General features: G+C 37.2%; 4 protein-coding genes and 1 non-coding gene across 5 annotated transcripts; all 5 read right to left on the minus strand.

The window, feature by feature from the left end:
• Positions 1–10,432: 10,432 nt before the first annotated feature.
• LOC127118159 (phosphoinositide phospholipase C 6) lies at positions 10,433–14,038 on the minus strand. Its single transcript, XM_051048312.1, has 9 exons — positions 13,448–14,038; positions 13,012–13,208; positions 12,754–12,889; positions 12,291–12,512; positions 11,972–12,192; positions 11,662–11,779; positions 11,325–11,477; positions 11,157–11,243; positions 10,433–10,931 (listed from the first exon to the last, which is right to left on the minus strand). Exons 1-9 carry the CDS (start codon positions 13,799–13,801, stop codon positions 10,638–10,640), a joined length of 1,782 nt encoding a protein of 593 aa, XP_050904269.1. The 5' UTR covers positions 13,802–14,038; the 3' UTR covers positions 10,433–10,637.
• Positions 14,039–24,577: 10,539 nt separating this feature from the next.
• On the minus strand, positions 24,578–26,646 carry LOC127121125 (auxin response factor 17). The gene is made up of 2 exons (XM_051051714.1): positions 25,585–26,646; positions 24,578–25,496 (listed from the first exon to the last, which is right to left on the minus strand). Exons 1-2 carry the CDS (start codon positions 26,572–26,574, stop codon positions 24,714–24,716), a joined length of 1,773 nt encoding a protein of 590 aa, XP_050907671.1. The 5' UTR covers positions 26,575–26,646; the 3' UTR covers positions 24,578–24,713.
• Positions 26,647–29,573: 2,927 nt separating this feature from the next.
• LOC127121963 (auxin response factor 17-like) lies at positions 29,574–30,116 on the minus strand. Its single transcript, XM_051052383.1, has one exon. It carries the CDS (start codon positions 30,114–30,116, stop codon positions 29,574–29,576), a length of 543 nt encoding a protein of 180 aa, XP_050908340.1.
• A 4,758-nt stretch (positions 30,117–34,874) lies between these two features.
• LOC127121964 (uncharacterized) lies at positions 34,875–40,475 on the minus strand. Its single transcript, XM_051052384.1, has 2 exons — positions 36,504–40,475; positions 34,875–35,537 (listed from the first exon to the last, which is right to left on the minus strand). Exons 1-2 carry the CDS (start codon positions 40,473–40,475, stop codon positions 34,875–34,877), a joined length of 4,635 nt encoding a protein of 1,544 aa, XP_050908341.1.
• Positions 40,476–56,415: 15,940 nt separating this feature from the next.
• LOC127125179 (small nucleolar RNA R71) lies at positions 56,416–56,522 on the minus strand. Its single transcript, XR_007804636.1, has one exon. It is a non-coding gene; the product is annotated as a small nucleolar RNA R71 (small nucleolar RNA).
• Positions 56,523–61,389: the final 4,867 nt, after the last annotated feature.

The raw sequence follows: 61,389 nt of genomic DNA on the forward strand, positions 1-61,389 counted from the left end.
GCATCAACAAATATCAATTACTACCAGTTCTCAAGGGTATTTTCTCCCAAGTCCTTGGTGAGAAAACCTTTAATCAATCTACCTTAATTTCTATGTCCATAGGCAATTAAGGTGAAGTTAAGCTTTATTATATCAAGAATACTCTGGTTCATACAGGGTATCCATAGTCCTAGATGATATCTACTGTAGAGTAGCCTTATGAAAACCTTATCAATGGCGGTCCAACCTAATTGATAACCACAAAACAATCTCGATTGGTCCGAAAGAGAAAGCATTAAACACATCAAAAGGTTACCGTAAACATAATATTATAAATGCAAACGTGAACTCAAATTCGTTACAATTCTAAATCAGGGTCACCCGTCTAGCATTGGGGGGTTTAGCTACTCATATTGTTCAAAACAAATGCAAGATGAAAATTACACATTACAAGTATTTGGATGACTTCGATCTTTAATCGCTTCCGCTCATGAAAACCTTCAGTTCTCTGAACTTCTCACTCTCTGTAATACTTGATTGCTTGACAATACTATGTTTTGCCTTATTCCAAGATGATCTTTTCTTAGGCAGAAGGTCCTCTTTTATAATGAAAATTCCAAGCAACAGGTGGACATGTCCAAAAATCTCTCTGAAAGCCCGATATTCAAAAGCCCGGTAAAAATAGCAATTTTTTGGTCTTGGATTGACACGGCCCGTGTCAGCTGACATGGGTGGCCGTGCCAGTATGCTGTCCTTGGTGACACGCCCATGGCCTCTTGACACGGTTGGGGGTGATGTCTGACACTGCTCGTGTCAGGTGACACAGGTGGGCGTGTCAGGCCTCCTGTACCGAGGTTTTCCACTCCTTTGCTTGCCGGAATCTCGCATTGTCTTGCTCTGAGTTCCTTGGTTCTTCTACCTGGACCCGTCGGACAAAAACACTGCTATCCCACACATAAAATCATGAAAATATAAATAAAATGTAACAATGAATGGAAATGCTTAAATATTATACCGGAAGTAAAATTGCCTTGAAAAGTATCAAAAACGCTTGCATAGTGTTTCAAAATCCTCGGTTTCTTGTCGAATCAGTAACAAAAACTTAATGCAAATGGTGACTGATCATTAGACCTGCGTGGTTAGCGCTCGAAGCCTAAGGCGTTTCAAGATTCAAAATGAGTGTAGTGAAAAGTGGAGATAATAGAATGTACTTTGACCTTAGCGTGTGAACGGGTTTTATACCTTGATTCAAATGGAATGAATTTGATATGAATTGGGCTTTAGTCATTTGGGCCTCTGGCTGACCTAAATGAATTAGCGAAAAAATTTCAATTGCTCCATAATGAATTTGTTCTCCAATCTACAAAAATGAATAAAGTTATTTTTGAGACACAACATATGAGTTAATTACTTGGTTGTATACAATGATTCAAGTTTGACCCACATTTATGTTATGGTTTTCTCCTCTATGACTTCCCTCAATAATTTATCTCTAAGGCATAAGATGTTGGACATGAGACTCCAAATACAAAATGGGGAGAGAGGGGGGGGGGATTCCGTGGATCTGATAAATTCAAATAAAAAACTTTCACAAAATCAGAGTATAAAAAGCTTTTAAGAAAAATAAATAAAGTAAAAGTAGCGAAAATAAGAAAATGGGAATGCATGAGAGATAAATAACTGGAAAGTAAATAGATAAGAGATGAGACAGAAACACCAGAGAATTATAGAGGTTCAGTCTAATGAAGTGACCTACTCCTCTTCTCAAGAATTCCTTCTTGAGAGTTTCCACTATGATGAGAGCTTTTGATAAGCTTTTCCCACAAACCTCTTTATACAAGGATTAAAGTTTTACAATGGATAACTTACTAACCAACACAGAGTTTTAACTACATAGACCTCCACAACCAACTAAGAGCTTTTAACAATAGGCTAAGCTCATGAGCCGATTGATATTTTTAACTATGGAGACCTCCCCAACCAAACAAAGGTTTTACTTGGTTTAACTTAATAACCAAACAATAACTTTTAACTTGATTTAGCTCATAACCATAACAAATTTTCTCCCAATGAAAAATCACAATAATTTCCCTACACCAGACCAAGAACACCTCACAAAAATAATGATTTTACTCTCAAAAGCACCAAAGCAAATGTAGAGAGAGAGAGAGAGAGAGAGAGAGAGAGAGAGAGAGAGAGGTATCTCAAATATATTTTCTTGTGTGTTATAAATGAGGAATGAACCCTCTATTTCTAGGATGAAAGATGGCTAAAATATGAAAACAATCAATGGGCTTTTAAAGGCTGATACTATGTACATCCTATAATCGATTATCAAGTCAAAAAATAGAAGGTTTTCTAAAGAGTCGTTACTAGTCGACTATTAACCATAATAGTTGATTATGATGCATTACAAAATGGAATAATCGTTTATGCCTAAGGGTTAAGTGATTAAACAGTCTAAAAAGCCTTTATAAAGAATTTTTGAGTTATTAGCCAATTAGCTAGGCGCAAAAATATTTTATAGTTATTTTCATAAAAAGAGAAGTTTTTCAAATGTTTGAAAGTGTGTCTAATTTGCCTTAGTAAAGCTGAAAGTTAGTCTTACACCTTTATAGATACTAATCACTTAACCCAGACTCGACGAGCTTTCAAACTTTTTCTCTTTCACATATTTGAAGTTTTTGATTCATTGTCACATTATCTTTGACTTTTTCACTTCACTAGAACCTTGAATCTTCTTCTGATGAAGCTTGAGATAACTTTTTAAGATAAAAAATATCATCAGAGAAACTGATTGATTAGAGATCTTCACCGACTTGACAAAATGCTGCTTGATATAAGGTGTTGTCCTCTAGAGATAAACATAGATAATCTTGATCTCCAAGTAACATAACTTGATCATCACAATTGATGACACTTTGATCTTCAAACACCATCACTTGATCATAAATTAATCATAACAACAAAGCTTTGATATCTTAATCTCTTGATCTTCAGGCATATCAACTATATCATTGTTCCAGATGACCTTCAGGCACTTCAATTGCAAATGATCAATATAACTTGATCATTTTGATTCTTTAAGCTCCATAACTTTATCATCACACCTTGATCAACACTTCTGATGAGGACTTCACTATAATGTGTTATCAACATCAAAATTAAACCAACAATATGTTGCATCCTTCATACTGCAAGTACTGGATCCACATAAGATAATGAAAGTTTTGACCTTATCTACCATCCTGGTCTTTTGTGCTTGCGTTAGGATTTCCCACATTGATGTTTTACCTTTCAATACTTTTGACACTTTCATTTCATCATGATTTCTTACATCTTTACTTCCCACAACATAAAAACGTCTCGATATCCCATTTAGAAGTCCATGATACTCACTTATAAACTTAAACCCTTCCCCTACATGGACATAATTTTTTGCGAGAGATCAAATGTGAAGGATTTAAATCCAACAAGAAATATTAGGTGTGGGACAAAGAAAAATGGAAAACAAGTCTCAAACAATAATCAATCTCAATTAAAATTATCCATATGCCAAAATTACCCACTACGATGTAAATTTATATAATATAAAAGAATTTTTTTTCTTTTTAAATTTGAACTACCGACAGTTTTCAAATATCTAAAAGAAATATCAGATTTTTCAAAATAATCCGATATTTCTTCAAATATTTTTCAAAAGTTTTATGCAGGTAAAATTAATTTATAAAGTTAATATAGAGTTATATAATACAAAGTTTATAAATTATGCTTGTCGTTGTTGACCTGGTTCATTGTTTATATTGAGATCAAAGAATTCAATAATAGTACAAAGTGGTTAAACTCTAAACATGTTATATTTTGTTATCTTAACATACTAATTTAATTGAAAATGTTATCTTTAATTATTAATTAAAAAATCAACGTGATAATCGTGACTTGTCATCATCCAATATAAACCATATTTTTCAATTCTGTGTCGGTTTTTAGGGTCCACGAGCTCACAAATTAATGATCATTGACCAAACATTTATAATTCATTTAAACATTTATGTCCCAATAAAAAATAGGTCTATTCATTCCAAGTATCAACATCTATGACCTTATCTAGAGAAATTTTATATCCTATTTGTGTTTTTAAAGTGTTATGGAGTAGTAGTATTCTCTAAAGAAAATTATATCAATAAAAAGATTAAATAAAGTTTAGTTTTGACAGAATATACATATAGATTTTTTTTGTTGACAATATTACTTATAAAATGATACAAAAATGTTTGACTGACTTTTCTCAAAGTTAGTTATAAGCATGATGACAGAGCTAGAGAATACCACGCATTGCATCAGTATGTCATGCATGGTGTGTATTTTTTTTTTCAAAAACCATACCCATTTAATACAAAGTAGAAATACATCACTAATGAAATATGAATGTGTTTGGTTGGGTAATGACTATAGACTTTTAATAATTTATCTTGAAACAAACGCTTTGCATTCTTACTTTGGTAGTTTTAATGGAGTCGTAAAAGTGGAGCTAGCTAGCACTTCCAATTTCCATTATCATTAATAGGATTGAATAATTGAATCACCCTTAAGACAAATTTTAAAAATCGAATGGATTCAGATCTGAATCACGAACGAAATCATTTTTTTAATAATATTTTAAGTATTTTCAAAATGTTTTAAATTCTATATGTAAAAATACACATAATAAGTTATCTTATACTCAAATTTGTATAAGACATATGAAAACTTGAATGTAAGAAAGATGAAATCTGAAATTTCGTATGATAGGTTTTTTCAATGTGTTTTTCTGAATCCGAAATGCTAAATTTATAGGTCAAAGTAATGTTGTTTCACAAGGTTGCGACCCTTGATGGAACACACTTTTACATCAACATATTTTGTTGAATGTTACATCTTTTCGCCTAGTGCAACACTTTAGAAATATTGCCTTTTCTGTCTTCACTCTACAGACTGACCTACCGGAGCTCCAAAAGTAGTTCAATTGCTCTGATGCGGCATGCCTAAGTGCTAGAGTGCTTCCTACAAGCTGCTACTAGCGCCTCTACGCCCATGGCCTCGATGTTGGAGTCGGTCTCACCGTTGGTGACACCGGCGATGGGGTGTATGAATGATACAAGTGGCATGAGACTTGTGACCACTATACTTGTCCATGTGGTACTTTATCCTTTTCTCTTTTGTTGGGTTAATGAATGCAACTCTTCATAAAGACTTTCAAATTGAGTAATACTTTCTTCGTGAGACTATCTCTCATGCATTTATTGTTCATTTACTCAATTACATGTTTTCTTGTTATTTTGAAACACACCCATGGGCATTTATTGTTATTAATTACGACAATCTCTATTTGTTCTAATAATGACAAGACCAATTTCAGAAAAGGGAAACAAAGAATGTTAGTACAATTAAGTATCTTTCGATTTGAACTTAGTCAGAAAAACAAAAACTATAATCGGAGTATTAGGTAGCAATTCTTTGAACCTGTTATTCCTTGTGATTAGACCCATGTTTCCTTACACACACTCTTTAATGGTTCTTCGCCTACATCTCTCGCCTACCATTATTTATGGTCATGTGTTTTTCCTGTTTCGTGGTTTTTTCCGTAAGAGAAACTCCAATTCTCATTTTGAGACGACACCATCTCGAAATTCACATAGGTGAAGTTCACATTGTATCTAATTTTTCTTGAGATACATATTCTTAACATTGAACTTCATAAGAGTTTAAAAACTCAACCCTCAATATGCAATAGTCAACATTATCACATAATGTTGCACAAACATTCAAATCAACGACTTGTTGTTACCCATTGAATCTTGAGGCTAATATTCTGTTAACATCAGATTGGATTGTCGCAGTTGTTGGAACTCTTAGTCATGGATTTTCAATCTCATACCTCTCGAGGTAGTCTTTACTAAATCTAAAACAAATGGTTTAGTAAATGGATCATCCAAATTATATATCGGCCAAATATATGTGAGTGAAATGATTTTATCCTTAATCATTTTTCTCACAAAAGAATGTATAAGTCCTATGTGCCTAAATTTTCCATTATACACTTTGCTGAATGTTGAATGCTCTTTGAAAGCGTTGCATTTTCCGCGTGCATTCTACAACGTTTTACGAAGCGTTATCTATTTTTGAAATAAAAAACAAACTTAAGCAACGACTGACCACCACATGCATGCCGAATGCCAGCCAGTCGGAGCGCCACGAGTAGCCTGATTATTTCGATGAGTCTTGCCTAAGTGCTCAAGTGCCGCCTACAAGCCTCCACTAGCTCCTATAAGCCCACGCCTCCGGACCCGGTTCCAAAATCGGAAACGGTGTTGTCAGTGGCAGCAGGATGTGAGGTGTATGGAGGAGACATGTGACATGAGGGTTGAGACCACCACACTTGTCCATGTGACACACTATCCTCTTTAGCTATTTTATTGAGTTGTTGAATATAACTTTTTATAAAGGCTTTCAAAGTAAGTAATACTTTATATGTGAGACTATTTCCCATATATTTATTGTTCATTACTCACTTGCATGTTTTCTTATCATTTTAGAAACACCTATGAACATTTGTTGTTAATAATTACAACAATAAGTATGATGCTAGCATCTCTAATCATTAAGAATATATATTTTTTACGAATGAGAATTTAACTTGAGATTTGAAGTTAAAGAGATAAAAAAATTATCTATCGGTAAAAAATAGTCTCTAATATATTATTAGTCATTCAGGATACGTCTCTCTCCCTGAACTTAGTTAGGTGGTGGTGGGACCATTCATATGATTGTGCGTTTTTAGTCGTTTTTGCTTATTCAACTCTTCTTGAGAGTAGTACCTTTCATGTTCCTTGGGGTAATTTGGAGAAAGATGTTATTCCTCTTATTTGGGATAGTCGGGCCTAGGGATGGCCAAAAAAAATTGTATCCACAAATATCTATGGATAAAATCCTCCACGGATATGAGGCGGATAACTTAATGAATTTCCTTAGATAAAATAAATGGATATTTAAATACTTATTTTTTAATGGACAAAATGTGGGTTTAATGATACACGTGCCCTCGGATATCCGTATCCGTTAATAAGTTATAAAAATTATTGGCTTAAATGCACTTTTGACCCCCCTAGTTTGGGCATTTTAAACAATTAGTCTCCCTATTATAAAACCTACAATTTTGGTCCCTTAAATTTTATTGTGTTTGAATTTGCATGATCTCCATCCAATTTTAATTATGTGTCAACTCATTAATGACGTGGGAGATACTATTTGGATACATGTCAGCATTTTCAAATATTTTAATTCTCATCTGGATATTTTAATATATAAAATATTAAAAAAAACATTTTAGAAATTGAAAAAATAAATTATAAATGACTGAAATAGGAAATAAAGGCAATTTATTTCCTATTTCAGTCATTTATAATTTGTTTTTTCAATTTCTAAAATGTTTTTTTTAATATTTTCTATATTAAAATATCTAGATGAGAATTAAAATATTTGAAAATGCTGACATATATCCAAATAGTACCTGCCACGTCATTAATGAATTGACACATAATTAAAATTGGATAGGGGTCATGCAAATCAAAACGCAATCAAATTTAAGGGACCAAAATCGCAGGTTTTGTAATAGGAGACCAATTGTTTAAAACGCCCAAACTACGGGGACTAAAAGTGCATTTAAACCAAAATTATTTAAATATAATTAGTTAATTATACTCTGTCTTTTTATCTTTTTAAAATATTAGTCTTCTCGTATTTTTTTAAAAGTTTTATTTGAAGAAAAAATTCCGCATTCCATACAAATCATATTTAACCATTTCATGTTTAAACTTCTTCTATACTCGGGAATTCTGTTCAATAATTCTATTGTCCAATTAACTAGTACCGCCATTCCTCTGTCCAATCAATGTCTCCCTTCCAACTCATATGTCGTTTGCTCTTCTACCATAACTCACGATCACAATATCTTTAATTTGTTTTAGTTAAAAATGAAATGTAAGAATATTATTGTTTATTTTGCAATTAAATAACTCATTTCAAATTTACATGTGTATCTAAATATATTTTATACCGTATGAAATTGAATAATTCTCAATAGTCGTACAAACAACTAACTTTCAATCTTACGTGTCACTATCAGCGCAATATTTATTTTATTTTTAATCAACATTAATTGAGTTTATATATATATTAATTGAGTTTATATGATTATTGTTCAATTTACAATCAAGTAATTCATTTCAAATTTACATGTGTGTCTAACTATATTTTATCTCATATCAAATTGGATAATACTCAATAGTCGTGCAAACAACTAACTTTCCATCTCACAGATGACTATCAACACAATACATATTTTATTTTTAATCAGCATTAATTGAGTTTATATGATCATTGTTAATTTACAATTAAGTAACTCATGTGTTTAAATATATTTTATACCGTTACAAATTGGATAATACTCAATAATCACGTAGATATCTAACTTTCTATCTCACATGATAGCTATCGACACAATACCTATTGTATTTTTAATTAACATTAATTGAATTCATATGATTATTGTTCATTTTACAATTATGTAAATAATTCATTTCAAATTTACATGTATATAACATTTTATATTGTATCAAATTGGATAATACTCAATAGTCGTGCAGACAACTAACTTTCCATCTCACAGGTCACTATCGACACAATACCTATTTTATTTTAATCAATAATTGTCTTTATTTGAGAGACAAAATCCTTATTTTTAAATGTCAATATTTTCTTTTTTATTTCTCCATCTTAGAGATCATTTTTTCCCTTTTTGTACGGTTATTTAATACCATTGAGTTTATATGATAATTGTTTATATTACAATTAAATAACTCATTTCAAATTTACACATGTAACTAAATATATTTTATATCGTATCAAATATATTTACACGTGCGCATCTCTGAGGACACAAGTATCTTACTAGTTTTTGTTAAAAATAAAACATATGAATATTATGTTTGCATGTTATTATGTTTTGGAGAAGAAAAAAAAAATTAAAGTGATGAAATTTGATGTGAAATTAAAAACGAATTGTATGGATGTTATAATAGTTATGTCTTTAAAAGAAACTAAAAACTAAAAACATATTTTTTCAAAAAATAATTTTAGAGGATACCTTCGCAGATATAGAGCGGATACATATATCATGTTTATCCAACATAGCATATACATATATCATATTATCTATCCCATAAATATTCATTTACATCCATAGTCAAACCCCTTCTATAATGGTTGTTTTATTCTAAAAACATCTTTAAGAAAGGGTTCCTACCAAATATAATTTTTTTAGATGTAAGGTGTTCATAGTTTTTGAGTGGAATTTTGTGTTTGATGTGTAGGTGATGGTTGACTCTGTTTATAAGTTGTTTATGACTTGTGATTTGACAACATTTATTTGGTGTATAATTTTTAAGTGGTTGTGGTTGCGGTCCTGCTTTGTTTTTCCCTGTGATACTTACTTTGTTAGGAGGTAGGTCTAGGGTGAAGGGTGATTGGCTATAATCTACCATGGTGTAGTGGGGTCGATTTGGAAATTCCAAAATGATATCGTTTTTTCATGTTTTTCTACTAATGTGAAAGATGTGAAAGATAATTTCACGTTTGGAAATTGTATCTTAATAGACACATGAGAATCTCTTATGCTTTCTCCATCCAACTTAAAAACACTATTATCTTAGTCAATAGAGGGTGAGTGACATGGTTTTAAATTGCTGTTGTGGTCACAAATGCAGTTGTGGTTTCGAGTTTGTGATTGCGGTGGTTATTACAGTTGTTGTGATGCATGTTGCGGCCGTTGCGGTGTGAATTTTTATTAGGTGTTTGAATTACAATGTTGAAAAATGCTCAATGTTAAGTTTTTTCATCACATCTAAAGTAAATTAAGTTCTAGGGTTCTAAAATTTTGATTTTTGAATGAAATATTTGAAGAAACATGAGTGAAATTGTGTGAGGCGGTTCCAAATATAGCCATAAACGTGATTTTAAAATTATATGATAATTACGGTTCGATACGATTGCGGATGTAACAACATCTGCAATATTGCAGCTACAATTACACTTGTGGACCACAATTGCGCGGTTTCATGGTGAGTGGCTCTAGCGTTTGAGGTGTGGACGGTGTTGAGTTCCCGTTCAGTTATTTCTTATACCTAATCAAATTCTCAATTGTAGCTTGTGGCTTCTGTTGCCGTTTTTTGATCTTCCTTCGATAAAACAGGTATGGACGTGTCAACCCATCAACTCATTTATCTTCTTTTTTTCAAATTAATATTTAAACAATTTTTACCGGTTATCAAAGAGTTAATTTAGGACATACGCTCAATTTGTAAACTTATAATCAGACATCACCAAACAAGTAAATTTATCAACTTATGTTGATGACTTGATTTAAAGGTAAATAAATAAAACTTCTGAAGCCCATAATTTTTTTACAAAAAGTTAATCACATAATAATATATAAAATTACAACAATCTATAAAATTACAACAATCTTCTTGATATCCCTAGTCACTAATCATAATCAGAAGGAAAAACGACCTAGCAGTATCTTAGATCATACCATATGGCTTGCTAAGCTCTGTAGTAGTTCATGTAAACTGAAACCGCATCAAAAGCTTTACAGATTTTAACTTTTCGCCCTTCTGATCATATAGAGGGACTGCTCTGAATCCAGATTTTAGCTCAGGAATTGGCAAACATATTTGTCCACCAAAATCATCTTTTTCATGCTTATCATACTCTCTTACTTCTATACTAAGCAAAGCAAGCTCTGGAACACTCAAAGGAAAATCAAACTCTTCATCCCAAACCGGAAACCAATCGTCGTGAATTATTTTGGTCTTCTTATGGATTTTATCAGCTGGTACTCCAACTATACAAATCTGTAATGTATAAATTGTTCAAAAGCCAATTAATACATCCTTTGTTTCTCTTTTCTCATATATGAAGCATTGACACACATACGACATTAACGTTGACATGTTGAGACTTGTTATAATTTAAGAAAATAAATTTATTGAATATAATTACATGTATAGTCACAAGTGTCAAACCAAAACCGTCTTTTAGCACAAGTTTCTGTGCTAAAAACAATGAAAAGTACTCACCTTTGTGTAAAAGTCCGGAGGAGAGAATGTATCAAAGTGTGTTTTGCTAAAATCTGTGCTCCAACCATGTCCCAAATACACTTTCACCTATAGGTGGACAAGAGAGATTTTCAAAACATGTCACATGACAAAACTAATTGATTTCATTATCCAATAATAATATCTCACCTTCAATGTCTTCTTTGCTGGCAGAGTTCTTTTTGGATCAAAACACTCATTGCGCGGAACTTTTGCCAAAAGAAACTCAGGTTTTTTCACATAACCACACCCTCCATTTGCGCTAAACATCCCTTGCATATACCAGAGTGATTTTCCATGCCCCTGATAAAGAAAACACATGTTAAAATGTCGGTAACAAAAGTTCGAAAGTATGATCATGCTGATGCTGATTATTAACAAATACCGCTTCATGAGTTTTTTCATATAGAACATTCGCGATGAAGGAAATCAATGTAGTTTTAGCAGTGTTTTTCACTGAAAAGAGCCTTCATCAAAATTTCCTCACCTGCATGTTAAGTGCTACCATCTGAGCACCATACATCCATCCTATATGTGGCCTGTAATTTGACGAGGTGACACGCGTTCCCTTTGGATATACTCGAATAATATTCTTCTGTGTAAACCTGTAACCATAAAATGCAACCATCAGACACTGATAAGACACTCACATAGACATGTAGGTACTAATAATAAATTTGAAAAGGAAAGTTAGTATATATAATCACATGCGTATGTGTCGTATTGGAAATATTGGATACTAGACATGCCTCGAATCTGAAGTATTGATGTATTTGGGTAAACTATTTGACAAATACCTAACAATATCAGCTCCATAAGACACAGAAGCTTTTTCGAGTTCCTGCTCACTCAAGCTCAAGCGCTTAACATTACCAGCCACTATTAGATGATCCCTTATTTGACCCTTGGGTTTACCAGCATGGATTGTAATCAAACGTTTGTACTCTGGTGCACTCTGTTGGTCTGGTTTTCTATCGCGAGGATTGAAACATTCATCATCAACATCGCTTCCATTAAACTGTCGAATTAGGACAAATAAAAAAAGATAGCATAAACACACAAAGCATATAAGATATAAACCAAATTTGAAGAAAATAATTATGTCTTTCTGCTCACTTTGTCATCAGCTTCAGCACTAAGGGCAGGTGACACAGATCCTTCTTCACTAAATTCCTTTTCACTGTCACTGGTATCCTTAAATTGTCTAGTATCAAGATATTCCTTTGGTGGTTTCGTCGATATAAGAATTCGATCTTTTAGGGATTCTGGTGAGGGGAATTCTGTCATAGGTTCTGTCTGAGGAAAATACAGCATATCTCCAAATGTTTGAGTTGTCATCTACCATTAAAAAGATTAATGTCACTAACTTTTTTTAAAGTTATTGATTTATGAATATCAACAATTTACTTACATTAATACATAAATATAAATAAATAAATACTGCTGCCAGAAATTAAACCATAGATCAACAGTTTACATTCAACAATAAGCAGTAAGTGATAATATACTTACTAATCATAACCAATTTGTAACTACCTTAAAAACTATTCAATTGATTCTATCAATAATGTAAGAATACCTCTGCAACTTTAGCTTGAAGATCTGGAGTAAGATGATCTTCTAAAGTTATAATGATAGGGTAACGAGATTTAACGAATGCGTATTCTTTTATGGACTTCAAACATTGAAGAAGTGAGACAGGAGTGGTAAGTGTCCTGCAATAGATAAAAAAAGGTCATAAATTAAACTGATATTTATAAACTTTCATTATCATGAATATCTCAAAACATTCCAACATCAAAAGTTATAAAAAGATTGAAATCTGGATCAGTAGTACCTTCCATGAACTACATCGATGTCGTCTTTAGTTGAATTTGGCCATATATCTAGTTCAATTACTCGGACGCCTAGTTGCAACGCCTTTATGATTGGAACATCACTGCAATCGCTGCTTAGCTGATTCCCAGTTAGATAGGAATTGTGTCCTGTGTATATGAAATAATGTGACAAAGGAGCATTCATATCATGATGTACCTGGTAAATCACAGGTCATTTCTATTGTCAAGAACGGGCCTAAAACATATTGAAATTAGCCACATTAATTATCGTTAAACTTGATATTTTCTTTATAACAAAGATGTAAAAGTTATAATTTGACCATACTAATTTACTAATAATCAAAACCAAAATTATTTTTCTTCCACTTTCCCGCATTTTCTAGGAAATCAAATTATAAAATGAAAAAAATAAAAATAAAAATAAAAAGCACATACCTGTGATTTCAGAGGACCATTGAATTCATCAAATGACAAAAACTGAAAGAATTCTTCAACGGTGAGTCCCTCTCCGGTACCGGAAACGCCATCACCTCCGCCACCGCTATCCTGATTCCCTTTCCGCGACTGCAGAGCATTTTCAACGATCTTTTTCGAATCATCTTCGGTGCAATCCGTTTCGCCTTGGTGTTCAAGAAAAAACCGTTGGAGCTGTTTGGCGGAGATGAACGAACCGCCATCGGAGAATTCAGAAAACACTTGTTTGACGTCGGACGGCGGTGCTTGCTCTGTGATAGCGTATTTTCTTTTGAAGCATTTGAACATTTTGTAGTTGTATGTGAATGTGGCCATTGTTGAATGAGATTAAAGGAAGTTTTGTAACTGCAGTGGTTGGGTTCGTTACGATAACGGTAACATGAGGAGAACAAGAGAGAGAAAATTGATGGTGATGAAAATGAATGGATGAGAAAGTATTGAATTCGGAGTTTGCGAAGGCGTTAATGGAATTTCATTGTTGCGGTTGAAGCGGAATGGATCCCTCGTTGGTTTTTCTTCTATCATAGATTTTCTCCAAAAACCAAAGTGAGAAATGATTTCAACACATGTTTGAATACAATTAGATTATATTTTTTAATTTATTAGTGTTGATAAGTTCAATTTTTTAATTGATTTTTGATGGTTTTTTAAAAATTATTTATATGAAATGTGTATATAATTTCATATTAAAAAGTACCGGCGTCCAGACGGATGTGGACGGACATCCGTCTGTGTTTTTTTAATAAACATACGTGAAAATATATATGATATTGTTTTTTTTAATTTTAATTTTAATTAAAAATTATATAAGAAATTAATAGTAAGAAGTTATATGAAAAATGATAATAGTGATTTTAATAGAAGTTATTAAGTAAGTTATTTAAAGATAAAATTGATAGAAAAATATGTTACATCAAAATCAAATTTTTTCATCAATTATTTTAATGGTTCGACGTTGATGATACGATTTAGAAAAATAATTTTTATATTTTAAAAATTATCAAATTTAAATGGAAATTATTCAATTTTTCTCGTAAAGGATAGAATAGGTGATTGCACAAATTTCTGACTGAGAATTCTTGACTTTCATTGATCAATGTTAAAATAATATTATTGTGTTTATTAAATCAAAATATGATAAATTAAATTGCTATTAAGTATTTATGATATGATAGAAAAGATATGGTATATTTGTTAAAATTAAGAAAGAAAAATATATTTTATAGTTCATTCATTCAATGCAATCTTCAAATGTAAAAAATAAAAATAAGCTTATATAAATAATTATAAATTTAATGAAATTGCACTAAATAAGAAATTATTAATCTTCTATATCATTCAAATAATTTATAATTATATAATTTGATAGAATACAGTGGATATCAATGTATTTTACATTAATAAACATTTTCTATTTTTTAATATTTAAATTTCATCGATATAATATATGAATTTAATAATACATATTTTATATTGGATCTTTTATTAAATTGGAATTGATGTAAATCACATGATTATTTTACATAATTTAATAAAACGATAAATAAAAAAGATAATAATAAGTTTTGGTTCGAATACCTATTTGAAAAACAAATATTTTAAAGTAATATGATCATTATATAAAATAATTTTGTGACCCACTAATTTACGATAATGGAGATTATTTAACCTGTTAAAGTCTATCTACATGTGCAAAATGTTTCTAAATTATTTTCTTATAAATTCATCGGTTGATAAATAAGTACTAGTATCATGAGCAATTTCAAGTAAAGTAATTGGCTCTCAATATTCTAAGGGCATGTTATGCATCCTCAGTCATACTTGAGCATCTGTGTAGTGATATAAATTTGTTGAACCTTTAGATGGAACACCCAAAGAGGAGCTAGCATCAGAGAAAGGGGAAGAGAGGTCGCCCATGTAAATATCTATCACGAGATAGCCTAAAAGTGATCTCCCATGAACTAACACCTGGTAGCTCAAAAGTAATCCTCCATAGAAAGGGCTAGCTAGCAATTGGTAGTCTAAAAATTATCGTCGACAAGGATAATACTTGGTAGCTCAAAAGTGATCGTCCATAGAAAGGGTTAGCACCTAGTAGTTCAAAAGTGGTCGCCCATATAAAAGACTAGCACCTGGTAGTTTAAAAATAGCCCTGATAGAAAGGGCTACCACCTGATAGCTCAAAATTGGCCGCCTAAATGGCTAGCACCTAGTATCCCAAAAGTAGTTGTCGACAAGGATAAAACTCGATAGCTTAAAAGTTGTCGTCCATAGAAATGGCTAGCACCGGGTAGCCTAAAAGTGGTCGCTCGTATAAAGGGCTAATATATGGAAGTCCAAAAATAACCCCCCATAGAAAGGGCTACCACCTGGTAAAATTGGCCGCCATATGGCTAGCACGTGGTAGCCCAAAAGTGGCCGCCCACAGGGCTAACACCTGATAGTCTGACGGGAGAATAAGTCACCTTATTGGATTTGGATTAACATAATTGATCTAAAGGACCAACCAATGAAGGAAATACTACTACAAAATATAACTTTCGTAACATGTTATTATGTTGGATATTCAATCAATTGAAGTAATAGTTGATATTTATGCGCCTGCATTTTCTTATTTTATTAAAAGACTTTTCACCATGGTCCTTAATAACATTTGTGGTTAAAAGTAGGAAAATATCACTTTTAATCATGGTTGGAATTCCAACTGTGGTGAAAAGTTGTTGGTCATGGCATCAAATCTCAACACCAATATTTTTTGTTTTTACTTATTTTTAAGTCACTTTTTACCACGGTTGGAATTTCAACCATTGGTGAAAATTGACGTCCGATCATGGGTTCAAATCTCAACACCAATATTTTTTATTTTTTTTACTTATTTTTAAGCCACTTTTCATCACAGTTGGAATTCAACCGTGGAGAAAAATGGAACATTCTTATTTTTTTAAAGATATATAACACTCTTAGTTCATTCATTTTGCCCTAGATGTACTTAAATAAAATTCATTTTCTGCCTCTAAACTTCCTCCATTTACGAAACACTATTCCTTCATTAAAGCAAACTTGAAAACATAATTTCTTTCATAAACAAAACTCAAAATCATTTCTTCCATTAACGAGTTTCGAAACTCCATCATCTCTTTTTCAAATTGAACGAGGCATGAAAAACACGAATTCAATTTAGCAACGTTAGTTGTTGTTGTGTCAAGTAAAATGATCTTGTTTAACAATTCTATTTATTTATTTTGTTGTTGTTGTTTTGATTGTTGTTCTCGTCGTCGTCGTCGTTGTTTCTCTTATTTTTGTTCTTGTTGTTATCGTTGTTGTTATTCTTGTTGTTGATGTTGTGTTAAAAATATTTAATATTATATATTACGATGAAAATCATTAATGTAGTCCGACAAAACATGTGGCAAAAATTATAAATGTTACTGACCTTTCACCAAGAGTATTTAAAACAATCGTGGTTATAGGTAGCACGCTTTACAGTTTTCTACCACGGGTATTGGATTGTGGTAGTAAATAACTCACCTGCAATCACATCCTACCTAACAATAATTGTTCAACCGTTATTCTAGGTCTTTTGCAACCGTGAGCAAGTCCCAAACACCATTGAAAAATATTAAGGTCACTGACCATCTCTACCAGCATAGAGATGTCACACACGCATTTTGTAATTTTTAACAAATACAATGGTGTCAACTATAGAATCCAGATAAAACTGACTTGAATCTCAAGTTCAATCTGAATAACGTTGTCGTCACGGGGCAACTACGATGATATCATTGAAAGGAGGCTACTGCATACTGTTGAACTCGACCAAACAAAAAAACTGATTTTAGACTCAATCATGTCAGAATTCTTTAATTCTATATCATCACAATTAGAGCCCTTAGTGTGGTGGAGGAGGAACGAGAGACAAACCATTTAATTACAGTGATGGAAAATGTATCAAAAAATTCCATGTGTAGTGTCCCTTTCATACATGATTTAATATTCCAACTCTACACTATTTTCTTTTCTATGTTTAACTTTTTTATTGAAGTTCGTTAGCTTTCAAATTTAAAAAGGTAACTACTAACTATGCATGCTCCGGATTCGAAAGGAGAAATGTTGAATGTTTAAACAATAATATGCAGTTATTGCTCATCTAGTTTTCAATTCAAGTGTTGTAACTTTTACGAAATGGTGAGAGTTAGGGGTCTGCATTCACCAAATCATGTAAACCAATCTTATTTTTTGGTTTTGGTTTATAAACCGAACCATTTATAATAAAAATCAATTTAATAATTAAAAGTGATTCCAAATCGGATTAAAACTGGTTTAAAATCAACTTTAAATATAAATCAGTTTTTTAAAGGATTTTTCATAAAATTCATTTATTTTTGTGTTTTTACAGGAAACAATTGTTTTTTAGTGGGATTGTGGTGTGATTCAATATAAATGGAATACTTTAAGTGAATCAAGATAATTATTTTTAATAAAAAATTAAAATATATCTCAAATCAATATAAAAAGATTGTAATGTAAAAAAAAATAACAATAAATTAATAGTTTTCTTTTCAATATCAATAATATTTCTTCTTTCAGGAATGTTGTTATTTGATATATTATTTCTTAATATCAATTGCTTACTTGAACATTTAACGTGTAACATTTTTATCAATGAATTTTAATTTTATATTGGCACTGCACCGTCAATTATATTACATTTTTCCATCTCACATACGTCATCAATAAACTTATATGAATATACTCTTCTTTATCTTTTTTATTATTAATATTTTAAATCAAATTCATATTTATCAGTATTATAAAGGATTGGAGTAATAGTTCTTTTTTAAATAAATTGGTGAAGAAATATTTTTTTTTAAATAAAATATTAGTTTTATATACATCTAAAAAAGAAAGTATTTTGTAAAAAATTCATAAATTCAAATTTACTGAGTAACTTAAATTAAAAATAAATAAATAGAAAAATATGTATTTTTTTTTATCTTTTTATCTTTTTATTTATAAATTTCTCTTTTATAGAGTTAATTTTAAATTTTAATAAATTAAATTTATAAATTTGTATGTTAGTCTGGTAATGGTACAGTACGCGTTGAAAAGATAAACCTATACAAATTTTAAAAAAAAAGAAAAGATAATTATAATGGTAGAAACCCACACAAATTAACTTAAAATGACTTTATAAATATGGATTTTATGAATTTGTACCGATTTTGAAAACTGGATACGTATATATCGCTTTAACATAAAAAATGGTAATGGTTAAATTTTTTAAAAAGTAATTTAGATTATTTAAAACTGATTTATCGTTTTTACTAAATGGTTCTGATTTATCGCATTATATGTGTTGTGATACGATTTTACTAAAATAGTGAAGCAAGTGCCTATGAGACTTAGAAGCCTTTGTTATTCAGCAGCTATGAGCATAATACTCTTAGTGTAATGGTATTATCTTCGCCTGCCTTTTTGTTTTCTAGACGTGTAGTTTATTTCAAAGGTCTAATTATTATAATATATCAATTTTATAAATTGATCAATCTCTCCCTCTCATAAAAGAAAACATATTTTATTTATATTTTGAGAATCTCATTATAATATTAATAATTTTTATTTATTTATTATTATATTCTTATTTATTAATTTTCACTCTATTTAACTATTTTACTAATTATAATTAATGAGAATATTTTAATAAATGATAGTAACTTTATTATTAAAATCAATATATCTAATATTTTTTTAACCATTGTGCATCAATCAAATTAGACACTTATTATGAGACGAAGAGAATAGTTATAAATGTTCACTAGTGAGTGATTCATAAGCTATATGAGTTTTGGTGTCATAATGCCATAAGTGTAATGATCCTTTTGTAATGGTCTCGAATTTGGTGGACAATATAAGAGCGTTGCACTTTCCTATTTTCATTGTAAAGCGAAGCTCATAAAAAGTGTTATTGTAATACCCCGTATTTCCTTAAATACTCAAATTCATATCCGTTGAGATCAACTGAGTTTCTATGTGCTCTGAAAGCTATCGGTTGGAATAAATTGAGTAATTAGTAAAATCAGATTGATTTAATTAATATTAATTAGAACTGACCTTTTATTAATTAGGACATTTTGATAACATTAATAAAGGGTCAGTTGCTCTAATAGAACAAATACTAAGTATTGTACAATGTATTTGTTACTACCTTGTCATTACTTGTTCACCACACAATTTTCCCTTTCATTATTGTCCACATGTTCTTACCAAATTTCCTCCTTATGTGATACTTCAATCTATCATTTCTCATTTGCCTTGTATCAGGAAAAAGGGAAATAGAAAGAAACATACAGAGAAGAAAAACCTTGGAGCATCACACACAAAGCTTGGAATCTATACTCTCATCATTTTTCCATCAATCTCCTCATCTATTCTTCAAGGTGGGTTCTAGATAGGAAGTTTGTGTTTATTAGAAATTAGGATTTATTAGGAATCATTGAGTAATTAGTAAGGCTTATGATAGTATGATGAGAGTCTTCTTGATCACGAATAAGGTTTTAATATGTCATCCTTTGTTTTCTACATGTTTGAACATGGTGGTTGTTGTTGTTATGAGTGTGTGTTCACGATCCTAAGAAAACTATGGAATATTTACATGTTATTTGATGATCCATATCATGTATATGCTTGTAACCTTGAGTGTCATGTTGTTAGAAGTGAAGGAAAATTTATGCATGTTTGGAAAATAGAAGTTTCATAAAAGAGTTTTTGGAAATATAACATGGACCAATCGATTGGTGATGGGTTTCTTTTCAGACCAATCGGTTGGTGGAACCCCCTGATTTGTAAGAAATTGGAGCTTTTCTACAACCAAGCGATTGACACAATCCCACAATCGATTGTATGAACACTCTGACTTTGAAAATTTGAAATCCTTCAGCTGTCATTCGATTGACACTCAACTATAATCGTTTGGTCCTATATTTTCTTTGAAAAATAGAATTGTGAACTAGGCCAATCGATTGGGCCTCTCTAACCAATCGATTCGCTCATGCTTTTTGCTTCATGTCTTGTTTTCTAATGTTCTTAATGCATTGCGTAAACTACTAATCACTTGCCATGATATTTATGCTTTGGATCATTAATAATTTGAATAAGTACATGATGAGTTAAGTGAGTTAACCTAGTGATATAATTAGGTTAAGAAGTTATACATGTGACTTAGATAACATTAGAAGGCAACGTTTATTCAATATGATACCTAGGTGTGTGTCATGAATGGATGGTTACCATAGTTAAGAGTGAGATGCTCTGTATGGAACATGTATTGTTGTTGTGTGATTAAGGTGAATGTGATCACCTTGTGATTGTCGAATACAATCACATTGTGATATATCTAATTATGTAGTTGGAAACAACCCTTGATTGTGTCGTCCCAAGTCATGATACTTATATAGAGTAAGATTGGGATGAATGCATCGATACTTCGCATCAACCAAATGGGTTAGAGTCCCAAGAAGAATTTGAAGAACTCAAGAAAGTCAAAGTATGTTACAAGGATCCGTGACCCATGTCGATAATCCTAAACGTATGGTTGGTCGGGGAAAGATACCTTGGTATGGTTTCCGATTGGTGATTGTTTGAGTTAATGAACTCAAAAGGCATGTTTCCATACATTGTGAGTTTTGTGCCAACGTATAAAATTACCTCCATCAAACTTATCCAATTTCATAAAATTAGATGTCATTTCTTTGAGTGAAGCTACCATTTTTTAAGTAAAAATTGTACCTAAAGATTGTTGGATCTTGTGTTAGGGGTACTTAAGTTCAATTCGCCCTACCAATAATTATATATTGAATACAATAGGGATCAATGGTTAATTCCCTTTAAGATACTTCGAATACCTTAATATGAATAGTATAAATACACTAAGCTTATCTTTTGATAATATATTACAAAAAAAGTGTTTCCTACACTTTAGTCACGCATTAATAAAGTAAAGAATTATTTAAAATAATTAAAATGGTAGAGAAAATGGTTATGTATACTTCTATTTTGTTGTAATTTATGTTTCTCAAGTGTCTGTATTTATAGAGAAGATTATGCTAATGGATAAAGAGAAACGCCTTTTGAAAATAAATTATGCACCTACATGATGAAGACTTACATTGTTTGGCATTCAAGTTTATTTCAAAATGATGCATTGGATTAACTGGTATATGAATGTTTTTGCAATCAACATGTTGTGGATTCAATCCTTGTGTCAGTTAGTTTTAAATATAAATTTTATTATTGTTTGTAAAACAAATTTTATTCAAAACGTGACACAAGTAGGATTTGAGTTTAACACATTTAAGTAAAAAGGACACACCTTACTGCTAGAACAATTAATTCAATATATTTATTTTTTCTTTCAACTATTATATATTATCACACAATTTAAACTTCTAAATAATATTTTAAAAATCTCTTACAATCTCCCATCATTTAAAAAATATAATTAAATCTCACATTTATGGAAATATCATTGTTTCAAATAATAATATCTTACTATTTGAACAATTATTTAGTAAATTAAGTTTTCATTCATCTCCGAATAGATTAATAGACAAGTTTGAAATCAATTATTAATTAAAATAAACATGCATAATTAACACATGAAATCTTAACTATCAAAAAAGTTATAAAATTTGATACATTTAATATAGTCTTATGTCACATAATCAATTCACGAGAAATTAAGAGTAAAGACCTTTAATTCTATGAAACTACTCCACTTCATTGTTGTATAGGTAGATTATATCAGAAGTACGTCTATAATTACATTCCAACAAACATACGATATATGTCTATTAAGAGAAAAACACCATCCTATCACGTTTATTCTTATGGTCAAAGAACGTTTACCCCTCAGGATGTATCTTCTATCAAGTACTTTAATCACTATAATAATGTACTATCATCATTGAACTCTAGACTTGATATTAATCGAGTTTGATTTGAGTTTTCATTATTGGTGATTAGTAAGATATGACCTTGTATCACATTCATGCATGATGCATTTAACACTGGATGCATTTAACACTGAATCCTTGTTAATCATTTCGTCAAATAATTGCAAGATATTTCTATTTTATTAATTTTGAATATTCAAACACACACATAATTATATCTTTTATTTATTTTTGACCATTTAACCAACTATCACACAACCATGATAATGTAGTCTTTGAATTAATTTGTATCCCGTATTAACACTTTAAATCATGCAATATTTGTTATTAAACCATTTAATAAAAGACAATACGATTTAAAATTTCATTTTTCTTTGGATAAACACACAATATGATTTACTTAAAGATACGTGTAAACAACAATAAACATGATTTCCAAATTTCTATACCCGAAATAATTATGATCATAAAGTTATCATATTCAATATTCATCTTATAGATGATTCAATCATGTTAAAATAAACATATTACAATTATATCTAAATTTTTAGAATTAATTCCAATTCTCTTAAAGTGAATATTATCATTTACATAGCCTAGAAATATACATGCATGCATATACTTGAAATTTATTATACAATTATCAACCATTATAATTAGATTAAATCTTAAATAACATGAGTTTGAACATTAAGTCGTAACACTTAAATGAATTTAATAAAATAAAGAAAATGATAATTTTTCGTGTTAAAGATAAACCAATTGGCATTATCCAAAACATATGAAAATAATTATAGGTTTATTTATTTACGTAACCAATTTTATTAAATGAAAATTCAATACTTCATTATTAATATTTCATTATTAATATTTATGAAGAGATTAACTATCAAATTTCATAATCAATTTCTTTTTCATATATATATATATATATATATATATATATATATATATATATATATATATATATATATATATATTATAGAATAAATTATACAATCCAAGTATAAACCACACTTTATTACATACAAAACATATTTAATTATAAAATTTTTAACATTGAATATACATTCTTAAAAGTGAATAATTTTTAGAAGTTACTTTTATGCAATAAAATGATCCTTTCATACAATTGATTTCTTCTCTATGTGCATCTGTTTTAAAAACCTACATTCATTTTTAAAATGTTTTGGTTTGGCACAATGGAAACAACTTCCTTTCTTTCATTTCATTTGTCCATTTCCATTGTTTTCACGAACATCTTCAACATTTATAGTTGGATTTTCCATCTTGCACAACAAGTATGATACTCTTCTTCTTTATAATACTCTTCTTCTAATTGAATGTGATTATCCAATTGCTCAATAGATATATCATCTTATTTATGTTCCAGTATATTTTTTATATCCTTTCATGAAAGTGGAAGTTTGTCTATTATGGAAGACACAATAATGGTTTCGTCCATGAGCATTTGTGTTGTTTGTAATTATTAAGAATATGTTCAATTTCATGTAATTGTTCCATAACATATATATTTCCTATCATTTTATAATTATTGAAATAGGAAACAAGAAATTTCTTACTTGTAGCATCTTCTCGCATGCATCTTGACTTTATTTTATCTCTTAGATCTTTTGCAGATTAAATGCTTTGATAGATATCGATCAATATTAACATATACAACTTTCAAAATTGTAAGCAAGAATTCCATTGGATTAAGAATGCTATTTTGGAGTGTGGTGGGGAGAAAACAAATGGGTCTCATGGTTTCAGTTTGGAGTTTTTGAAGAAAGGGTGGGACTGGATTATCACGGACCTACTGAATTTCATTGAAGAATTTCATTCTAGTGCTTGTTTACCCAAGGCCAAAATTGCATCTTTTATATATTTTAGTGAAAGGGAGTTCCACAAAAGATTTTAGAGGATGGAGGGGTTGGAGAAAAGGGGACCCCTTATCCTCTTTTCTCTTATCCATTATAACCGATGACATAACTGGTTTGGTTAGGTTTGATTAAGAGAGCAGTTGAAATTGGTTAGATGATGTTATATTAAGAGAATCAAAGACATTTTAAAAATACTGACATCCCTTTAATTCAGCTTAAAATATGTTAAATAAAACAATAATTTAAACAAACTAACATAAATTATTCAGTAATAAAATTTGCAAAAAAATGAATACATTCACTTTGAGTATAACAATTAAGTTTCATATTTTTAAACATCACATACTAAATTGCTTTCTATATCTAACTACTTTCCTAATAAAGTCTATTGAATTACTTTGGTGCAGGTTTTTCACTGTCTTCATTTTCATTGATGCTCTTGCCGTTTTCCTCTCTATTCAAATTGAAATCATGCAAATGATTTTTTTTTACCGCAACGGTCTGACCAAATAATATAATTGAACTAGAAGTAGCTTCTTTGTTCTTAGTGCTGCCCATCTTTGTGTCAAGGGAGTTGGAATCACTTCTATTAGATGACAAATCATGTAATGATACATGCCTATTAATGTTTTGCTCGGTTGGCACATTATCCAACTCTTTCATTGAATCAACTTTTAAAAAGTCGAAATAAGCTGGTTTGTCCAAAAGACTGCATCTGGCTCCCTGCATGCCATCAGTAAAAGTATCATCTTTTAATAAGGCGGAATTCTGAGGAGCTCTAGTCTTTTTTGATGAAGAAGCTTGTAAATGACTATCATCCGATATAGAACTGCTAATGTTTTGTTCGGTTGACACATTATCCAACTCTTCCATTGGATCATCTTTAAAAAAGTTGAAATAAGTTGATTTGGACAATTTGTGCTTGACTCCCTGCATGTCATCATGCAAAGTTTCACAATTTAAAACTGTTTGGTTCAAGAGACTTGTTGATGAGTTGTTGGAATCTCTCATTGGAACAGAGTTATCTCCCTCTATATCACTTAATAGGGCAGAATTCTGAGGGGCTCTAATCTTTTTTGATGGTAAATGCCTGGTAGGTATATTGATAATAAGTTCAACCTGCCATGGACTTACTTTCGCAAGATCATTCAAAACTGGAGACTCATTCCAATCAACCTATAATAATGAGATAAAAAAATTATTAAGAGTCTAATAAAACCAATCATTTAGAACCTATAATAATGAAATATATATGATACACTACCTGAAGCATGCGCCATGGACGAAAAGAAGGAGGGGAGAGAGTAGATATTGTCCCATGAAAAACCGAGCATCCCTTTGAAGTATCGCCATTGGTCTTCACAGTGTATTTAACACTCATTCCAGGACTCCAATCGATCTTCAATGCATCCTCCACAACCTTAGTTCCCATCACAAAATCAAAACCACCGGATGTCGGATAGTACATTACTTCAAACATTGTGTTCTTGTCTGCCAATTCTGCTGCCTTGGTAACCATAACCACCTTTTCCGTTATGTTAGCAGCGGCAGCAAACCTGTTTTTCCGGCGAAGTCCAAGGGTGATTTTTCCGGCTAAGTTTTTAACAAAAACAACAATATCACCGCTGACTAGTTTCTTATGGTCAGCAAAGGTACTCCAGCCATGGGTGATTAGGTGTCGCTTGGGTGTCCCACTGAACACGTGACGAAAGTTCCAGACTACGCCATGAAAGTCGGTGACCGACACATCTTGAGACGGAGATTCGGTGTTGTAGTCAAGTGGTGGGAAGATTTTTGTAGCGCATTTGATAGGTACGGATAATGCACCGCCATTATTAGCATCAGATTGGGTTAAAGTCTTCGCACAGGAAAGAATCTGATCACCGTCAACTTCACCGCCGGCCTCGGAAGGGACAACACTACCGTCAGTTACGGGAGTCAATAGTAGCTTTGCAACAAGTTCGTCAGTTTCAGAATCTGCATAGAGATCAACATCGGAAATAACGCATAGAGTGAACGGACGGCAACGATCAATGAGCGAGAGTGCTTGAGTGGCAGGGTAGTTAGGGCAAGCATGTTCCAGATGACCTCGAGGGAAATAATAGAGTTTGGAATTCAGCTTCAGAAGAGGGACGGAGTCTCCGGCACATTCCTGCCATATTTTTGGATCTACACGGTCGAGTTGCTGTTGAACCATGGCAGAAAGAAAGAGTTGAGTGAGTGGTAAGAAGTATATGCTTTTTGGTTTTTTCATAGGTCCATATAAATAGAGGAATAGGGTTGTTAAATCTTGAGTTATCTTTTTTTTCTATCTTATAGGTTGTTGCAAAAATAGGGGATTTATTTGAACAGGAATATCTTAACATTGAAGTTTGTTTTTTTATATCAATTATTTTGGATAGTTACATCTATATTATCTCATCTTTTCGTAATAATTTTAGGTTTGTTTTTAAAGATAAACTAGATTGAGACTAATGTTAATTAATATTTATTTATTTTGTATTAAGTTTTATAAATGTTAAGAATCTTTATTTTATAGATATGAACAACAAATTTTATTTTATAATATTTTATTATAAATAAGTGAGACATAAATATTAATAAATTATAAATAAATAAAAAATTGTAACTGACATACAAGAGTTTATTTAACAAATTGAAATAATTTAAAAAGATATTCCAAATAGTTTTTTTTATTCTAATGTATTTTTAATATTTGGCTCTCTTTTAAATATTTAATTATAAGACATATATTTATTTTTAGTCTTAAAAAAAATTAAATTTTATTTTTAATTATTATCGAATAAAGAATTGAATAGCTTTATAAGTCTATGTCTATAATGTCAAATTATATATATATATATATATATATATATATATATATGAGAAATTGAGAATTTTGTTGTTTGTCTTTAATTTATTTGTCTAATAAAATAAGAAAATAAAAAATATTTTAAAGTGTGCGGATCTCTGAACATCTCTTTTATTTTTGAAATTTTAAAAAACATATTTAGTTTGAGTAATAATAAATTTATTGTGAGTAAATTAGTATGATATTTTTTGAAATAAATAAAGTTAATAATCAAATATTAGATAATTGTATTTTTGCATTTGTTTAGATTCGAACCCATGACCTTTTATAGAGAGAAACAATATGTTTTGACATATTGAAAATTGAAGATGAATTTTGAGAGATGCCACATAGGAAAATAAATGATGTGACATAGAAGAAGTTGAAGTGTCAGCAAAATAGTTTGATGCACCAGATTTAATATATATAAATAGAAGTTTGTTCGGTGGTAATGACTTCTTTGAAATCCGTTTGGATGATAATTTGTTGAATATTTCTACTGCTAACCAGTTTCAAACCTTCCAACATAACCCACATTTAAGTTAAAAATGGATTGTGCTTACCAAGAAACTTCGTAAAGCTATCCAGTTGCCTTTATCATTTCTAATGAGACCACCACAACCAACCTTTTGAGATTTCTTGACAGCTCCATCAAGATTAAGAGTCATCCAAGGGCTATCTGGAAGTTGTCATCTAAGAGGAGTTGTGGTTTTTTTTACAGTGGCTTTCTGCGACTTGAGCATGTTGTCTTTATACTACATCACTCTCTGATTGATGATATCTTTCAGATTATGAGACATGATGAAATCATCATCAAAGCATTGTTTGTTTCACCAATGCCAAATAACATGACAGGAAATAGTCCAAGTTTTAGTCCAAGAATTATATTGCTTAGAGTACCTGTTATGGTTCAAATTCCAAGCCAACCACTACTTGAGTTGAAAAAAGAATTCCACTAAGATGGGTGGACAAGGTTTTTCCAAGTTTATTGTGCGTTTTTATAGTCTCTAAGGGCATAAATAATGATTTCTTGAACCCTGGTGTATTCGCCACAATCAGAGTTACAAATGTTCATTTGAGCTAAAAATTGTTTCGTTTTTATACCATAAGTTATGGCCCTTTCTGACACTTGAATCTTCCAAATTTCCTTCCAATTCATATTAGTGATGTCGTCTTCACTCTTCATAAGCCCATTATAAGCAGAAGCAACAATGAATATACCATTGTTGGTGCCTCCTAAAACACAAGTATCCTTTCTCATGTCACTGCTGGGAGGAAGAATTGCAGTTATCCGATCGAGAGTGTCTTGATTAAAAAACATTTTGAGCCTTCTCCAATCCCAATTCTGATTCTTATCAATAAGCTCACTCACTTCGGTGCGAGTTGGTTCACTTCTATTATTTATCATGTAGTTCTTAAGCTTAAGACCTTGTGTGAGCCAACAATCACTCCAGACCTCAATAGATTCCCTGTTGCCAACCTTCCAAATGAGTTGGTTCTTAATAGCGGACCTAGCCTTAACCAAAGCTTTCCACAAGCCTGAGAAATGATTTTTGGCATTGGAAGTTCCTATGATGCCTTTATTGTATTTACCCCAAAGAAATTTCTTCCACAAAGCATTATCCTCCTTGTAGAGATTCCAACTTATTTTTGCAAGACATGTTTGGTTCGTCACTTTAAAATGTCGCATCTCAAGTACCGGTTTTGCAATTTTGCTCCATTTAACAGTGTGAATATAATTGTCACCATCAGTGTCACCCCAAATAAAATTCTATGATACTTTTAGATCTCTTTAAGGCAACTCATAGGGATTTTAATGCTTAACATTGAATAAGTTGGTAAGGCCTCAATGATTGTTTTAGCAAGGGTCACTCTTATAGCCATGGAAAGTTGTTTGGCTTTCCACATTGAAACTTTTCTTCTTATTTTCTCTATTATAAACTGGTAGTCCCGACGCCCTTGACTTTTCCCGGTAAGAGGAACAACAAGGTACTGTAGCGGTAAATTCATGACCATCAAGCTACGGATAAACTTGACTTCAATAAAACCTGAGTCACCACCACACTTTTATTGTTTCCAAAGGAAAAGGAAAAAATATGAACAAAACCCAAGAATAAGAAGTTTTCAAATCAAAACTAATAAAATGCTAGGGATTACGGGTAAGGGGGTTGGTTACACAGATGGAAGGTGTTAGCACACAAAGTTGTTGGTGTAAGCTCTAGAGGCCAATACTTTTGGTACTTGTATAGAATTATTTATTAATAATAAAAGGATTTTTCTTTATTATGTTTGTCTAATAAAGTCCCTAGAATAGATAGTCCGTTTAATGTATCAAGTGTGACTTAATCATGAGATCACATTAAATATAAGGACACTATTCTTAGAGTATCCATAGTCGAGCTTTATTGTGAAGTGGTAATTAGGTGTCGCTTGGGTGTCCCACTGTACACGTGACGAAAGTTCCAGACTACGACATGAAAGTCGGTGACTGACACATCTTGAGACGGAGATTCAGTGTTGTAGTCAAGTGGTGGGAAGATTATTTTAGCGCATTTGACAAGTACGGATAATGCACTGCCATTATTAGCATCGGATTGGGTTAAAGTCTTCGCATAGGAAAGAATCTGGTCACCGTCAACTTCACCGCCGGCCTCGGAAGGTACAACACTATCGTTAGTTACGGGAGTCAATAGTAGCTTTGCAACAAGTTCGTCAGTTTCAGAATCTGCATAGAGGTCAACATCGGAAATAATGCATAGAGTGAACGGACGACAATGATCAATGAGCGAGAGTGCTTGAGTGGCAGGGTAGTTATGGCAAGCATGTTCTAGATGACCTCGAGGGAAATAATAGAGTTTGGAATTCAACTTCAGAAGAGGGACGGAATCGTCAGCACACTCCTGCCATATTTTTGGATCTACACGGTCGAGTTGCTGTTGAACCATGGCAGAAAGAAAGAGATGAATGGGTGGCTTGGAAGTATATGCTTTTTGGTTTTTTCATAGGTTGATATAAATAGAGGAATAAGAGTGCTAAAGATTTTAATCTAACGTTGAACCAAATGACTTGAGTTATCTTTTTTTCTTTGGCATAGGTTGTTGCAAAAATAAAGGGATTTTTTAAAAAGAATATTTTAATGTGGCATCCAAGTTTGTTTTTTTATATCAAAATTTGTTACTTTGGATAGTTAGTAATTTATTATCTCCTTTTTTTTAAAGAATATCTTTAGTTTGTTTTTAAAGAAAAAAGTTTATAAGATGGTAATGGCTTCAAAAACTTCTTTGGAATCTGTTTGGATGATAATTTGTTAAAAGTTTTTACTGTTAATAAGTTTCAAACATTTCAAATCTTTCATAGGTTGATATAAATAGAGGAACAAGAGTGTTAAAGATTTTAATCTAACGGTGAATTCAACTGACTTGAGTTTTTTTTTCCGTATAGGTTGTTGCAAAAATAGGAGATTTTTTAAAAAGAATATTTTAATGTGGCATCCAAGTTTGTTTCTTTATATCAAAGTTTGTTACTTTGGATAGTTACTACTTTATTATCTCCTTTTTTAAAAAGAATATCTCTAGTTTGTTTTTAAAGATAAAAGTTTGTAAGATGGTAATGGTTTCAAAAACTTCTTTGGAATCTGATCTTACCTGATCAGGAGGGCCTTCCAAGGTCTTGGTGAATGGGCCGGAGAATGAAATGAGAGGGGGGTGTACCTGCAAGGTGCTCCAATGCTTAAGTCAGAAAAGGTACAGAATGTGGTTATCAGAGTGTGAGTTAGAATACCTGCCCCTTTGCCATGAAAGGGGTATTTATATTGAGCCCCCAGCGCTGGGCCAAGGCTCCTAATGGGCTGGATTAGCAAGGCCCAAGGAGGAGCTGCCAGGGGACGCGTAAGAAGCGTTAAGACCTAGACCAAGGTCTGCCCCCTGGTCCAACTGCCCCTATCCCTAAGGAGACAATATAGGGGAGTTGGGTGACGTGGTGAGTGGGATGCCGTTATGGCTCTGCCCGACACAACTTAGGTGTCCGCGGCGTGGGTTGACGATGAGTGGATGGAGATCGTATGGGGAGGACCCGCTCGTTGTCCGACACGTATTTAAGGGGCCGGGGAGACGTTCTTCGGGCGGACGGTCGTTCACCTGACGTGTCCTCGTGGTCGTTTGGACATGGTCGTTTGGACGTGGGCTTGGCGAGCATTGGGCCGTGCCGTGCCAAGTGTCATGGCCCAGTCCAGAACAGGAGCCCCCCAAGTCGAGTCTCTGAGCCAGAGAGATGACTTATGTTTCAACTAAGGGTTCCCCGAGACGATGGGGAAGCTCGATCGTTAGACAGGTGAGGTCGCAACAGACCTGTTCATGACCGACCCTTTCTCCGGTAATGACGGGGATGGAGGTGATCGGTTGGTCTGCACCTTCCTTGTGGTAAACGTGGGTATGACGCGGGGAGGTGGCGTCTTGGTGAGTCGAGGAGACGGATAGGCGCTCGGGTCGTTTCAGTTTCTTATCTTTGATAGACGTGTCTCAGAATTAGTGGGGTCGCTTCGTTTCGTGTGCAAAGACGGCGTAGGCAGGCTAGGCAATGATGACCTAGCGTGTTGGTCCACGTGCCAAGCCCTATAAAAAAGGGGTTGAGTAACTTCATTTCCACTTTTTTCGCTCACACGTTCACCGGAGTTCTCCACATTCTCCCTCGTTTGCTCGCTCTACCGTCTGGACCGCCGTCTCCGCCCGTCCTCCTATCTGAACCACCGTCTTCTGCTCGGGCACCACCGTACCCCTTTCAACTTAACTATGTCAGGTATGATTTTCCACTGTGACCCACTGTTTTTCCTTGTTGTTTCCTGTCAAACGTATGCTATTTTTGTAGAAATGTGGTTAGGTTTAACTTAGGAACAGTGTAGTGGACTGTAGGTGTATATTAGATGGTAGAAAATAGGGTTGGGATCATGCTGTAAAGGGCATAAATTTCATATGCCGGGCAATACTTGCATAGGCTGTATGAAGTTTATGCCCGGTCTCCACAGAATGCGCGCGTCACCGAGTTGAGCACGGTTAGTGTCCGTCGCCGCTACGCCCTTTCACTTGACCTGCGGTGGAAGGGTGGATTTGATATGACGTCGAATTCACTCTTTCTGTCTGCGTTTCAGGTGCTACCGGGCGCTTACGACCGAGGAGGGAAGATTCTGGGTCCTCCACCGAAGACGCGACAATCGCTCGTCTCCCCGTCGGGGATGGGAGTGTCCGATATGGTACCGAACACGCCTCCTCTTCCGGGCAGGTCGACTTCTCATGGGTTGCGGGCGAGCCCTTGGAGGAGGGATCAGACTTCTGTGACGAGGCCATCATTGCTTACGCTATGGTCGAGACCATAAGCCGGGAGGATCCACCAAACTGGTATTGCTGCGCCCCCAAGGAAGAAGACCGCATTTGCCATCATTTCCCGGGGAAGCAGTTCACCATGTATGAATTTGCTTTCCGTGAGGCGGGGATTAGACTGCCCTTCAACTCCTTCCAGATGTCGGTCTTCAAGTGGCTCCGGCTGGCGCCGTCCCAACTACATCCTAATGCTCTCGCATTTATGCGGGCATTCGAGTTAGTTTGCCAGTTCCTCGGCATTGGTTGCACCCGGGCTCTCTTCTTCCACGTTTTCCATCTCCAGAGGTCCGGTTCCCGTGGTCGCCACAGTTGGGTCTCTTTCAAGCAGCCCGTGCGTCTGTTCAAGACGTACGAGGATTCTGTTCGCCATTTCAAAAACCGGTGGTACGTGGTGATGCCGATTACCCGGGCTGCCCTTCACTCTCTATACTACTATCAGCGGAAACCCAATGGGGAGGAGACGCTGATGTCGAAGATACCGCTGAGGTGGCAGCGTGATCATTTCGATCTCTCCACGGCGCATTACCGAGTCAAGTATGCGATGCTCGGCGAGGAGGATAGGCTCGCGTACAAGAAGCTGGTCGATTACGTGCAGAGCTTCAGCTTGGGGTTCTGGGCGAATCGACAGGGCGTGCCCTACCTGGATGAGGCCGGGGAACTAATCACCGAGGCGCGTTATATCAATACGAAGGCTCTGCTCGAGTGTGATACCGAGGAGGAAGCTCTGGCGTTATTGAGTAGGCAGACTTTGTTTAGCTTTTTATTTCTGTTTATGACTTCGGTCGCTAATGTTTGTGTGTAATTTATTTGCAGGTGCCATGCCCAATGCTCGTGATCGGGTGCTGAAGCTAGCGAATCAGGTCGGCGCTCCTGACCGGGTGCCCAAGAAGAAGAAGAAAACTGTGGCCCGTGTCTCGGAGACTGCTGGCGATGCCGGGGCCGGTCCCTCGCAGGCGGCGAGCGTGATTCCTTCCTCTCCTCCTCGATCTAACCCGATCAACATTCCTGATAGCAGTCCGTCGCCAGCGGCTTCTCCCCTCCATAAACGGAAGCGTCCGGCTGGGCCTCTCACCAGGTCGTCTCCAGGAAGTCCGAATGGACCGGGCAGCTATCTTCTACCTCCCTGCTATGTGGAACGGTCGTTCTTCAAGGCCGAGGAGTCGATTGTTGTGCCTGCGCCTGAGGCCAAAGCTATTCTGGACCAGGACGCTGCTGCCCGGAGAAAAGATCTGGCCAGGGATATTGCTGCTGTCATCCGGGTGATGGAGACGGCCATGGTTATGACCGACACTTCGGTCTCCACCGCCTCGCTGGAGGATGCCCTTTCGCAGGTTCGGACGGAGAAGGAAAGACTATCTAAAGATCTGTCGGACTACAAAGAAGAGCATCAGCTGCAGGAAGGGCTGAGGCAGAAGCTGGAGGAGGTGGAAAAGGAGAGGGACCAGTTGAAGGCTGCTAAGGCGAGCTTGGAAGAGCAGGTGGTCGACCATCAGAAGCTAACCGAGGACAACGCTGGCCTACGGGCTCAGGTTGAGTCTCTCGAGGGAAAGGTCCGTCCTCTGGCAGATGAGACCGAGGAGGAGCGCGCCCTTGGTTCGCGCGGTGAGCTGCTAGGGCATATTCGGACTCTCAACCAAGATCTCGTGGCCTGCTTCAAAGAGGGTTTCGACAATGCTGTCGAGCAGCTCGGGCTTCTGAACCCTGAGTTGGTGACAGCAGGGTCGGCCTATAACTGCTGCGTCCGGGATGGTGAGATTATCTGCCCGTTTGAAGTGGAGGAGGAGCTGGGGGGAGAAGAAGAAGAAGAGGATGAAGAGGTGCTCCGAGCGGAGTCTTAGTTTATTTGTTTTTCTTTGATTTTAGTTATCATGGCCTGCGTGCCTTATGTATTTTGGCCTTCGGGCGTTGTAATATGGCCTTCGGGCGTACTTGGCTTCGGCCGCTCTTATCGTTTCTAATGTATGAATATTTTCGTTATCATTCATTGTGCTCGTTTGTGTTTGATACTTGTTTGTATGAATTCGTACTCTGCTCGACTTTGTTAATCTCCTCGGTTTAGGGAACCGACGAAGTGTCGGGCTTTGTGCCCGTGGGTATCGAAGCCCGGGTCCGTTGTTCGAACCCTGGTCCCGAGGCTTGGGCCCTCCCATCGCGAGCTGGGTGCCCTGCCAGTCCTGGTACTTCGACGTTGAGTCTTGGTCAAGATCCCAACCGTCGGGGAGGGTTGTGTTTGTTATGTGACCCCGGATCGTTCCCGGGTCTCGTGGTTCCTCCCTGGGGTTTTGGGGACGAAGAGCGTGGTCGTACCTGCCACGTCTCCCCGTGGTGTATTTAGCTGTAATATTGTCTAAGTTTTTCCGCGTTCCATGGTCGAGCGAGTTGTTCTCCTTGTAGGTTTTCTAGGTAATAGGCCCCGTTGCTCGTTTTGTCGCGGACGCGGTAAGGGCCTTCCCAGTTGGCCGCCAGTTTGCCCTCTCTCGGGTTTTTCTGGTTTCTTCTGAGGACCAGGGTGCCGACCTGGAACTCTCTTTTTATGACTTTCGCGTCATGGCGTAGTGCGATTTTTTGTTTGAGGGTTGTTTCCCTGAGAGCTGCTTCGGAACGTATCTCCTCGACTAGGTCGAGCTCGGCTCTAAGGGTTTCATCGTTCATTTCCTCGTCTAGGGGCTCCTCTGTCCTCCTCGTTGGCGTCCGTATCTCCACCGGGATGACTGCCTCGGTGCCGTAAGTTAGTCGGAACGGGGTTTCCCCGGTGGTAGAATGTGGTGTCGTGCGGTAGGCCCATAGGACGCTATGTAGCTCCTCGACCCATGCCCTCTTTGCCTCACCGAGTCTGCGTTTGAGGCCACGTAAGATTACCCTGTTGGCCGCCTCTGCTTGCCCGTTCGTCTGCGGATGCTCGACAGACGTGAAATGCTGTGTGGTGCCCAGGCTGGCGACGAAGTCCTGGAATCCTCCGTCCGTGAATTGTGTCCCGTTGTCTGTGACAAGTGCCTGGGGTATACCGAACCGAGCGAGGATATTGCGTTTGAAGAACCGGAGAACGTTCTGCGCGGTTATTTTAGCCAGTGCCTCCGCCTCGATCCATTTGGTGAAGTAATCCACCCCGACGATGAGGTATTTATTCTGATATGATCCGGTGACGAAGGGTCCGAGGATGTCCATGCCCCACCACGCGAAGGGCCATGGGGAAGACAGTGATTTGAGGTCGTTCGGGGGTGCGAGGTGCATGTCGGCATGTCGTTGGCATTTGTCACATCTTTTGACGTGCTCTTTCGAATCGTTTTGCATGGTCGGCCAGTAGTAGCCTGCTCGAAGGGCTTTTCGTGCGAGCGATCGTCCGCCGAGGTGTTGAGCGTTAATTCCCCGGTGTATCTCTCCAAGTATGTCGGGGACTTTCTCTTCCTCGACGCATTTGAGTAGTGGGATGGAGAATCCTCTCCGGTAGAGTTTGCCTTCGAGGAGTACGTACGAGCATGCGCGTCGTTTGACAGTGGTCGCCTCTTTCGGGTCAGCCGGGAGTTCGTCTCGTGTGAGGTAATTGTAGATGGGTGTCATCCAACAGTGGGTATCTCCAATAGCGTTGACCTCGAGTGGAGGCGGTAGTTTGTCGATGCTGGGCCGAGGGAGAATTTCTTGGATTACTGATTTATTCCCACCCTTTTTCCTCGTGCTGGCTAGTTTCGAGAGAACGTCTGCCCGTGTGTTGTGCTCGCGGGGTATGTGTTGAACTTCCCATTTTTCAAATCTATCAAGTTTTTCTTTGACGAGGGACAAGTACTCGAGGAGGTTGTCGTTCTTGGTTTGGTATTCTCCTCGCACTTGTGAGGCCACGAGCTGGGAGTCGGTGGATATTTTTACCTCTTTTGCTCCCAGGTCCTCGGCTAACCTCAGGCCTGCGAGGAAGGCTTCGTATTCGGCTTGGTTGTTTGATGTTGGGAACGCTAGCGCTAATGATACCTCTATCAGGATCCCTTCTTCATTTTCGAGGATGATCCCGGCCCCGCTGCCTGATGTGCTAGAGGCGCCATCGACGAAGATCGTCCATTTGTGGGCGCTTTCTACTGGAGTCGGGCAGTGGGTCATCTCCGCGACGAAGTCGGCCAGTGCCTGAGCTTTCAAGGCTTTCCTACTTTCGTATTGTATGTCGAATTCGGAGAGTTCTAGTGACCACTTGAGCATCCTCCCGGCCATATCCGGGCGCCCGAGCAGCTGTTTGATTGGCTGGTCGGTCCTCACCTTTATCGTGTGTGCGAGGAAGTAATATCGTAGTCTCCTCGCTGTGTTGATGAGGGCCAGGGCGACCTTTTCGATTTGCTGATATCGGAGCTCGGGACCTTGGAGTGCTTTACTCGTAAAATAGATGGGCTTTTGTCCTTCGTCGGTTTCTCTTATTAGAACGGCGCTGACGGCCTCGGTTGCCACGGATAGGTATAAGTATAGGGTTTCCTTTTCTGATGGCCGTGATAAGACCGGGGGTTGGGACAGAACCTTCTTTAGATGGAGTAGCGCTTGCTCGCATTCATCGGTCCAGTCGAAGGTAGCCTCTTTGCGAAGGAGTCTGAAGAATGGCAACGCGTGCTGGGCGGACTTGGCGATGAAACGGGAGAGTGAGGCGAGCACTCCATTGAGTGACTGGATCGATTTTTTGGTTTTCGGGGTCGGAAACTCCGAGAATGCCCGGCATTTGTCGGGGTTGGCCTCGATCCCTCTTTCGGTGAGATAGAAACCGAGGAACTTGCCTGCCCGGACTCCGAACGTGCATTTTTCGGGGTTGAACCTCATTTTACACTGTCTCGCCTGCCCGAATACCTTCGCAAGGTGTCGAGCATGGGTTATCTCCTCGTGTGATTTGACGATCATGTCGTCCATGTACACTTCGAGCATGTCCCCTATTTCGTCCTTGAAGACTTTGTTCATCATGCGTTGGTATGTAGCGCCAGCGTTCTTGAGCCCGAACGGCATCACGTTGTAATAGTAATTGCCCGTTGGGGTCATGAACGCTGTGTGTTTCTTGTCTGCGGGCGACATAGGGATCTGGTTGTATCCACTATATGCGTCCATGAAGGACAAGAGTTTAAAACCTGCAGAGTTGTCAACGAGCAAGTCTATATTAGGGAGGGGGAAAGCATCTTTCGGGCAAGCCCTATTAAGATCAGTATAATCAACACACATACGCCATTTTCCATTATTTTTCTTAACGAGGACTACATTAGAGAGCCAGGTTGTGTACTGGGCTTCAGAAATAAAATTTGCCTCTAAGAGGTCTTTTACAGCTCGCTCGGCAGCCTCTGCCTTTTCGGGCGATTGCTTGCGTCTACGCTGTACTATGGGCTTGGCTGCCCGGTCTAAAGCTAGCTTATGACACGCGATCTCGGGGTCCAGCCCGGGCATTTCTGCGGCATTCCACGCGAAGAGGTCGGAGTTCTCTTTGAGGCATGCTACTAGCTCTTCTCTTGTTTCCTCGGGTAGTCCCTTACCTATCTTCACCGTCCTTTCCGGATCGTCCCCAAGAGGAATGAGTTCGAACTCCCCGTCGGGGATTGGTCGGACCGGGTGTTCGAGAGAGCGTTCCTTGGGGAACCTCCCCTCTTCGGTCTCGTCCAGCCCGATGCGACAGTCGAGGTCGATGGCGTTGACTCCTCGGGCAGGATCCTCGGTCTTGAGTTTTTTGTTGTTGCAGTTGCTCTTCGTGCTGATTACGGCCTGTCCTTTTACTGCGGCGTCGTAGCATCGCCGGGCTGCTTCGATGTCACCATGGATGGTGACCACACGTCCCAATTTGGTGTAGTATTTCATCTTCAGGTGGACGGTGGATGGGACCGCGGTGAGTTCGGCCAGTGTCGGGCGTCCAAAGATGCAATTGTAGAGAGACGGACAGTCTACGACCAGGAATTGGATTTTGACTTCCCTGGCCGTTTCTTGTTCGCCGAAGGTGACGAGGAGCTCAACATATCCCCACGGTCTGGTTGTTGCTCCGTTGAATCCTTGGAGATCTGATCCGACGTAGGGGGCTAAGTTGGTCTTGTCTAGCTTCAGAGTCTTGAAGAGGTGGACGTACATGATATCCACTGAGCTGCCTTGGTCGACCAGGATGCGTCGTACGTCGAATTGGGCCATCTTTGCCCTTATCAATAGTGGGATGCCCGAGTTCGGGGATCCGCCCGGGAGTTCCTCCAGGAAGAAGGATATTGGGTTGGATTTTCCCCGGTATTTTGTCAATGTCGCTTTCTGCTCGGGGGCAGTCAGTAGGAGTTCGTCGAACTTACGTTTGACGGAGAGGGCCGCGGATTCCCCGTTAGTTCCTCCTCCTGATATCACCAGTGTGGTAGGGAAGTTTTCCCAGGGGCTGAGTGCAGTGATCTTGCCCTCGGGCAATGGTTCGGGGAGGAAGAAATCTTCCGGTCGTGACACGCAGAGGGCCACTTGATAGGGAGAGTTGTCAGGGGGTGTGTCTTCCCGGGGTCTCTTCTTCTCTGGCTCGTCGTGTCTGGGAGCTTCGTTCTTCCTCGTATACTGCTTCAGGTGCCCCTCTTGGATTAAAATTTCTATCGCATCCTTCAGGTGGACGCAGTCTTCGGTCACGTGCCCGTGACTTCTGTGGAACCGGCAGTACTTTGATTTGTCGGTGTGGGGCTTTGGTGCAGACGGTTTTGGGAACCTGACCCTGCCCTGCTTAAATTCAGAGTTGATACATTCTGCGAGGATGCGCTCTCGAGGAGCTGTCAGTAAGGTGTACTCGCTATATCTGCCCGCGGGGCCTCTTCCTTCCCGGAGCTCGCGAGGTCTTTCTTCTCTTCGTTTGTCTCCGTTGCGACGGGGAATGCTCGTGTCCTCGCGTTTTGAGTGCTCGGTCTCCCCAGCGTTACGTCCGCTGCGGGCATTGTGTGCCACCTGCTTTTCCTCGTATCTGATGTAGGCCTGGGCTTTATGCAGGAGCTCGTTTAAGGTGCGGGGAGGCTCGATCCCTACGGCTCTGCTAAGTTCACTGCCGGGCAAGAGACCTCTCTCGAGGAGATACTTCTTCATGTGCTCGGTGGTATCTACCTCGACAGCCTCCTGGTTGAATCGCTCGATGTATGAGCGCAGTGTTTCATTCTTCTTCTGCACTATGGCTTCAAGGGTCGCCTCAGTCTTGGGGTGACGACGGGAAGCTGTAAAGTGCCTGGTGAACATGGACCTCATGACTCTCCATGACGTAATGGACTCAGGGGCCAAGCTTTTGTACCAAGCCATGGCCCCTTTCCTGAGGGTCGTTGAGAACAGTCGGCATTTGAGGTGCCCGGTTATATCATTGCGGTAGTCGAGCATCGCGTTGACGTTGTCGACGTGATCGTCGGGATCTGTAGTCCCGTCGTACACAGCTAGATTTGGTGGTTTCTCCATGCCTTTGGGGAGCGGGGCTTCCATTATTGCCCGAGATAGGGGGCAATGCAAATCTTCCTCGTCGCTCCTTAAGGGAGACAGTTCGTTGTTGTCGGGGCTGTGTCCGCGCCTTGGTGATGTTCCCGCTCGACCACCGTCACGACGGGCGCGTGCCCTGCTGACGTGGGGTTCTGGAGAGCGACGTCCTCGCTTCTTCGTTGGCTCCGAACGTTGTTGTATCCTACTCACCGGCTGAGGCCGGGCCTCTTGTCGTTCGGCTTCGAGGGCCATGATTCGTTCGTGCTGCTGGTGGAGCATAGAACCGGCCTGATTGAGGGCATTCACCACGGCAATCATTACGGCGTCTCCTTCAACGGGAACGGGAATGAGATGAAATGTCTCTGCCCCTAAATTGTGGGCGTGAGAGGCATCCCCGTTGTTTTGGGGCTCTGGAGACGGGGTGGATGGATGACCGTCCCGAGCGTCCGTTTCATGGGATGGCGGGCCGTCGTCCATATTGTAGTTGACGAGGGGACGGCTGTGATCGCTATGTTGTTCTCCGGCCATGTTGGAAGGACAGAAATAAATGAGCTTTTGATCCTCGTTTGATGAAGATGGGGATAGCTACTTCCTACAGACGGCGCCACTGATCTTACCTGATCAGGAGGGCCTTCCAAGGTCTTGGTGAATGGGCCGGAGAATGAAATGAGAGGGGGGTGTACCTGCAAGGTGCTCCAATGCTTAAGTCAGAAAAGGTACAGAATGTGGTTATCAGAGTGTGAGTTAGAATACCTGCCCCTTTGCCATGAAAGGGGTATTTATATTGAGCCCCCAGCGCTGGGCCAAGGCTCCTAATGGGCTGGATTAGCAAGGCCCAAGGAGGAGCTGCCAGGGGACGCGTAAGAAGCGTTAAGACCTAGACCAAGGTCTGCCCCCTGGTCCAACTGCCCCTATCCCTAAGGAGACAATATAGGGGAGTTGGGTGACGTGGTGAGTGGGATGCCGTTATGGCTCTGCCCGACACAACTTAGGTGTCCGCGGCGTGGGTTGACGATGAGTGGATGGAGATCGTATGGGGAGGACCCGCTCGTTGTCCGACACGTATTTAAGGGGCCGGGGAGACGTTCTTCGGGCGGACGGTCGTTCACCTGACGTGTCCTCGTGGTCGTTTGGACATGGTCGTTTGGACGTGGGCTTGGCGAGCATTGGGCCGTGCCGTGCCAAGTGTCATGGCCCAGTCCAGAACAGAATCCGTATGGATGATAGTTTGTTGAATATTTTTATTGCTAATAAGTTTCAAACCTTCCAACACAGTCCATAATTCAGTTAAAAATGGCTTGCACTTACTAAGAAACTTTGTAAAACCAACTATCCAGTTACCTTTATCATCTCTAATGAGACCACCATAATATGTCTTTGAGATTCCTTGACAGCTCCATCAGTATTGAGAGTCATTCAAGGGTTATCTAGAGGTTACCATCTAAGAGGAGTTGTGGTTTCTTTTGTCACAATGGCTTTCCGCAACTTGAGTATGTTGTCTTTATTCTGCATCACTCTCTCCTTGATGATATCTTCTAGATTATGAGGCATGATGAAATCATCATCAAAGTATTGTTTGTTTCGCCAAAGCCAAATAACATGACAGGAAATAACCCAAGTTTTAGTCCAAGAATTATATTGCTTAGAGTATCCGTTATGGTTCAAATTCTAAGACAATCACTCATCCTTGCTTAATTGAAAAAAGAACTCCACTAAGATGGGTGGACAAGGTTTTTCCAAGTTTATTGCGTATTTTTATAGTCTCTGAGGGCAGGAATAATAATTTCTTGAACCCTAGTGCATTCACCACAATCAGAGTTACAAATGTTCCTTTAAGCTAAAAATTATTTTATTTTTAGACCATTGCGATGAAGGAGTCAAATAAAGTTTATGACCCTTTTCGGCACTTGAATCTTCCAAGTTTCCTTCCAATCCATATTAGTGATGTCGTCTTCACTCTTCATAAGCCCATTGTAAGAAAAAGCAACAATGAATATACCATTGTTGGTGCCTCCCAAAACACAAGTATCATTTCCCATGTCATTATTGGGGGGAGGAACTGCAGCTATCCATCGAGAATTTCTTAATTGAAAAATATTTTGAGCCTTCTCCAATCCCAATTCTGATCTTATCAACAAGCTCACTCACTTTGGTGTGAGTTGGTTCACTTCTGTTATTTATCATGCAATCTTTAAGCTTAAGATCTTGTGTGAGCCAACAATCATTCCAGACCTCAATAGATTCCTCGTTGCCAACCTTCTAAATAAGTTGATTCTTAATAGGGGACCTAGCCTTAACCAGAGCTTTCCACAAGCGTGAGAAATGATTTTCAGCATTGGAAGTTCCTGTGATTCCTCTACTATATTTACCCAAAAGAAATTTCATCCACAAAGCATTATCCTCCTTGTAGAGCTTCCAACTTATTTTTGCAAGACAACTTTGGTTCATCACTTTCAAATGGCGCATCTCAAGTATCGGTTTTGCAATTTTGCTCAATTTAACAGTGGGAATATGATTGTCACCATGGTGTCACCCCAAATAAAGTTATATGATACTTTTAGATCTCTTTAGGGAAACTCATAGGGATTTTACTGCTCAACATTGAATAGGTTGGTAAGGCATCACTGATTACTTTAGCAAGGGTCACTCTTCTAGCCATGGAAAGTTGCTTGGCTTTCCATATTGAAAGTTTTCTTCTTATCTTCTCTATGATAAACCAGTAGTCCTGAAGTCTTTGACTTTTCCCAGTAAGAGGAACACCAAGGTACATACCCAGTTGAGTTGATTCCTTGATCCCAACTACATGAATGATTTCCTTCCGAATGGTAGAGTTGGTATTTTGAGAGAAGATGATGTTGGACTTGTCATGATTGATCCTCTGACCAGAAATAGAACAAAACTTTTCTAGGACACCTTTGATAGTCTTAGTTTGGTTGACCAGTCACTTTTCCAAAAAGTAAGAGATCATCGACAAACATTAAGTCTATCACCTTAGAACCGTTTCTGCTAGCCTTAATGCTCTCCCAATTGTCAGCATCTGCAACATCTGAGATCATTTGTGAGAGCTTATCCATACAAAGGACAAAAAGGTATGGAGAGATAAGGTTTCCTTTCCCCAATCCTTTCTTCATATTGAAGTAATCATGTTTATGGCCCTTCCACAAGACAACCTGTCATACCCTAAGTTTTTCACTCGCATCAGAATAACCTGCTCCCCTCCATTTGATCATACATGTATTTCATTCAAAAGCATTCATCAGAGTTTAGATAAAAAGTAAAGATTTCTGGCATTTTATCTGGTCTTGATGACGTTCATTCAGTCATATGTTTGATTAAGAAGTCAAAATGCTTGATTTCTAAATATCAATGCACTGTCATTTCCATTACATCATGTTTCGGAGGTCTAGATGGTGACAATCAAGAGTATTATCATCATCTGAATCATTGAATGGTTTTAATTGAGAATCAGAAATAAATGGTCCAAGAGTGATTCCTTTACATCTGATTGTCTATTTGCAATTCTTTAGTCAGTGAATCAATACATTCACAAGACATCTGCATTTTCTACTTATCACAGCATGCTTTTTGTTTTGTGTAATGCTTAAAATATCAACCAGAATAAATTTTTGGATTTACAGACAGATCGGTTGAACCAATTTTTAAATATATGCAAAATTAGCAAACGGAAAATTTCAAAATTGAGTTTGCAGACGTCAGTATTCTTAATCTATGGTTTGCTTAGTTTAACTTGGTGTACTCATTTTATTTTTTCGACTACTTTTTCGGTCGCATTTTGATCAACATGAGCCTTTTAAACAATCATTTTTTATTTCAAAATTTTATCAAAACCTGTATGTTTCCGAGAAGTTTATTCTGCGTTGATCATTTTGATGCATTCAGCTTATTTTTCAAACATTTTTGTGCCTGACTTTTATTCATTTTTAGTCTTTTTGTTTTTTGTTTTTTTCTTCAATATGTACAAAATAAGTAAATAGAATTAAAGAGATATTTGTTTTAATTTTATTTGAGTTTATTAAAATACTAGTGTTTTATTTTATTTCATTCTTTTTTTATTCAATTTGATCCCAACAATACTTAAAAGGTTAATTTTGGATTTGCCTTAAATGTAACACTAATATATGTATTTTCTAACGCATGGCCTTGGAGGAATCATAAAAAAAAACATCACAAAGCTCTAACAGAAGCACGCCATGTGGACCACACCATGCCAAACAAAAATTGATTGAAAATAGAATTTAATTGAAATACACTGACAGTGTAAAAAGATTTTACACCGTCAGTTAATCATACACGTTGGATATTGAAACAAGGTTGACTTTTAATTTAAAAACCTATAAAATAATGCAAATGAGTGATGATGATGAATCGATGGTGTAAAACTTTTTACACTAACAGTGCATAATAATTAATCCCTTGAAAATAATAGAAGAAAAATCTTCTTTCTTTGCTTTTTCGTACACTATTGCACTAAGAAAGTGAGATATTTTCACTCTTCATCTCACAACACACAAAAAAAACTTTCATTTTCACTTTTCCTCTCAACACACCACTAATATGAAAACTCATCTTCACCATCATACTAACAACTTCAACATAACTATCTTCATATCAACACCATCAACCACAACATTACTATCTTCATATCAACACCATCAACCACAACATAAAACTTCATGTCACAGTCACCAACATCTTCAAACATTAGAAAACTATAAACTTTCTCATTCACTCTTCAACATACAACACCACTCAAGCACCCTTCAAGATATTTTCGGCCAAACGTAACCCTCTCCGCTTTGTTTTGGATATTTATCTTTTGGATTTTATTTGAGGTTTTTGTTGTTATTGGTTTTGTGAGTTAAGGTTTTTGCTTTGAGAGAGATAGGTCAAGGAGGAGCATGAGAGAAACTCAAGTGAGAGGGAGGCAAGGAGTGTAAAGAAAGAGGTGGAGGGGGCATCGTCTTCGTTGCTGGGTCGGACGACCGCCCCCTCAGGTGTGAAACATCGCAGGTGAAAGGAGGGCTCATGTGAGAGTTTCTTCTCCTTGTTTTATTTTTCCTCTCTGAGCTGAAATGTTGGAGAAGAGAGAGGATTTTGTTTTTTTACTTCCTCTGCCACATGTCAAGACCTGGATGGTGCCTTTTGGTTTTCTGATTTTTTTTTTCAAAACCTCTCTCTTTTCCTCTTGTGGGTAAATCGCCCACTCACTCTTTTTTCTTTTTATTATTATTATTATTATTATTATTATTATTATTATTATTATTATTATTGTGTTTATTACTATTATTATCATTATTATTATATTTATTTATTATTATTATAATTATTGTTAACTATCGTTATCATTATTATTGATTACTATTATTATTATTATTATTATTATTACTATTAGTTATTAATTATTATTATTATTGTTATTACTAATTATTATTATTATTAATATTAATTAATTAATTATTATTATTGTTTTCATTATTATTATTACTTTTTATTATTTTAATTAATTAATTATTATTATTATTGGTTATTATTGACATAAATTATTATTATTAATAATTTTTATTAGTAGTATTACTTTTATTTTTTGTTTATTATTATTGTTATTATTTATTTATTAATTAAATTGTTTATTTTGCAATTGTTAAAATAAAAAAATTGATTTATTTGTCCCATCGATTTTTCATAGATGCATAGCAGTTTCAAATTTAAAAATTCAATTTAACTTCAGAAACTGCTTAAATGCATAGAGTTTTATTGGTCGGCCTCAGATGGGGTGATTCCTACATGAATCGTTTTACAATTGCTTAACATAGCGCTACATTCTTTAGTTTAAATGTTGTTTCTTTCAAAATGTCGCTTAAATCATCGGTTTTTCACAGGTGCATTACAATTTCGAAGTTAAAAATTCAATTTAACTTTAGAAATTGCTTAAACGTATAGAGTTTTGTTGACCGATCTTAGATAGGATGATTCATACGTTAACCGCTTTATAATTGCTTAACATAGCGCTAAAGTCAATAGTTTAAATTTTTGATTTATTTATGGTCCTTTGGCTTTCTCTTGGGCTTTCTTACAACGAGATTTTTATTATTTACACTTGTTTATTGAGTTTTCTTTTGTTAAATTGTTATGATGTATCCCCATTCAACAAATTGCACCCTCATTCCTGTGATGTGTAATAAATTTACAACTTTCATTTATTTTTATTGCGTTAGTTGATTGTTAATTCAAAGATTAAAATCAATCGCTTTCAGAAAAGAACAAAAAGCAAACACTTGATCCAACATCGAGTCTTTTTCCCAAATTAAATCTAAATTAAATACAATATCGAGTATCTTTGTCGATTAATCCAAACTCTTTTTATAATCAACTTGCAACGCTTGATCCAACATCAAGTAGTTGGTGAAGCTAGCGGAAATATACTCGAATGCATCACACGCTCGAACATACAACAGAGTCACCATCAAATTTTATTTGTTCCCGAAGGAAAGGGAAAACATCGATAAAACCCATGGGAGAGAGATATGTTGGGTAAGGAAGTCGGTTATGCAAGGGGAATGTATTATCAACACTTACATCCATGGTACTCCATGGGAACCGTTTTGATCGTTCTTGCTCGAATAGGTGTGATATCTAAAGGTTACTCGCAAAAGAATGGGGAAAAGAAAAGAAATAGATAAAGTGTTCGGTGAGGATTAGGATCCTCATGCCTTCGTATCCTCATAGTGAAATGAGGAATTTAGAGCTCCGTAGTTTAAAGAACTAGTGGTAGGAGATGAAAAGAAATGTGATACATGTATGGTCTGAATCAAAGGATAATATGATTTGCACTCCAAAACAAGGATTAAAAATGAACCCAAGAGTAAAAATGGCGTTGACCAATATGTGGATTGTCTAACATTCACCACTATATGGTTTGTTAGTACCTTAGGATTGGCATTAATTTTGTAAAACAAATAATGAAATCACCTCTGTTGTTTTAATATGTTGGGTTGAAGAAATTCAACATCTGGACCAACATGTCATGTAAGATGTCACGACATCGGGACTGTGACATCTCACATGTGTATCAAACTGAATCAGTTAATTCTGGTTTGGTTTGTGATTAATTAGGAGATCTGGTGAATATCCTAACTCCCATGTGAAGATCTTGAAGATTCAATCAGAAGATTTGGTGAATATACAATTTCTAAATATGAAGATATTTTAGGAACTAAAAGATTGATTGAAGACCTTGATTGGAGCAGAAGATTTCTGCCAGCTCTGTAACAGCAAAGAAGATTTGCTGCGATTTTTGAAGGCCCAAATCCAGTTGGGTGGTTAGGTTATAAATAGGAGATTGTAACCTATGTTTTGTTAGCCTCAAACAATGTGAAAATTAGGGGTATTTGTGAGGTAAACCTCCCAACCTGTGGGAAGGTTACCAAGTGTTTCTCAATGCTTGAAAGCATGAGATTATTTGTAACTCAAAGCCCGTAGGCAAGAGTGATTATGTTCTTGAACGAAGTTGTGAAGCATGTTCAAGATGTTTAAACATTACATGGTAATTGTAGTGATAGGAATGGAAACTGGAGGTTTCTATCTAGGAGTTCCTAGGTATAGATTGCATTGGGTAGGGATTAAGTGAGGAGTTGTAAACGGGGGAGTTTAACTCTGAATTAATACTGCTAATAGTGGATCTTCTTCCTGGCTTGGTATGCCCCCAGAGTAGGTAAAGTTGTACCGAACTGGGTTAACAATTACTGGTGTTTTTACCTTTTGCACACTATATTCTGTCAGTTATAATTCAGTCTGTTCCTAGTCTGTTTATGAGGGAATAACAGACCTAACACATAGCATGCAGTCTGATTGCAAAACAGAATGTTATGACATTCATTATTGACTGCTGTTACTGATAAACTGGTTGGTCTGTTACAGTTCATCCTTATGTAATGTTGGAACAGGTGATGTTCAAATCAATGTTGAGACATCATGCTGATAACTGGGCAGGATCAATAAACAAAAGGGCTATGTTTGATCTCTACTGTGTCTTTGTACTAGATGGACAAAACTGGATGTTCTTCTGTCCATGGTGGTAGATTAGCAGATGTCGTGACATCTGGGACTGTGTGCATATGAGTATTGGGTTTTATTTTTCCTAACTGTCTTGCTGTATTAGGAACAATGTTGGATCAGATGTCATGACTTCTTATAGAACATCTGAACTCTGACTATACCAGAATTTCAATTAGTTTCAGAGCAGGCATCCTGTTCTGTTTCTGGATGAGGTCCATGGGTGATACTTTCTGGTATCTTGCAAGGAGTTATGCCAGTACTGTTATTGGAACCTGTGGAAGGTTCTGTGATTCCCCTGAATGGTCCCTTGAAGTAGGTGGTTGGACTATTCATAACAGGAACTATGTGTACCTGTCTCTGGAGGTTGGCAATTGGCTAGTATTGAAACATATTCAAACTTGGTACGTTCTTGGAGGCTGATCTGGTGAAGTGTGTGGTCATTGGTTGAGTTGTATTATGATTTCCGCTGCATAATACCTGGCAAAACTCAAACTCTGATGTAGTTTCCCCTCATGTGGATGAAAGGCGGATGTGTTCAAGATTTCATCATAATCTACTGAAGATGTCAAAGATACTTGAGTCTCCTCAAGTCCAGTCATGATGACGTTCTCACTTCAGAATGGTAAGAATCACCTGATCACTGATTTTTTTACTCTCTTGGGTAGTGTATATGAAGACCTTGAAGACTTTCAAGGAGGATTTGTTCCAAGGAGGTGGAACTAATGTTCTAGGCGATGTTAGACCATGTTGTTCAACAAGTATGCAGCTGCTGGTTGAATAGCAGATGTTTTTGGGTGTCAAACAAAGGGATACTTGTGTTTGGAACCTACTCTTGATCTGGAAGAGGAGACATTTGTGGGAGCTAAGTTGACAAGGGTAGGGTCAACTATGAGTATGCTCAAGAAGGTCACTTTTAGAAGTTTGATATCTAGAAGTGGAGCTGGTTGAAATGTGACATTGTGCAACCTCATGTTGTCTGTCTTGGATAGTTGCTCCTGGAAGTACTATGTTGTGTTGGAAGACATGTCCCCTGGATGTTAGAAGTCAATAATGGGGCAACCTGATTGCTATATCATTGAGGAGGATTAGGACCATGAATCTTGTAATTCAAACACCACGCTCAGAAGTGGCAGTTCTGTCAAGGAGTGAGAATATGAAGATTCAGAGATTGGTTGAGGTAGTATGCTCTGGCAATGCATACCTACTATTGACAAGTGTTGTTGTCTTTCACCAGTACTTATGGTCACCTGGAGTCTGATTGGTGTGATTGGAGTATGTAGAGGTTTAACTCAGAGAGTTAGTTGCCACCAATAAGGGTGATGTATGTCATGGTAAGACAGTTGGGTACAATGCATGGATATTGGTGTGAAGTTTCCATGATTGTTAATTTGAGGGGGAGTTTTGGTTAACCTCCTCACGTATTGTTCAGCCTAGGGTCTGGTTGGCTGTTGACCTGTGTCACATGGGTTCTGGTAGTTGTGTGACACATTTTCAAGGAAGAATTCATCTCTCTCATTCCTAAGGGTGAATTTAATCAGGGAAGTTTTTCAAAATTGTTGAGGTGCTTGCAAGCAGAAGATGTTGACACTAGAAGAGTATTTTCAAAGTATTCTTATGGTTGAAGTATCTGAAAGGAATATTGGGAAAGGATTTAAGATCAATGTCTACTTGTGCCAAGTAAAAGTATTTAATTGATTATCCTTGGAGCTCAAGATAACTGATGTTTTTAAAGATGTTGGAACATCTAGTCTTCAAGACCCTGTGCAAAATCACAGGAAGGATAGTACACTGGAGTATGATATATCACTTTGGTGGCAGCAAAATCATATGATCTCTGAAAAGGTTTCCTGGCAAGAAACATGTTCAGCCTTGACGTGTACAAGAAGAAGAAAACATCATAGTCCTGATGGTGGTTACTTGGATCAGTTTACTTCTGATCTAGGTAAGGAAGTGCATTGGCTAATGCACACTGTGGAGTTAAGAATAAGTGGCAGCATTCTTGACATCATGGAAACAACTTTGCTTGAGGAAGTGGAATCCTTGGTATAGCTGAAGGGACAGTTTCTAACTGGTCCTTCTGAAGACTCATGCATCAGAGTGTCTGAGGTCTTTGGAGAAGAAGCAGGGATTCATCAAGGTGTGAGCTTGGATGACTTAACTGCAAACCTGCAGGATGGAGGATGTTTACTCAAACTTGGTTCCACAATCAAGTCTATGAGAACATTGAACTCTTGTTCTGTGAAGGGAGGAAGTTCTTTCAAGTGGCAGAAGAAGGAGCTGAATTCAACAGCTAGATGTCAAAACACAAGGTTATGATATTTGGTTCAACATCAGAATCTTAGTTGGTGAAGTGGCACATCAACTTGAGATAAAAGGGTCTACTAGGTTGTAGATTGGATACTTCAAGAAGCTTGAAGGTATAGTCTCACTTGGAAGGTCATAATATCTTTGGGAGATGTCTGATAAACGTGGAGAGGTCAAAGAATGGCATTTGACTTTTTTCATATAAGAATTCATGAAGGAGGTAATCAACCAGTGGCAATTGGTCTATCTGAGAAGTGAGTTCGTAGGATCAAGACAATCAGCTTATGGCAGCTGATTATTCTTGAGGAAGGTCTGAGACAAACTACTTTGAGCAATAAAGTAGTAAGTTGAAGACACAATGAGGTGTTTCCTTTTCATCTCTTGGAGCTACCTGCTGGAGTTAAAGAAGATATGCAAGCAGGATTGTTTCAGAATGCCACATACAAAGACAAGGCTTCTGATATTGGTTGTACCTGCTGGAGCTTATATGGAAGACATATGTTGCAGGATTGTTTCAGTTGACATACTCATTGTCATGGTAACTGATATGGATGTACCTGCTATAAAAGGAAACTGGATTATGCAGGATTTTTCCAGATGTCAGACCCGATGTCATGACATCCTATAACACAGAACATTCAGTATGAATGTCTGGTGTTTTGTGATTGCACAATTGGTGGCAATCATTGGTTGATTGAAGATATGGCTAGCTGGCGCATTCTATCAGGGATTTCAACCAGATTTGTTCATTTTCCAGGATGATCTTTACAGCTGTTATAAAGATTTGATTGGAAAATATATTGAGGGTTTTCAAGATGTCCAATGCCTCTATAAAGGGGGACTTAGAAAACCTGTTTGAAAGCACAACCAAGACTGAGCGAAATTTAGAGAGAAAGCTAGAGTTGTGTCTGGTTTCTTGTGGATCAAGCTTGTGATTCAGTAATATCTGAAGAATATCAGACGGTGTTATGTTGTTTTCTGTTCTAGTTAGAAGAGAGATTGTCACAGAGTGTGGATGTGTTCATCCAAGAAGGTTGAACAGAGGGCGTGCTCTTGAAGACATGAAGATGCGTCTTATGTTTTCCATTCATCAAGTGGTCTGGGTTCTCCTTGAATCAGGAAGTTTGTAAAGGTCCAACCGTGGGGTGTTAGATATGTTCATCTCCAAGTTTCAAGAGGAGAGTTAGTTGTTCATGACAGGGGGAGTTCTGTCTTTGCACTGCAAGTAATTATCAAGCTTGTGGTCTATGTGTTCTCAGATAACAAGGTATGACACCTTGTTAGTTAGTGGGATGATGTGGTGTGTGTCAAGGCTGAGTGAGCAGAAGAATGTCTGACCGGATGTCATGACATTGCCTTGGACAAAACTGTTATTTCCTTCTGAATCTTCAGTCATAAGGAAAATGGAAGAGGGGCACAGGTGGTGTTGATATAACAGATGTCAGTGTGGCATTCTGGCTGGTACAGGTACTGGAGTTCAGTAGCTTTTATGGTTGGTGAATGCACAATTTTAGGGGGAGAAGAAGTATCCTTGTGAATTGTGCATTTGTGTGTCTTACTAGTTGCATCCATAACTAGTAATTCTGTTGATTGTTGCACAGTTTTAGGGGGAGGAAAAGTACCCTTGTGCATGTGTGTATTACTAATAGCCATAGCTAGAAATTGTTTTCTGCTTCTGCTAGTGATTAAACTACTGGTGTGTGGTTTAAGTGCTGCTAGTTTGCCTTGTGAACAAAAAGGATAGAGTGTTCACAAGATGTCATATGTGATGTCTTAACATAAGATATCCTATGTTCCTGCTGGAAGTTATATAAGGAAATATGGATGTGTGGTGCCAGATGTCAAGCTACCACTGGAGGTGAGAAAGTGGTCTTAGGGAATGGTGACAGGGAGAATATATGGAGAATGCAGACAAAAGCAGTATCAAATGTTAAGACATAGCTTGTAACGTGTCTGACAGCATTTATGGAATAGTCTTGGAACTGCGGTTTCTGGAAACAGTCAAGAGCTGTAAAAGGTATTCAAAGATTACCTGGGATATTGGTGGTGATTCTCTGACTGATTCTCAGCGAATATTTATGAATCTTGACCAAGCATTTACTCCTACCGTTAATTCCTAAGCATGGTCTGGCCTATTTAAAGGATGCATCAGCACTCATCTTCTCACAAGAGCGACATTTCATTCCCTCTAAACCATGGGGTTTGTTAAGATCTGGGCATACTGCTCCTGGATCTGGTTTTGTGAAGGTGTTATATATAAATGTTTAGCTAAAAAGGGGGAGAGAAACATTGTCCTGAAGATGCACCAGAAGCAAGCAACATCTGGTAGCAAGGAGAAGATGGATTCAGACACAAAAGTCACTAACTGGGTATATCAGTTGTGTCTTGTGATCTGAGTTAAGAAGACAATTGTGTCTTGTGATCTGAGTTACATTACCTATGTACTCAGTATTACATATTCTTCAGGAAGCCCTCCTGTTGAGGGGAAGGGTTGTGATGCAGTTGTGTATTATACAGCTTCTTCCTCATGTACACCAACAGTGGTGGTGGCATTGAGGCTGTCAAAGACAAAGAGGGAGTGCAGACCCACATTGGGATTATTTGTTTTAGCTAAAATTTGCCAAAGGGGGAGATTGTTAGTACCTTAGGATTGGCATTAATTTTGTAAAACAAATAATGAAATCACCTCTGTTGTTTTAATATGTTGGGTTGAAGAAATTCAACATCTGGACCAACATGTCATGTAAGATGTCACGACATCGGGACTGTGACATCTCACATGTGTATCAAACTGAATCAGTTAATTCTGGTTTGGTTTGTGATTAATTAGGAAATCTGGTGAATATCCTAACTCCCATGTGAAGATCTTGAAGATTCAATCAGAAGATTTGGTGAATATACAGTTTCTAAATATGAAGATATTTTAGGAACTAAAAGATTGATTGAAGACCTTGATTGGAGCAGAAGATTTCTGCCAGCTCTGTAACAGCAAAGAAGAAGATTTGCTGCGATTTTTGAAGGCCCAAATCCAGTTGGGTGGTTAGGTTATAAATAGGAGATTGTAACCTAGGTTTTGTTAGCCTCAAACAATGTGAAAATTAGGGGTATTTGTGAGGTAAACCTCCCAACCTGTAGGAAGGTTACCAAGTGTTTCTCAGTGCTTGAAAGCATGAGATTATTTGTAACTCAAAGCCCGTAGGCAAGAGTGATTATGTTCTTGAACGGAGCTGTGAAGCATGTTCAAGATGTTTAAACATTACATGGTAATTGTAGTGATAGGAATGGAAACTGGAGGTTTCTATCTAGGAGTTCCTAGGTATAGATTGCATTGGGTAGGGATTAAGTGAGGAGTTGTAAACGGGGGAGTTTAACTCTGAATTAATACTGCTAATAGTGGATCTTCTTCCTGGCTTGGTATGCCCCCAGAGTAGGTAAAGTTGTACCGAACTGGGTTAACAATTACTGCTGTTTTTACCTTTTGCACACTATATTCTGTCAGTTATAATTCAGTTTGTTCCTAGTTTGTTTATGAGGGAATAACAGACCTAACACATAGCCTGCAGTCTGATTGCAAAACAGAATGTTATGACATTCATTATTGACTGCTGTTACTGATAAACTGGTTGGTCTGTTACAGTTCATCCTTCTGTAATGTTGGTACAGGTGATGTTCAAATCAATGTTGAGACATCATGCTGATAACTGGGCAGGATCAATAAACAAAAGGGCTATGTTTGATCTCTACCGTGTCTTTGTATTAGATGGACAAAACTGGATGTTCTTCTGTCCATGGTGGTAGATTAGCAGATGTCGTGACATCTGGGACTATGTGCATATGAGTACTGGGTTTTATTTTTCCTAATTGTCTTGCTGTATTAGGAACAATGTTGGATCAGATGTCATGACTTCGTGTAGAACATCTGAACTCTGACTATACCAGAATTTCATGGTTGATCACACTGAATCACACCGTGTTTTGACTCGGATTTCACATGTTTATTAGGTCTTTATTACCATTTTGCTTGTGTTATGCTCTCTTTTATGTTGTTTTCAGATATTTAGCTCTTTCTGGACCTTTTTAGAAGAAACGAAGCAAAAAGACCAAAAATTAGGGTTTTTCGGCAAATATTATACACATGGCGTTATGCGTGGAGGCCGCTATAGGAGAAGCCATGACACATCATCCCTCAACCAGGAGGTAACCACCACGATCCCATGAACTTTCCCATTCACACACATGGCAGGCGCCACCTTTTCATTTCACGTTCCCACTAAGGAGAAGTTGAAAGGCATCATGGTCTTTGCATGCTGCTGAATTCCTCTATAAATAGGTCGTTCTAGTTCATTTCCAAATCATCCAACTTTTTTTACAACACTAAGACTATATTATCATCTGTAAAAGCGGTAATCCGTCACATCGAGGGGTTATCACACCGTAGTGTAATTGAGTTGGAGCCTTTGATTTTGCTGTCGCCTTTATCTTCAAAGTCAAAGGTTTATTTTCCTTGTACCAGATTTAAAGCCTTCGTTTGGAGCAGGTCCTAATTTAATCGCTTTTATTTATTTTACTTGTCATGCTTTACTTTATTTAATTTCTTGCTATGCTTTACTTTATTTAATTTCTTGCCATGCTTTACTTTCTTTAATTCTTGTCATTGTCTTTACTTTATTTAATTTTCTCGCCATTATCTTTATTGCTCGTTTTAATTATTTTACACGCTTTACATGTTCTTTACGCCTTACATTCTAAAACAACTTTTCATCATGACCAATATTGTTGTGTTTGTTTGTATTACCATGTCTGGCTAAATTTTTCAAAGGTTAGAATGTAAGGATCGCGGTTAAAGAGATGTTTCACATATTACATCTGTAGAAATGCTTTAAGGGTTGTTTTGATTTTTAATTTGAGTTTTCCGAAACAAACTTGGTTAGATTTAACTACTCAAGGAGTGCGAAAGCATCCTGGCTTAGTTAACTAGGAATTTTTATCACTTTAAGGAAAAACGATTTTGGAAACTGTTTTCGGACGCGTTGATAGATTTAAAATCAGGAAACTCCTTGGGTAAAACTTTCCGAATCAAAATCACTTTTCAACTAAGTTTACGAGTCTTATTTCTTAAAAATAGGTTTACTACTTTAGCGTTCTGCGCACCTTTTATAAGTGACAATAAAAGGCCTTAATTTAAGGGTAAACTCGGTTCTGAATACGTGAAAGCGACAGTTCCTGTTAAATGGATTCTTTTCAAGAGTAGAAAATATTTCCCCATAAGTAGTTTTATTTAGACAATCGAAACATCGTTTAACTGACGTGAAATACATTCAAACCTGTCTTTATCTGCACTGTATTTATTATTTTCTTTATTTACTCTTATTTTGCGACATCAATATCTCTTTTATACCGCCTTATATAAACATCGTAACGATAGTAATCGATATATTGACGATTTGGTCTTTGTGGGATCGATATTCTTTTATATTACTTTGACGCGATTCGTGCACTTGCGAATAAAGCGATCAAGTTTTTGGCGCCGTTGCCGGGGACCAACTTCGTCAAATTTCGTACCCTGTTGTTACACCGTCTAGACTAAGGCATTATTAGCCGGTAAATGCGAAGAACCCGTAGTACCGAAAGTTTAGTAGATCCTTTAGCGGAACCCGAACGTTACACTCATACACGCCTCTTACTCATCCGAATTAAGAAAGCTATGGCCGAGAATCGCAACCGGAGACCTCTTAAGGAATTTCCCCAACCCTTCGACGAGGAACCTAGTTCTAGTATAGTAAACCCCTTCATTCTTGCCAACAATTTCGAACTAAAACCATCTTTACTGCAATTAGTGCAACAGAACCAATTCGCGGGTCTCGCTACTGAGAACCCAAATCAACATTTAAAAGTCTTTATCCAATTGGCCGACACCTTTAAATCCAACGGTGCTTCATCTGATGCGATTTGTTTAAGATTATTTCCTTTCTCCCTCAGGGATAGAGCACGTTCATGGTTAGATTCACTTCCAGGTAATTCAATAACTACCTGGGAGGACCTTAGGAGAGTATTCCTTGCTAGATATTTTCCCCCCAGTAAGACTGATGTTCTTCGAAACAAAATAACTAGATTTACTCAAAACCAAGGAGAATCACTTTTTGAAGCTTGGGAGAGATATAAAGAGATGTTAAGAGTATGTCCATACCATGGCCTAGAACAATGGCTCATCGTTCATACCTTCTACAATGGACTCCATTATAACACAAAGATGAGCATCAACGCTACCGCTGGTGGCGCGCTGATGAACAAACCTTACCCTGAATCTTGTGGCCTATTTGAGGATATGGCCCAAAACCATTACCAATCGGGAACTGAACGAGCATCAATAGAGAAAAAGGAGACCCAAGGTGGAATACATGAGATAAGCTCTATGGACATGATACAAGCGAAAATGGACGCCTTAGCCCTTAAGGTCGAACATATTTCTACAAACTCTAACACCGTAGCGGTAGTCCACACAGAGTGTAAACTTTGTGGATCAAAAGGACACGAATCAACGAAGTGTAACCTTTTGAACGACCTGAACACCGACCAAGTGAATTACGCCCAAGGTAACCCATTTTCTAATACTTACCACCCTGGATGGAAAAATCACCCAAATTTTTCCTATAAAAACCAGAACCCTATCCAAAATTATGCACCTCAAAGACCACAAGGTTATCAAGCCCAAAAAGCAAATCAACCTATACAAGTTGTGCCCCAGAAGCCTAACCTTGAGAAGATCATAGAGAGCTTTATATCAGGCCAGACTCAACAAAATAAAGAATTCCTAAACTAGAACATTCACGTAAACGAACTGATAACGCAATTAGGGACTAAGGTTGATCAGATAATCACTCACAACAAGATAATTGAAACCCAGATCTCACAGGTAGCAAAAAACCAAGCCCCACAAACTGCACCTAGAGGACAATTCCCTGGACAACCTCAACTTAACCCTCGAGGGCAAGCTAACGCTATCGCATTACGAAGCAGGACCGCTTACGAAGGGCCTTGTAACCCAGCAATGAGCGAGTCCAAAGCTTCTAAAGAAAATATACCTACCAACCAAGGAGAGGAACTGGTGGAACCCGAAAAACAAACCGACCAAGAAGGAGAAGCCAAGGATAAAACTTACAAACCACCACCCCCGTACAAACCACCAATCCGATATCCGCAAAGACTTAAACAAACCAAAATCAATAACCAATACCAAAAGTTTATAAAAGTAATAGAGAAGCTTCATATAGAGATTCCTTTCACCGAAGCCATCACCCAAATTCCATCCTACGCCAAATTTCTCAAGGACATCTTAACTAACAAGCATAGGCTTGACGATCCCAAACCCTTGGAATGCAACTTTATTTTCGAGAATAAACTTTCTAAGAAGGAGAAAGACCCTGGTAGTTTTTCTATACCTTTCATTCTAGGGAGTCATGTGATCGACAAAGCTTTCCTAGACTTAGGCGCTAGTGTGAGTTTAATGCCCTTAGATGTGCGTAAAAGGTTAAACTTAGGAGAATTACAACCAACTAAGATGTCCCTCAAATTAGTCGATAGGTCTGTTAAGTATCCTGTAGGCATTTTAGAAGACATCCCAGTTAGGATCGATCAACCTTATATCCCAACAGACTTTGTGGTCATGGATATCAAGGAAGACGACGATATCCCTATCCTTTTAGGTAAACCATGTTTATCAACAGCCGGAGCTATAATAGATGTTAAAAGAGGAAAGTTAACTTTTGAAGTAGGGGATGAAAAGATGGAGTTTATTCTTTCAAAGTTCCTGATGGCACCAATCATAGGAGACGCATGTTACGCGATCGATATCATAGATGAATGCATAAGGGAATTTGATCAAGAAGAGCCTGTGATCGAACCATTTTCAAACCCGAATGAAAAGGATGATGAGCTAAAGGAAACGGAACCTCACACTAACGAATGTTTGGCCCTTACTCCTGACCTTTCACCAAATTCTCAAAAACCAGCTCAAGAACTTAAGGAATTGCCCAAGAACCTAAGATACGAGTTTTTGGATAAAGAAATGAATCGCCCAGTAATATTTAGTTCCACCTTAAACCAAGACGAGACAAACCAACTGTTGAATGTTTTACAAGGATACCCCTCTGCCTTAGGATACAACATCTCTGATTTGAAAGGTATAAGCCCATCCGTGTGTATGCACAGGATCTCGCTAGAGGGAGATTCAAAACCTTCCAGAGAACATCAGAGAAGAATCAACCCTGTAATGAGTGAGGTGGTAAATAAGAAAGTCCTTAAACTGCTAGAAGCTGGTATAATCTATCATATCTCCGATAGTAAATGGGTAAGTCCTGTACACGTGGTACCCAAAAAGGGAGGTATCACAGTCCTGCAGAACAAGGAGGGCGAGCATGTGGCCAAACGTATAGAAGGCAGCTGGCGTATGTGCATAGACTATAGGAAACTCGATAAGGCAACTAGGAAAGACCATTTCCCCCTTCCATTCATAGATCAAATGCTTGAGCGCCTTGCCATACACTCTTACTTTTGTTATCTGGATGGATATTCTGGATTTTTCCAAATACCCATACACCCCGAGGATTAAGAGAAAACAACCTTCACCTGTCCTTACGGAACATTTGCTTATAGATGAATGTCGTTTGGACTCTGCAATGCGCCACCTACTTTCCAACGTTGTATAATGTTGATCTTCGCAGATTATCTTGACGGGATTATGGAAGTATTCGTGGATGATTTCTCAGTATGTAGGTTTGACTTTGAGAATTGCCTCATTAATCTTGAGAAAATCCTAGAAAGATACGTAGAAGTTAACCTTGTATTAAACTGGGAGAAGTAACACTTTATGGTTAAAGAAGGCATAATGTTAGGACATATAATATCTGAAAGAGGCATTGAGGTCGACAAAGTAAAGATAGAAGTGATAGAAAACCTTAACCCTCCTAAGACTGTTAGAGAAGTCTGAAGTTTTCTTGGACACACTGGTTTTTACCGACGCTTTATGAAAGATTTCTCTAAAATAACAAAACCCCTGACCGGCCTTCTGATGAAAGACGTTGAATTCATTTTCAATGTAAAATGTATCGAAGCCTTTAATCAGTTAAAACAAGCGCTAATTTCAGCATCCATTTTACAAACTCCGGATTGGACTCAACCTTTTGAAATAATGTGTGATGTTAGCAATTTCGATGTAGGAGTTGTTTTAGGACAAAGAGAAAATAAGAAATTACATGTGATATATTACGCTAGTAGAACCCTAGATGTTGCTCAACTCAATTATACGACAACAGATAAGGAACTCCTAGTTGTAGTTTTTGCAATTGATAAATTTAGGTCTTATCTTATCAGATCTAAGATTATAGTCTATACAGACCATGCAACTATCCTTTACCTTCTAAGCAAAAAGGATGCGAAACCTAGATTACTCAGATGGATCATTTTGCTACAAGAGTTCGACTTAGATATTCGAGACAAAAAAGGAACAGAAAACGTAGTTGCTGACCATCTTTCCAGACTAGAGCATTTGAAGCCAGACCATTTACCTATAAATGATGATTTCACCTATGATAGATTGATAGCTAAGTTAGATACCATTCCCCTTCAACCTGATAAAGACAACTTTGGAACAGTTTCATAGATTAGCAGAGTACCATGGTACGCTGATTTTGTGAATTATCTAGCCGTTGATATCATACCACCTGACCTCAATTATCAACAAAATAAGAAGTTCTTTAAAGATATAATACATTTCTATTGGGACGAACCACTCCTTTTTAAAAGAGGAACAGATAACATCTTTTGACGTTGCGTCTCGGAAGAAGAAGTTAGAAATATCATAGAGCATTGTCACTCTTCACCCTATGGTGGACATTCAAGCACATCCAAGACATACGCTAAGATCCTTCAAGCTGGTCTTTTTTGGCCAACACTATGGCGTGATGTCCATACTTATATTGTCTAATGTGACCGGTGCCAGCACGCTGGAAACATATCAAGACGCGACGAAATGCCTTTGAAGAACATCCAAGAAGTGGAATTATTTGACGTTTGGGGTATTGATTTCATGGGACCTTTTCCATCTTCGATGGGAAACAAATATATTTTGATAGTCGTTGACTATGTGTCCAAATGGATAGAAGCTATAGCCTCACCCACTAACGACACAAGAGTAGTCATCAAGATGTTTAAAAATAATATTTTCCCCAGATTTGGAGTACCACGACTTGTCATAAGTGATGGTGGATCACATTTTATATCCAAGATATTTGATAAACTCTTAAGAAAGTATGGAGTAAAACACAGAGTAGCAACACCATATCATCCCCAGACTAATGGTCAAGTGGAAGTATCTAACAGAGAGATTAAGCAAATCTTGGAAAAAAACTGTTTCAATATCCAAAAAAGATTGGTCTGAAAAGCTAACAGAAGCATTGTGGACTTACATAACTGCTTACAAAACCCCTATTAGAACTACACCATACCAGTTAGTCTACGGGAAGTCATGCCACTTACCTTTTGAACTCAAGCACAAGGCATATTGAGCCATCAAGACCCTGAATTTGGATTACCTAGCATCTGGCGAGAAGCGAATCCTCGATATCCATAAATTGGAGGAACGCCGCCAAAACGCTTACGAGAATGCCATTATATACAAAGAAAGAACCAAAGCATGGCATGACAAAAGGATTGTGAAAAAGGACTTTAGTATAGGCGACTCTGTTCTCCTTTTCAATTCGAGATTACGACTTTTTTCAGGTAAGTTGCGTTCGAGATGGACAGGCCTCTTTAAGGCTTCCAAAATCCTAAAATCTGGAGCTGTTGAAATCCGGAACAATTCTTGTAATCTGTTTGTGGTAAATGGACAAAGACTGAAGCAATATCAAGGAGGTGACATCCCCACAGAATGCCCTAGCCATACTCTGATCGACCCTCTGGTTCCTACCTCTGATATATAAAGTTCGAATCGTCAAGCTAACGACGTTAAACAAGCGCTGCATGGGAGGCAACCCATAATTTCTTTTCCTTTGCTTTACTTTTACTA

The sequence above is a fragment of the Lathyrus oleraceus genome, chromosome 2 (assembly GCF_024323335.1).
Source record: "Lathyrus oleraceus cultivar Zhongwan6 chromosome 2, CAAS_Psat_ZW6_1.0, whole genome shotgun sequence".
Classification (NCBI taxonomy): Eukaryota; Viridiplantae; Streptophyta; class Magnoliopsida; order Fabales; family Fabaceae; genus Lathyrus; species Lathyrus oleraceus.

What these genes read in the sequence shown, in the direction of transcription:
- LOC127118159 (XM_051048312.1), bottom strand. Translation starts at nt 13,801, where the DNA reads ATGGCCACATTCACATACAACTACAAAATGTTCAAATGCTTCAAAAGA. An exon ending in GTGCTGAAGCTGATGACAAA is followed by an intron (nt 12,193 to 12,290) that starts GTGAGCAGAAAG and finishes CTAATTCGACAG; the next exon opens with TTTAATGGAAGCGATGTTGA. An exon ending in CAGCAAAGAAGACATTGAAG is followed by an intron (nt 11,244 to 11,324) that starts GTGAGATATTAT and finishes GTCCACCTATAG; the next exon opens with GTGAAAGTGTATTTGGGACA.
- LOC127121125 (XM_051051714.1), bottom strand. Translation starts at nt 26,574, where the DNA reads ATGAAAAAACCAAAAAGCATATACTTCTTACCACTCACTCAACTCTTT. An exon ending in GTCCATGGCGCATGCTTCAG is followed by an intron (nt 25,497 to 25,584) that starts GTAGTGTATCAT and finishes TCATTATTATAG; the next exon opens with GTTGATTGGAATGAGTCTCC.
- LOC127121963 (XM_051052383.1), bottom strand. Translation starts at nt 30,116, where the DNA reads ATGGTTCAACAGCAACTCGACCGTGTAGATCCAAAAATATGGCAGGAG.
- LOC127121964 (XM_051052384.1), bottom strand. Translation starts at nt 40,475, where the DNA reads ATGGCCGGAGAACAACATAGCGATCACAGCCGTCCCCTCGTCAACTAC. An exon ending in AAGAAGGGATCCTGATAGAG is followed by an intron (nt 35,538 to 36,503) that starts GTATCATTAGCG and finishes GGTATACCCCAG; the next exon opens with GCACTTGTCACAGACAACGG.